The sequence below is a fragment of the Beta vulgaris genome, chromosome 3 (genome assembly GCF_026745355.1).
Source record: "Beta vulgaris subsp. vulgaris cultivar EL10 chromosome 3, EL10.2, whole genome shotgun sequence".
Taxonomy (NCBI): domain Eukaryota; kingdom Viridiplantae; phylum Streptophyta; class Magnoliopsida; order Caryophyllales; family Amaranthaceae; genus Beta; species Beta vulgaris.
Genome location: NC_079204.1, coordinates 7762039 through 7832877, shown reverse-complemented (window position 1 = coordinate 7832877; position 70839 = coordinate 7762039). Strand labels below are relative to the sequence as shown.

General features: G+C 35.5%; 6 protein-coding genes across 6 annotated transcripts in view; 3 read left to right on the top strand and 3 right to left on the bottom strand.

The window, feature by feature from the left end:
- The window catches only part of LOC104888506 (isoleucine--tRNA ligase, cytoplasmic), a 25608-nt gene extending 5084 nt beyond the window's left edge, over window positions 1-20524 (top strand). Inside the window, exons 7-27 of the mRNA XM_010673508.4 lie at window positions 1389-1486; window positions 2968-3046; window positions 3161-3319; window positions 5279-5362; window positions 6996-7129; window positions 9114-9273; window positions 9404-9487; window positions 9637-9849; window positions 12506-12631; window positions 13735-13872; window positions 14003-14106; window positions 14199-14262; window positions 15812-15900; window positions 16017-16158; window positions 17552-17615; window positions 17690-17757; window positions 18107-18229; window positions 19337-19402; window positions 19849-19960; window positions 20044-20135; window positions 20257-20524. Coding sequence (XP_010671810.1) covers window positions 1389-1486; window positions 2968-3046; window positions 3161-3319; window positions 5279-5362; window positions 6996-7129; window positions 9114-9273; window positions 9404-9487; window positions 9637-9849; window positions 12506-12631; window positions 13735-13872; window positions 14003-14106; window positions 14199-14262; window positions 15812-15900; window positions 16017-16158; window positions 17552-17615; window positions 17690-17757; window positions 18107-18229; window positions 19337-19402; window positions 19849-19960; window positions 20044-20135; window positions 20257-20361 — 2304 coding nt within the window. The 3' untranslated portion in view covers window positions 20362-20524. The remainder of the gene's footprint in view (window positions 1-1388; window positions 1487-2967; window positions 3047-3160; window positions 3320-5278; window positions 5363-6995; window positions 7130-9113; window positions 9274-9403; window positions 9488-9636; window positions 9850-12505; window positions 12632-13734; window positions 13873-14002; window positions 14107-14198; window positions 14263-15811; window positions 15901-16016; window positions 16159-17551; window positions 17616-17689; window positions 17758-18106; window positions 18230-19336; window positions 19403-19848; window positions 19961-20043; window positions 20136-20256) is intronic.
- A 2058-nt stretch (window positions 20525-22582) lies between these two features.
- On the bottom strand, window positions 22583-29484 carry LOC104888505 (biotin synthase, mitochondrial). Its single transcript, XM_010673507.4, has 6 exons — window positions 29044-29484; window positions 26993-27172; window positions 25622-25728; window positions 23924-24129; window positions 23468-23607; window positions 22583-23137 (listed from the first exon to the last, which is right to left on the bottom strand). The coding sequence occupies exons 1-6, from the start codon at window positions 29245-29247 to the stop codon at window positions 22844-22846; spliced, it is 1131 nt and encodes a 376-aa protein (XP_010671809.1). The 5' UTR covers window positions 29248-29484; the 3' UTR covers window positions 22583-22843.
- Window positions 29485-33502: 4018 nt separating this feature from the next.
- LOC104888504 (beta-glucosidase-like SFR2, chloroplastic) lies at window positions 33503-41197 on the top strand. Its single transcript, XM_010673506.3, has 11 exons — window positions 33503-33799; window positions 35446-35794; window positions 35939-36077; window positions 36324-36490; window positions 37738-37959; window positions 38374-38542; window positions 38643-38876; window positions 38958-39107; window positions 39217-39346; window positions 39893-40172; window positions 40893-41197. Exons 1-10 carry the CDS (start codon window positions 33622-33624, stop codon window positions 40099-40101), a joined length of 1947 nt encoding a protein of 648 aa, XP_010671808.1. The 5' UTR covers window positions 33503-33621; the 3' UTR covers window positions 40102-40172; window positions 40893-41197.
- A 183-nt stretch (window positions 41198-41380) lies between these two features.
- Window positions 41381-47092, top strand: LOC104888502 (serine carboxypeptidase-like 33). The gene is made up of 10 exons (XM_010673505.4): window positions 41381-42676; window positions 42845-42952; window positions 43093-43188; window positions 43297-43389; window positions 43483-43571; window positions 43684-43947; window positions 44137-44303; window positions 44623-44718; window positions 46342-46447; window positions 46710-47092. Exons 1-10 carry the CDS (start codon window positions 42412-42414, stop codon window positions 46854-46856), a joined length of 1431 nt encoding a protein of 476 aa, XP_010671807.1. The 5' UTR covers window positions 41381-42411; the 3' UTR covers window positions 46857-47092.
- Window positions 47093-53146: 6054 nt separating this feature from the next.
- Window positions 53147-55649, bottom strand: LOC104888625 (probable LRR receptor-like protein kinase At1g51890). Its single transcript, XM_010673650.3, has 5 exons — window positions 55376-55649; window positions 55118-55247; window positions 54950-55003; window positions 54005-54197; window positions 53147-53558 (listed from the first exon to the last, which is right to left on the bottom strand). The coding sequence occupies exons 1-5, from the start codon at window positions 55511-55513 to the stop codon at window positions 53147-53149; spliced, it is 927 nt and encodes a 308-aa protein (XP_010671952.2). The 5' UTR covers window positions 55514-55649.
- Window positions 55650-63852: 8203 nt separating this feature from the next.
- On the bottom strand, window positions 63853-64656 carry LOC125495451 (cysteine-rich repeat secretory protein 57-like). Its single transcript, XM_048640123.1, has one exon. The coding sequence runs from the start codon at window positions 64654-64656 to the stop codon at window positions 63853-63855; it is 804 nt and encodes a 267-aa protein (XP_048496080.1).
- Window positions 64657-70839: the final 6183 nt, after the last annotated feature.

Sequence of the window (70839 nt, the reverse complement as noted above, 5' to 3'; positions counted from 1 at the left end):
TAAAAGTCTCAAAAAATGGAACTTGCACAGCCTTCACCTTGGAAGCAAAACCCTTTAAAATCCGTTGGTTTCTTTTTTTCAAAGTGACGACCAATTTGCCAAAGAGGTTGACCTTTTCCATTCATCCTGGAGGTAAATGCCTCATTCAAGAGCATATTCATTTTTTCCCCCTCAGATGAGGACCTCATTGTTGCTAAGGCTGTGAGAATGTTAAATGTGGCAAATTCTCCTCAGACCAAGCAAATAGATCCCGTTAAAGCAGCCAATTGCACCCATAGTGCATGTACATCTGGTTGCAGAATTTGCTTGGAACCATAGGAATTCTTAATTTTTTTTATAGTTGAGTCTCAGGGTTGGACATGTAATTGTGTCTCACACAAGTCTGCGTAATATGGGAGATACCATATTATGTGGTATCTCATGAAATTTTGGTGGTTGATTACAGTTGCTAGTGCCATTAACATCTGAGTTGTGATTTTCTGGAGATACTAAGCAATTTGAGCTGTCTCCAATGGGAAATCGAACTTCAAATCGTACATCTCTTTGGTTCTCCTGTGCTGTCTATTTGACAATGGTGGTCTTTTATAGTGACAATCCCAACATCATGTTCTGCTCAAATTTTATGTAGGCTTCAGACAGGGTTTTGTTGCTAATAGAACAATATTGAAGGCATATTGGTTGTCTTTATTTCTGTATGACTGAATATGTTATTTTCCCTGATGGGTAATTTGACACTATGACTTTATGCGGAATGATCTATTAAGTGGATTTGGATATACCTGCTGGTGGAATTAGTTTCTATTCCAGCAGGAGAGTTCCTTGCAAATTCTTGCTTGAGCACAAGAACCAGTCCTCATCTGGAGTATCTTCTGCAATCTAGTTGTCGCTGCAAGAAAAGTGGAAATTTTCTATTATGTGGTTTTTGTTAGCGGAGCTTATGTGGAGTATCTTCTGTGATCTAGTTGTCGTTGCAAGAAAAGCGGAATTTTTCTATTATTTGCTTTTTGTTAGGGAATCTTATATGAAGTAAGCCATGGAATTGTGGGTGTGGTGTGTGATCTTGGTTACATGCCCCCTCTTTGTTCGTAGTGCTTGTCTTAGTAATCCTCCCGGGATTATAACAAAAAGAGAAAAGCATGCAGCTGAAAGCTCTTCTACACCCTTTATGTTTGCATTGCGGGTCTGATGAACTTGGTTTGACCTTGATCATCCAATATTCGTGGCTTTATTGAAATTGAAATAACATGGTGAATGCGTTAGTTTTATATTGTTGTCCCTTGTGGTTAAGTACTTTACTGCTGGTTCTTTTTCCCCTCTTTTGGTAATTGGCGTGATTGATATAGATACATTTTCTGGTATTCTCATGTTATTCTCTTCTTGTTTCACAGCAAAGAGGTAGACTCCTGAAACAAGGAAGTTTTACCCACTCTTATCCCTTCTGTTGGAGATCTGAAACTCCTCTCATTTATAGAGCCGTTCCCAGTTGGTATGTACAAAGAGATCATTGTGCAATTGTTTTCGATTTCATGGAAGTAGTAATTGTTTTGTGTGTGTGTCAAATATAGCTGAATAAATGTTCTCCTGGCCATTTGCTACAATAGTACATATTATATTTTGAGCGAGTCTTGGGCTTTTGCTGCAATTATATGCATTTAAACTTTTCAACACCACGCTTGCTTTATATGTCAGGGAGCTAAACAGGTTTGCTAACTTAGTAGATATATTTTGGCGAAGTTTATATTGGAAAATTTTGTAACTGCCTAAATTTTCCTGCTTAATTTATCAGATGCTGTCTCATTTCAAACCTTGAAGTAGCCAGTTGCTGCTTTTTAGATGCTAGAAGTGATGAAATAAATAATTGTAAGAAAAAGAGAGACGTAATTGTGGTTTCTGGTGATTGAAATGCTTTATTAGAAATTTTGTCTCAGAGGGATTAGGTGTATATACTTTCCTTAACAAATGGAGGATGACGCGTGCATAATAAGTCATATACATCATACCAGTTCGTGATGTAAAAAATTTATGATAAAGTCTTCTTTCAAATTTTCTCCAGCAGTTCAGGATGTTTTGACTTTCAGTTTGGCCCTTTATAAAATTGAATTACGGTACTCAATGAAATGGTTTTATACTCACAGAAGTGCGAACCAAGAAGATGCAAAATGTTAAATTTTACATGATGTCTAATACCAGCCTTCCATGTTTAACCATGAAGCATGTACCTATAAATTATTTTCATTCTATGAACCAATATTTAGGTAGGACAGTCTATGTTGAAGAGCACAGATAATGTTATATCTTGTAGCCTTATTGTTACTTCTTTTTCGAAGTTCAGCCATTGTCCTTTACTGTATTGTTTCTTGTCATATGGTGAATGTGGGACCACCAGATTTAGGAAGTAATTCTAGATGTTGTCTGTATTGTTTGTATCAATCTAGCTTTCTTTGAAATGATCACTCATATCAACTTGTGTTCGATAAGATGCTTTCAATCATGTGTGGTAGCTTGTAGTAGTTGAAGGACTATACATGTATGTTATGCTTAGAGCAAATAAAGGAACTCAATGCATCAGTGCATAAAAGGATGTTTTTTCGTTCTTGATTCATAGTACGGTATGCTATTTTCTGCCTTGTATCATTGTAAATAACATCTGCTTCTTTCGACTACATTGAGAATCTTATGTAAAACTATTCTTTACCTTAGTATACTAATTGCGATCTGGGATATATGAAATAAAATCTATTTACCCGAGCTGATTTGATGAGGACATGTTTATCATTGAGGAGTTACTAATTTTCGTTCAGTTAAAAAGTAGGGCGTAACTTACTGAGTATCATTGTTGGTGAACTATGATTGATACTGCTTATCTTTGCTCGTCCGAATGTCTCTATTATTATTGGTTACAGTTTGATTTTTGATGGAAGAGCATGGTGCATCTATTTCCCTGTGATTGCTATATTGTTTCTGCAGGTTTATAAGAGTGGAAAAGATTAAGGACCAATTGCTTGAGAACAATAAGAAGACCTATTGGGTTCCTGATTTTGTCAAGGTTTTTTTTTGTTAATTATCACTTTTTACTGTTTATAGATGTTTGGATATGTTTTTTTGATTCTTTGTTTTTCAGTTTGTAATATGCATGTTTATCTATTATGAATTCTTGTAGGAGAAACGTTTCCACAATTGGCTAGAAAATGCTAGAGATTGGGCAGTGAGTAGAAGCAGATTTTGGGGGACACCTCTTCCTATTTGGATAAGTGAGGATGGAAAGGAAATGAGATTCATTTCGTCCATTGAGGAACTTGAAAGGGAATCAGGGGAAAAGGTTTGTCATACCCTCATGAATTGATAATTCTTTTTATGCATTTTCTGGTCAATCAAATTTCTTAGCTGTTATGTAGTCTCATGTTTCCATATTCAATGATATGGAAACTTCCATGTGCGGATAACAGTACATATTTTCATAAGCCAATACTCAGATCCTTTTGTTTGTAGTAAATTATGTTCATGTCATTTGCAATATGAAGTTTTTGCATTTACCTATTTTTTCCACATGCTTATGGTCCTTTGTGTTTCTTTGCTCGCTTAAATACTCGTATGATACGCTTGGAGACTTGGCTACAATGTGGTACTTTGGACATGGTTATCAGGTTGAAAAGCGCTGAATTTTTTTAGTTGCACACCTAGCTGTACATTGGAGGGAAAGAGGACTTGTATCGTAGCTTAGTCTTACAAAGCGTGCCCAATTGCGCCTAGTTTAGGGGCAAATAGAACCAGAAAATTTGTTTCTGACAAAGCAGGTTTAACAACCTAAGACAGGCACTGGGATGCATGAGCCTCCAGCCGGTTCAGGCGAGGCTTAGTGGACAACACCTTGGCCACTTTTTGTAGAGACTCAAGAGAGAATGAGAGATAAGAGTAGAAGAGAGAGAGAGGGGGGGGGGGGGGAGAGAGGAGGGGGGAGACTGGAGAGAGAGAGAGTTTTTGGTATTGAATCTTAAGTAGATTAGCACAGATATATGCTACAATAAAAATAAAATGTAAAGGGGGAGGAGGGGGCACTGAATACACAGATTATGGGATTGTATTGGTAGTACAAGTCACCTAAAAGAATGAAAGCTTAAGTTCCAGATCGAGACGGTAGAGGAGAGTTTAAAAGAGATGGCACAAGGGGATGATAGAGAGGATGAGAATAGCCTAGAGGGAGAGAAAGCTAGGGACTAGGGAGTAGAGATACTGATTGAAGAGAGGAAGAATTGAAACCCACCTGAAAACTCTTTACTGGCGACGACCACTGGCAGATCTGGTGCTAGACGTCACTGGAGATGCTAGCTGGCAATCTCTGTCGATCACCAAAATCGAACTATGACCTTATTTCACGAAATAGCTTTTCTTTTTCTTTTTTGCCAAATTGGGGATTTTGGTTTGCGCTTGAATTTGAAAATATTTCATGCAATTAATTACGGTTTTTTGCTTGAAATGTGAATATAAAAGCAAAGGTACAATTTTATTTCAGAATTTTGGACTTCTCTGAATTCAACTTAGATATTTCACATGCATCTCTACAAAAGGTGGGCAAGGTGCTGCGCCCCACGCCTCCCCAGAGGCAGCTGGAGGTGCACACATTGGCTTGGTCATTGTGCCAATGTGTTCAGATACCTTTTTTCCTGGCCCTGGTACTCACCCTGCAAGGCACTTGTAGTTTGGTCTCATCTTCACAATATTTTCCGGAGAAGCGGAGCTATAATCTCAAGTAGCCTTTTCTTCTCCCGCAGCTCTACTTTTACCGAGAAGATACATTAACTGAAGACATACCAGACTTTGTTGTGAATAATCTTGTATTCTTATGTGATGGCTCAACATGTCTTTAATGTCGGTCATTTTATCTGAGTTCCCCATTACTAGTTGAATATCTTATAGAGGTTACTTTTATATGCCTATCAGTTACCATGCTATCCTTCTTAGTAAAGGGAAGTTATAAAGGAAAAAGTGAATCAAGTAAAGCAGCTCTCATATGTCTTCATAATGCAATTAGAGAAGAAGGGAGTGGAAAAACTTGAATCTCTTACCATACAAGGATATGGGTAATAAAAAAAATCTGCTGTTTTCATGTATTTTCTTTTTGACATATGATGGTTAGGATACAACTGCTGTGTTAATCTGAATTCCTGTTTTGTGTCATTTTATGTTTGTAGAATTGAATGTGTCTCTTATATTTATTATGGCCTGTATCGTTTGGCATATGATGAAAACTTCTGTTTGACGAATGACATATCTTTTACAGGTTACTGATTTGCATCGCCACTTCATTGATCACATTACTATTCCATCCAAGGACGGGAAGGGTGTTCTTCGACGTGTCGATGATGTAAGACCTTTTAATAAGGGAATCCAATTGTATAATCTATGTTATTTGTGGGTTTTCTTGTTTGTTAGGTATAAAAATTTCTTACAAAAATTATTTATTGTTTGCCATGGCATAATATTTGACATGCAATGAGTGCATGGAGAGATTTGCTAACAAGTTGCCAGCCTTTCTTTTGTCCAATGCTTTTGTGATAATTTATTATCTGCCCTTGTCCACATGATTGAGGCTTTTAATGGGAGTACTTCCCTTTATCTGTCATACTAACAAGACAGTCTTTTGTGTCCACTGCGTAGTCAAGCGCATTCTGATACTTAAATTTTTTACTGTGGTTAAGAGAGGACAGGGATGGACTTTAGAAGTTTAATAGTTTACTAGTCTTGTGGCACTTAGGACTTAGGAGGATGGAACTACTAGTATTGATGTTGTCTTCTATTGTTTATGGAATTGATGTGATTGGTTTTTGGATCTATTTAGTCCTCCTTTTGAGTTTTGAAAGGTGGCGCTTTTACGATCACTTGTACTATGCGACATTTGCATTTCATCTTGCAATGGTTATGTAGGATATATTTCCGTGTGAGTAACTGAGTCCATATCAACTGCTCCAGTTTTGGTTTTTTCAACCTAGATTTTCTTCGTTTCTGATGAAGTCTTATCCTCTTATCTCCCATGAATACTTTTGAATGGGTGGTTTATGTTTGATTTCATGCATAGATGTTATGGGTTTACCCTACATGCTATGCAGCATGAAAATTGTTGGCACCTGGTGCTGCACTGGTCTGAATTAGTGGCAAAATCAGAATTAAAAGTCTAAAACCCTACGACTAGCTCATCTTTTTGTTCTACTTTCCGTCTTCTCTGATTGTTGACATATGCATGTGGATTAGCATAGATGCAGCTGTAGAATGAGGTGTTTTTGTCGTTGCTAAGAGGGTAGATGAGCAAGCAAGGTAACGCCGCGGATGTGGTTAATTGGGTCAAAATAGATTGGGCTTTAGTTGATCGGTCTTGAGATTAGTTGAGATTGTGTTATATGTTTGACTATTCTGCCTGTTTCGTGCAAGTTTCAGAAGTACTCTATTTTTTATTATTATTATCTAGGCATCCTTGCCGTGATTCCCAGCTTTTTAAAAGTCAAGAATTGTCGTTTCTACATCCGTTCCTACTTCAGTCTTACATTGCGTACGAACCTCTTATATATAGCATATTCTTGAGGTCTTACATATGTCGCTGAATATGAGTATCTTTTGATAGCAAAAAAGACACATGTTTTTTAAAAAAAATCTTTAGGTTTCTATTATGGGAAGATAAAATGTTGAAGTGCTTTTAGAAAAAGGGATATGGCTATATCTGATATTAATGTCAGCTTAACTGTGATGTTTAAATTTTATGAGTGTCATGTTTGCATCGGAAAGCAATAGCAATATTTCACTTTGTTGCATTAGCCTGAAATTCTCTAGCATAAGTTTATTTTATTCTCATGAACTGTTTGAGACATTTGCATAGTTTGTCTCAGAGTGCGGGCTTGCAATTTTTGTGCTGAGATTGAATACTTTCCTACTGTACCAGTAGTAGAAACTAAAAAAAACTTCTTGTAAACTGAGTATAAAGTTTATATTTGATGGTGATTTTGCAGGTTTTTGATTGCTGGTTCGAAAGTGGCGCTATGCCTTATGCATATATTCATTATCCATTTGAAAATCGTGAGCTATTTGAAAAAAATTTTCCTGGGCATTTTGTGGCTGAAGGACTGGATCAAACTCGTGGATGGTTAGTGTCGTCTTCTGTCCATAATGTGCTCCCTTACATTGTTTATGTTGCTTCTTGGAAATGGGATTTATGAATAGTGATTTAAATGTATCTTTTTGATATCTAAGTGGACTATGTTTTTGAATAACCTAGTCTGGACAAGGTGGACAAACACATGTTACTGAAGGAGTAGTTTGTTATGGTTTGTATTTTGCTAATAGGTATTCAAGAATCGAAATGTATGGACATAAGTCTTGATATTGACTGTTGGGTTTTTTCTGCTTTTATGCACATTAGCCTATAAATGGTACTCCCCGAGTTTCTTTCCAATCTACACACTTAGTATACTCACAATATTCATATACTTCACTTTGACCATCATTTGTGATGAATACATAAGGAAATTCATAATCATGTGAAATCTTGTTAGTTTCGTCTCAATATATATTCTTATAATATTAAAAGATTTTATTTACCGATAAGTAAATATATTAATGGTCAAAGTTTTGCATTGACAAGTGTGAAAGTCCTATTGTTTAGATTGGAAAGAAACAGAGGTAGTATTCTTTTCCCATTTTCGTATAAATGATGGCCCAAGTATTTTTTAAGATTCTTTGAGTTTAACCAATGAATTATCTTAATTATGTAAAAATCACCCTGAAGTGAAAAAATCATGTGCACAAACTATAACTCTCTAGGTACATGCTCAAAGCCATCCCTAACCATTAATCCTTCATGCAATTGTTAAATAATCTTAAAATACCTCAACCACAATAAAAAAAAATATCAACTTAAGTTAAAACAATTATCCCCCCTCCCCAAATAGGAAATCTTGAACCCCATCCCCAGGCCCCCTGCTTCTTTCTCATGATTCTTCCCTGGCTTCCAATCCTTACCCTCATAGTTTCTGGTGGCGATGAACTCTGGAGGTAATTCTGGGAAGGGGAGCACCTGTGAGAGGTGTTGGTGGCTGTAGTGGAGCAGCCATTGGGGAACAAAACTTGAACTTTCTTTCTCTTTCATTCTGTCATTTCTTATTTCTGTTGTCTTGGCATCGACAAATCACCCAGAGCTGCTTACCGCATCATCACCATCACTTTCTCTCTCTCTCTCTTTAACTCTTGCTTTTTAATTATGGTTGTCCAAGACTCGAGCTGACCCAGATAAATCTCTTACTGCCAATGCTGGTGCAAAGTTGCTGTTTCATTGGTGTTTCCTTTATCTACTACTGAAAATAAAATTTGCTACTTTTGTTTTGGTGGATGGAGGGGGAATAGAGGAGTTGTCATTTAGGGCTAGGGGGAGATGTGGGGTTGGCTGCACTGGCTGCAGTGTTGGGAGTTGTTTATTGGAAGCCAATGTTTGGGTTTAGAGTTACTTAGTGCTTTTATTATTGGCGGCTTTGGATATGGCTTAGCACTGGCTGCAGTGTTGGGAGTTGGGAGTTGTCTGTTGGAAGGCAATGTTTGGGTTTAGAGTTACTTAGTGCTATTATTATTGGCGGCTTTAGATATGACTTAGGTTGATCTTTTAGTTCGGAGTGGTTTAAAAGAATTAGGCCTCCACATATTGGTAGTTTTGGGTTATTTAATTGGCCACTTAGTCATTTTCAATGGAGTCAAAGATTAACTACTATTTGGACTGTGGATTATAATGGACAAGGTTAAAATGGCTCATCAATATTGTAAAGTAGCCAATGGTGTTGTGTACTTTATTTAAAGTCACTTGAAAACCTCCCTAAACCACCAGGGTAACGCCGTTTAGCTGACCCCTTTTTTTTGCTCATGCGCTGGGGTCTCTAGAGAAATCAAGTAATGTTGATGTAATTGATCCTTGGTATGGTTACTAATGTCAACAGAAACTTTTAGCTACACAAAAGGGTGTGTGTCAGCTATGTTGTTATTTTTTCATTATATCATGGACATGCGTACATGACACGGCGACATAAGTATTCTGCTAATGTAACTGTTAATATCTTCATATCTATTTTCACTTCATTTTGCAGGTTTTACACATTGATGGTGCTCTCCACTGCATTATTTGGTAAGCCTGCTTTTAGAAATCTTATCTGCAACGGACTTGTCCTTGCTGAAGATGGAAAAAAGATGAGTAAACGACTCAAGAACTACCCTGCACCATCAGAAATTCTTGATGAGTATGGAGCAGTAAGTTGTATTTACTTCGAATACTTTTACCTTTTTCCATTTGTTCTTTAGGTTTCCAAATCCTTCCATGTAAAATCTGAATCATGTGACATGGTCCTTCAAATCTTGACATAATATACATTTCATATAGGATGCGTTGCGGTTGTATATTGTAAACTCGCCAGTAGTCCGTGCAGAGCCTTTACGTTTCAAAAAAGATGGAGTGTTTGGTATGGTAAGGATTTCCTGCTCTTAATTCTTAGTACTTTTTTTTTCTGTGAGAATGTTTCGAATAAAAGTTTTGTATTTACTGTAACTTTTCTTGATTTATTATGACTAATCTTTTATTATGCTTTACCATTGCCTGGTTTGATGGACTTGCAGATTAGGGATGTCTTCCTCCCGTGGTACAATGCATATAGATTCCTTGTTCAGAATGCAAAGAGACTTGAAATTGAAGGCTTTGGAACTTTCATTCCTATTGATCGGAGTGCTCTGAAGAACTCTTCCAATGTCCTTGACCAGTGGATCAATTCCGCCACCCAACACCTGGTTCATTTTGTTCGACAAGAAATGGAAGCATACAGATTGTATACGGTTCGTACATTTCTAATCGGATAAAAATCATTGTTGTATGTCAAGTGCCATTTGAATGTTTTTTATCAGTTAGTTGCAATTATATTTGATGGGGTACCCTCAAGGTTATATCTTTTCTAGATAACACTGAAAACTTCTTTTGTATGTCTGCATTCTATTGATTAAATGAAATATCACTTGTCATTGGTCTTTATATGCGGTTGGAGAGCTCGCCTCTTGTAGCACTCAAGAGTACATGTTTCGCTAGAAGTTCCGAATGGAAGTAGCCCCTTTGTGATTGTGGAGGCAAGGCTGCATACATTCTCCGTGTTGCATAAATATAGGAATGAGAAATAGCGACATAATACATGCCTCACATTACCCTACCTCTCTCACGTTACCCTATATCTTTCCTCATGCTTCGGATCCAAAATCTTACCACTTTAGTTTGCCTCATGGCATTGAACCATTGCTAGTCCCACTTCCTAATAACCTACTCGAAAATGTTTCTTCGAGTGGAAAACAGTTGCTGTATCATGTTGTAAGGAGCTTGTGAGTGAGAGTAGAACAAGGTCAATGTGCCTTCAAGGTCATGCATAGGATAGAAGTAAAGATCGTTGCTTGGGGTGAGTGCTTTTCGTAGTGTGTGAGGGTTTGGGGTCTAGGATTTGATTAGCACTAAGAAAATATATGAAATAATGTAGTACATATTTTTTTAGTTTGGAGTTTTTCAGTGTTTGATTAGCCATGTAGGATGTATAAATGGGATTGCATCTTTCCTCTAAATCTTTCCAACTTTCAAAGGTTTGGAATGATAAAGGGCCAGCAAATTAGATCCCTTCTTTTCCTTTCCCTTCTCTACACTTTGTACAACCAATATCCAATCGGAGGAATATGGCAAGTTTACTTCCCTCCCCTTTCCCTTTAAGTTCTCTGGTGCATACACACCGATATTGTTGTAATAGCTATTTGAACGAGGCGGTTTGTTGTCATAGCTAAATCAAGTTTTCTTGTACAATCAATTAATGTTATATTCTGAATTGTCACACCGAAATTGTCATTTGTTGCCAATATGACACACTAAGCCAACACTTTCCTTGTTTCACACTATTTGTTATTTTTTTTAAATACATGGAGACCTTGAATTCTTGACTACTTCCTCATTTTTAAATCTGCAATTCTTTCCTGTTATGTGTTTAAATTAGTTGCAAAATAATTTTTTAAAATTTAACTTGTGTGCTCTTTCAGACTCTCTCTCTGGATGACATGTGATTTTACCTGTCCTTTTCTCTCTCTCTCTCTCCTTGTTGCATGTGTGTCCTAGAATCCTGTGCCTTTCTCTTGTATCGCAATTGACTGATTGAGGAAAAAGTATTTGCTAGTTGCAATATGTGATGACTACTTTGATGATTGCATGCTCTTCTTTTCCTTTTAGTCATTGTATATTAATTGTATGTTGGTCTTGCATTGGCTTGCCAAAATTAAATAATGATAATAATAATTGTAACGAGAAATTCATTGGAGTTATCTTAATATCCGTTGGTCTTCTTAAATTATTCCGAATTTGGTGTTAACTCAGCTTAATCTAAATTTAGGGGTTGCTTTTCAAGAATTAGTTTTGTTAGGATGTGTAAATCGTTAGTTTAGATAAATTGGGTTTAAATTGTTAAGAAAACTCTCCCACTTCCCCACCACCTCTTCTCTGTTAGTAATTATTAGTTTGTGTGTATGTGTGTGTGTGTGTTGGGGGGGGGGGGGTTCATGTTTGAAATTGCTGAATTAATCCTGTGTTCTTTCACGTTTGCTAGTTTGACCTTACTCCAAACGACAATGTAACTCCCTTAGTGAAAAGTCAATATTGTGACTAACCGCTCGATAGATGACTAGATTTTGTGTATGGCACGAAAAAGTAAAGGGGCTTAGCCGTTAAGTTGTGCTTTCTAAAATTAGGGCACTAATTGACTAATGAGTTTACACTACCGTCAGGAGTGAAGTTAGTATTGAGAGGAATTTGAGCTTTTTGCCTAATCTCATGAGAAAAATTTTCTTTTTAAGTGTCTCTTAGATATTAGTTTGATTTTTGAAGATTGGTGCTATGATCTTCTCGCCATAAAAACTAGCATGGTTAGTTTGAAATGTTTTGAGAAAAACCCCACCAAGTTGGGATTATCTTAAGTTAACGTGGAATTGTAATTTTTAAAAGATCAGCCAAAATAGGGGCTAATTCCTATGAATTATTGGTAATACATTGCATTTCAGATAATATTGTGCGACCTCTTGAGGATTGGTGGTTTTCCCGAGAGAAATGTCATATAAATTGTGTGAAGCTCCAAAGATTAGGTTTGACTCAAGGAACTTAGGTGCTTATTGACATCAACAAACTTCATGGGTTTCTTTTTGTTCTCTATGCTTATTTGTAAAAAGCAGTGTCCTGGATCCAAGTGCACTAAATTGCACGTGTTCCACATACTGAGCCATTACCAGGAATTTCAATCCTGTATTTGCTTCCTTTTGGTCATTGGCACAGTGATTCTGTATGTGAGAGATTGTCTCCATGTAGGGGGTTATGAGGGCCTGGATTGTATCCCAGATTCCCAGTAGTCTGCTGATAATTTTTTAACTACTAATTAAGATTGCTTATGCTGAAATTCTTTTGCTTCTGTATATAATTTTGCAGGTGGTGCCTCAGCTTCTGAAATTTCTTGATGATCTAACAAACATCTATGTAAGGTTCAACCGTAAACGGCTTAAAGGTCGTACAGGAGAAGAAGACTGCAAAATTGCACTGTCTACTCTTTACCATGTATGTCATTTTGCTTGACATGAGTACTGATTAATGATTCTTTTGTGTCAACTAGCTTAAACTATAGGCCTACAATATGCTCTGTTTTTCTCCAAGGAGTATTTTTAAGCATGTTATGTCCTGCTTCTCTCTCTTACGTCCATCTCTCTTCTCAATAAGTATAATTCCATCCATTTAATGATTTAAGGCACATCCACATGTCAAAATCTTACTTTGGATATTGATATATATTAAAGTATGCTGACAATTTAATTTAAAGCTACACCATCAGATGATCAGCTTCATCTTAAAAGTGTTCTCATAATATTTTTCCTAAAATGTATATTCAATATGTCTTAAGTGTAATCCATGGTGAACCTAATTCATCGTGGGTGCCTATTTTCGAACAGAGGAAATAATAGAGTATGCTAGTAACAAATATGCTTGTTCCTGAATAAACAATTTTTTGTTGTAATAGCTCTCCATTGACATGAGGTCGTATCACCACCCTACATGAGGCCACTAGTATATTTTCCTCTTGTTTTCTGTCCCATTTCATGTTAAATTGTTAATTACCTTGGTAATACACTTTTTATAAAACTCTTGGGGGTCATTGATGTAGATTTTTTGCTTTCCAAATAGCTATCTCTTTTCTGCACAATGATTTTTGCCGTTCGTTGCATGCATCCCTTTTCCATATTTAATGCAACTGTATAGTCTGCCAGAATATTGTGAACTTCCTCTTTCTGACAGCGTATGGATATTTATTTATGGATGTGGCCTACAAGGGGTTTTACTGTGTACAAACTACAATAATCTGTTTCTATGGGTCAGTAACTGGGTATCATTTAGCTTTCCTGGTTGCTTTAAATAAATAAACTACCTAGTTGGCTGCGTGAGATGTGAGAGTTCAACTCTTAGCCTAATTGGATTTTCTTTCCTGCTGATTCAACATGATTTCTTTTAGAATCTCCTTCTACAAAGTCAGATATATACTGATTGTGGTGTGAATGAATGACCATTCCTTTGCTTATTGAAAGCTGCCATTACAGTTCATTCCATCAATCTACTAAATTTCATTCTATAAATCATTTTCCACTTATTATGTGAGGTATTGGTTGTAGGTACTGCTAACTTCATGTGTGGCCATGGCTCCTTTGACTCCATTTTTTACTGAAGTTCTATACCAAAACTTGAGAAAAGTTTGTGATGGATCCGAAGAGAGTATTCATTATTGCAGCTTCCCTGAAGAAGAAGGAAAGGTACTCTTTCTGGCATGAGCTTCAACTAAATACAGCATGTGGGAAGATTTTCAATTACTCTTTTAACATGTTAAAGAAGAATTTTTTACACGACTACAAATCATTGTAACTTAAACTTTGCCTATTTTAGGGAGAAGAGCGCATTGTACAAAGTGTTTCAAGGATGACAAAGATCATTGATCTTGCGCGTAATATCCGTGAGCGCCACAACAAGCCACTAAAGACACCCCTCAGGTGGTATTCGTGTCTTACATTATTTCCTGCTATATTTTCTTCCATATAGCTACTTGCTCATTGGAATTTCTGGTTGCTTCTGGAGAGTATAGGGAAATGGTGGTGGTACATCCTGACAAAAATTTCCTTGACGATATTTCTGGAAAACTAAGAGAGGTACGTATATTTCTAGGTGTATGGGATTCATTACAATGGTTTAAATTATTGGAATCTCCTGTATGGGGTGAGCTTGAAAGAGGAAAGATTGCATTAGTTAACAGATATAAGTCATATAACAACCCCTTGTCCTCCAACTGCCCAGCTCCTTGAAATCTCTAAAGAAATAAGAAACGAAGAAAATTGTTATTGAGTACAGAATGATCAAGAATTGCAGCAATTGCTTATAACTAGCTTATTATCCTCATGTGGTTTGCATAATACCCTTGTCAGCCCTCCTGTCATATTCGCATGCATGTAGGAATTAATCCTAGCAAGTCATTAAAGAAGTAGTGTTTTTTGATCATTTATAATCATAGATGCGTAGCTGGTATCCTCATACATGATTGATAACCAAGTTCCAATAGAAATGAAATTTGAGGCTAAATCAATACAATCCATGAGATTTCATTGTAAGTACAGCAATTCAAATCTTGGATCCTCATGCTGGGACATATATTGAGAGATTAGGAATTCTTTTTCAATTCAATTTTTTTGGGCGGATCTTTTGTTTGCTTCTTTTCTGTAAGAATGGTTTATTAAGTTATTGGACCTTCAAATACTAGAGACAAGAGTATTTTACTTTCTCACAATTTGCAGGGCCAACAAGCAATCTGTATGTAATGGTCTGCTTGAACTATTAACTCTTTTATTAACTCTTGTGTATTCTTCTGTTTTGTGTGAGTAACTGAGTATTGGGGGTGAATATTGGAAATTTTTGAAAAGTCAAGATACTGTGATGGCAAATAAAGGGAAGAAAGTGCTTTACATCTTTTTGTTGTAGAAATGAGCATAATCAGCAAATGGTAGTTGTCACTAGTAAGTAAATGTCTTTGTACATTTAAAAAAATCACCCATACTCATTCACAACTATCATCACAATAATAATTGAGATGGGCGTGTTTGTAGATAAAAGTATGTGAAGCTTCAACCAGATATAAACGTGTCTGAAGCAAAGAAGCGATTCTCTTATTTTCTCCTTCAAGTTTCTTCTGTTCTGTCCTCTTCCTCTTAGAGTTCTCCCTTTCCTTCTTCATCAATCATCGTCATCATTTCTTCTTAAAGTAATCAGCTCTGCATACCTTGTTGAACGACGTTGATGTAGAACAATTGGTTTCTAGAAATGAAGTAGATAAAATTTTCCCTATAGGAAAGAGAGTTGTACTCTAAAGAATGACATTTTCCCTTTTGGGGGGCCTTAATCTGAGTTTCACGGACGGGGATTTCATGAGGACTTCTTTGTTGACATCCCCACACCTTCCTCGTTCCCTACACGTCCATTATGGGAAACACCCACAAACTGCTGTCCTGCTGCTTTGTACTATGGATGCCTTGGAATTTAGAAACAGCAATAAATTTATTGTAGACTGTAGAGGAGGACTGGTGCCTGGGATGAGGCATTATTTCCCAAAATGCTCTCTGGAGGATTGTATGTTCTTCTGTTCTGTCTTGAAGTTTGCTTAGAGAATATTTTCTTGTCAAGTTGATTCTCTGTTAATGTGAATTGTAGTATGTTCTGGAAGAGCTTAACATAAGATCTCTTGTTCCCTGTGACGATCCGTTGAGATATGCTTCTCTTCGTGCTGAGCCTGATTTTAGGTATGCTAGAAAGCTCTCTCTCTCTCTCTCTCTTGGGGCAGGGTTTGGTGGTGGGATTGAAGTACCTTTAAATGTGATAATACTATATGTATAATTTATTTGTATCTCTCTCTTAGTGTGCTTGGCAAGAGGCTTGGCAAATCTATGGGAGTTGTTGCAAAGGAAGTCAAGGCGATGTCCCAAAAAGATATACTAGCATTTGAAGAAGCTGGAGAAGTGACCATAGCTGGCCACAGCTTAAAGCTTGGTGACATTAAGGTTGGTTTCTGTCGTAGATCCTATATGATTAGATCCCAAACTGACAGATTGCTATGATTTTGCTATGAAAACATTAGATATATTTTTATATGTGTGTAACTACTTATATTTTATTGTGACAAGACACTGAAATGGTAGGCTGCACTGCAAATGTTTAAATACTTATATTTGAGTTTTTTATAGGCCTTATGTCTCAAATGATACTGGGGCTGATGATTATAGTGGTGTTAGGGAAAAGCTTGAGAAAGTTTAACCATGTTGATAGCCATTTGATTGATTTTTCATTATTCCAGAATGACAATGACCTTTATATCCAGTTATATTGAGTGTTTTGTAGTTCTTTGCCTATGTTATCTTCTATTGGCCAAGAATGGTAGTCTTTAACTCTCTTTTATATATCCAACTAATAGGAATTACTTGGTGTAAGGTGAGTGCTCGAAATAACTACCTTATTTACTCAGCTAAGCCTCCTCTATGTGTCCATTCTATTGAATATAGGGAACCATGCAATATTAGAGATTGTTTTGGTAAGCCAAGTGTTATAGAAGTATATACTCGCATACTGGTTCATTTGTTTTTCTTAACATCCTTTTGTATATAAGTATTAGATTACGGGTAAACCTTTTATATGTAAATATGGCATAGTGATTTATGTCAGTATGTGTGGTTTGTTATGCCAATAAGCGTTCCATTTAATACAGTTCTTGGTGTTTTAGACTTTTACCTGGCACTGTTACTTAAATCGCAAATTAGAATATGTATGGAATGCAATATCCTACCTAGTTTTGTGAAATTTGCCAAAAGTAAGCATGTACCGATTCACCTTTTTTTGGTTCGCAGTTCGTGGAGGTTTTAGTGAATTGACGTCGCAGAAAATGACTTGTTGCAAATTCTGAACTCAAAAACTAGATGAAGTTAAGATTTTATGACTCGGGCAGCACTAACTTAAGCTATGTGCCGGAGCTTGGTTTATCTTGTTTCTAACTTGTAACCCAAAAGAAAATAAGAAATCCTCTCTCTGTTTGTAGATAGATGCTCCATTTCTCTTTGGCATGAATGTTAAAAGTAAAGCCATGTGATGAGATGCAAAAGTTAGAGAAAGATAGATTCAAATTTGGGGAGAGTTCCCCATGTGGTGTGGGGTCAGGCTGTTTTATGGAGAGAAGATTATTTCACCTTTGTGGAAAGTGGAACATCTATCTAAAATCTTCCTAAAAAGGATGGTGAAACTTCTATTTGCAAATGGAGGAAGTATATAACAGCTTTTCCTAGTTCACTTTGAAGTTTGAACTTTGTAGCACTCATGTTGGCTTGTTATACCATTTATATCTTCATTCATGTAAGTCATCAAGTTACTGAGATGTGCTACTTGGTCTATTTTATGAATTTTCAGGTTTTGAGAGATTTCAAACGTCCTGATAACACAACAGAAACAGATATTGATGCAGCTGGAGATGGTAATAATCATTTTAAATAAGGCAGACTTGTTTATATGCATCAGCCAATTTTACAACTTCAAGTCACTGTGCAGGTGATGTTTTGGTCATTCTTGACCTACATCCTGATGAATCATTGTTTGAGGCTGGAGTTGCTCGTGAGGTATGCTAGTGATCATCTAAATATGCTAAATTTCTTTTTAGTTGAACATTGACATGTCCTTGCTTCGTAATATTATACTCCACTGCAGTATCAAGTGAATTTTATTTGGCCACGTGTCATGGCCGCATATGCTACTCCCCTTGTATCAGTAACACAACAAATCTACAAAATTTTCTTTGAATATGTTGTCAGTGTCAACATTATAACTTATAAGTTGGCTGTTTTCTTGGAAAGTATTTCGGCTGAGAGTAGTCACTCATTCGATAATAAGGAGAGCCTAAGAAAATTAGAATGAAGTTGCACTCATTCCATTATCCTCATGAAAATTTTATTTTCCTTAACCTTTTAGGTTGTCAATCGGATCCAGAAGTTGCGGAAAAAAGCAAGTCTTGAACCGACTGATGTTGTTGAAGTGTACTTCGGTCCATCAAGTAAAGATGCACCAACATTGAAGCAGGTCGTGAGTTCACAGGTAATGAGATCCTTGCTTGATCTATGGTTGCAATCAAGGGAGAACAGTAGAACATCTGAAAAACCATCAAACCAAGTACATCAACCATAAAATTAGAAGGTTTTTGGTCCAGAAACTATTAGCCACATGACAGCAAACTTCCAACATTTCTCTGAGTCCTACTCCTGCATGCAGAACTTAATTGCCGAATGATATACATAGCCATTTTATAGGAATAAACATTACTACCTCCATTCTTTTTCATTTACCCTAAGGCCTTGGCACGTTTGCCAACATACAACTTTGAGCATTTGTACCTTTCATTGTGTACTCCCTTCCGTCCCGTAACACTTTTTTTTTTGTTCAGATTAGTTTGAACACTTCAACTTGTGGTATGGTCTCACTATTATATATTAGTTTTCTAACAACCCCTTTGACCCTCACTCTATCTCTATCAATAAAAAATTCCGAATTTTCTCTCCTTCAATAAAGAAATGCCTCTCTCTTCTATCACATTTACCTTTATCTCCTATCACATTTACCTTCTAATAAGATAACATTTGATTACCACACTACAACTTGTCTCCTTAAACTACGTGTAAACATTATGAAAATTTGATATTATAGGAGTATATAACGAGAAAAGTCTAACAAAATTCTACATGACTATATGTGAATAGTGTCAAAAGTGAATATGTTAAAACTTAAAAAACCGGAGGAAGTACATGGTATTGGAAGAGGGGCTCTTACTTTTCCTTTTCAACCAACTCAATACTTGGTCCCATATAATTGGATTAGACAGTGATGAAATTCTATCCAGGGCAAGGCCTTTGCCAAATGAACCTGGTTAAGTCAATTTAAGATTAATTGAGCAATTTCTCGTGCTCTTTGTTACACAAGATGCACCATCACATTTAAGTACTATATTTTGCAATCTTACTTCCCTATCAGTTCCTCCCATATATAAAACCAGTAGATAAATATGGTGCAAGGACCATTTGCAGCAATTAATGTGTATGATGCTGTTGATTCAATCTGGCAGCATCGAAGCCTTAAACACTTCTCATCTACGTCTTTTTGATGTTTTCCTAACATTTGAAGCTAACCTGTAAATTTTTGGCTGTGCAGGAACAGTACATAAGGGAGGCTATTAGCTCTCCTTTATTGCTCAGAGACCTAATGCCATCTTGTGCAGTAAGTTTTATTTTATTGTTTGATAACCTCGTGATTAGCTTGACAGTCACATCAGAAATTAATGTGTTGATTGTGTTACATAAGGTCCCAACTAAGATTGGGTTGTACAATGACATGTTATGGATGATCTGTTTTTCTTGTTTTTATAGTAATTTCTAGTCCATATTTGCTTTTGTTAAGGCCAAAAAATGATATGGATCTTATGTGCCCATGGCTGCTGGCCTGCTGCAGCCTTCCTAGTACCTTATAATTGTTTCCTTAATGATGTCGATATCTGCAAAAAGATTGCCTAAGTTTATTATATCTGTTTTTAAAAGCAACTTGAACATGAAGAAACCTTGTTAAAAGAATTGAACATTAATGCCTGAATACTGTCAGAAATCATATACTGCAATTTATATCTAATAGTATTTGAGCATTTGCTACTTTGTCCGTGCACTTCACAGGTTATTCTCAGTGAAGAAAACTTCGATGGCGTTTATAGTATGTCGTTCACTATCAGTCTGTCGAGGCCAACATTGATGTTCAATGATGAAGCTCTTCTGGATTTATACGAAGGTTTGAGTTCAAGTCTCATCTGTTTATCGTCACTTAAATCTGAGTTTCAGTTTTGATATTAATGGTACCTTTTATAATTGCAGGAAACACAATCTTCGCACAAGGTTTACAGGTTTACTTTAGATCAAGAGATTCTAACAACTTAAAGTCGGAATTTCATGCCGGACATGGCAAGGTAACTTCTGCTTACTGGCGCTCGTGTGATTTCAGACTTAGGTGTCAAGTCTTGTAGATGGTCTATCAAATTTGCCTTTGCTGTTGCTCTAATATTCTGCTATCTTCTGAATAATTTTCAGATTAGAGTTGACTGCATCAAAGATCAGCCACCAGTAGACGTAGTGTTGGGTCAACATCTATTTCTTAGTGTTGGAGATCATTATTTGAGCACAAAGTCTAACTGAGAGATGAACCAACTTTTCCCTATTTTTTTTGGTAACTTTATATTCTTTCTTTGTTTTCATTTTTGCCCGTATAATTTCTGATCATGGTTAAGGGTTGTATGCCAAACTGTTGTCGATTTTGTAAAAACGTTCACCTAATTTAAGAAAACGATTTTCAAGTACACTTCACTTCTTTAGATCTCCCTTTTCATATGGGTAGAAATTCTTAAATGAGATGCTTTTGTAGCATGACTGTTTTCATAGACCAACTATTCCCATGGTTTCTTGCCTTGGTCTTTATCAAGCTCAACTAAGTGTAATTGAGCTTACTGATCAAGCTAAGCAATGTTGGTTAGGGAGTCAGGGTTAGTCTTGCTTGCAAGCGCCATTTTAAGGCATATTTTCATTCCATTTTGAGGCAGATTGGATATTTGTGCCTTCCATAATTCCATTAATAATACTTTTCTACCAGGAAACTGTAAGAATTGAGGTTTGAACATTGTTGTTCTTCTTATCATTAAAAGTTAATGTTATTCCTACACACAGACGTCTCGCCTTCAACATCAACTCCCCCTCCCCTTTTCCTGCTCTCCCTGCTGTTCTTTTATTTTTATTTTTTTTGTATTTTTGGATTTCTCTAAAATGCCATTTAATTTTCCTCTTTGTTTTAATGTATTAGTTATATATTTATGCCCTCAGATTGGATAATCACGGTTAATATTTTATAGGATATTATTCGTATACAGAGGTGTAAACAGTTAACAAATCTGACGAACTTCAAAAACAATCTTCTATAATTGTTTATATTATATGCTAATTTGAATTGTTCAGTACTTAAAATTATGATGGTAGTGCCAAATTGGATAGGGTAGAAATTGTGTAAATGTAGATCGTAGGCTCATTGACTTATTTTGCACCATCACTTAAATTTTTTTTTTGGTTGTGCACCAATGGACTTAGGGGTGAAACTATTAACTCGGAAGGATCCTTTCAAATTTCTCTCAAATTTGGCTCATGTGTGTCTAGAGATGGCCAACTAACCCATTCAGCCCAACTCATCTTGTGAGCTAGGCCTAACTCATCTTGTGAGCTAGGCCTGCAAAAAGCCCAGTTCAGTCCAGCTCGAATCGTGAAATTGGTGTGTAGACCTTGTGTTGAGCCCAACTCATCTCGTGGACTGGGCCCATGAAAAGCCTAGTTCAGTTCAGTTTGAACGGTGAAATTGGTGCGCAGACAGTGGGTTGAGCTCAGCCCACTAAAGCTCACTATTAAAACCACCAAGCTCGGACCACGAAACCGGTCTGGTCCATCAACAGAATCAGCCCGGTCCAAGTAAATATTGAACCTAATTTTGTATATTTTAATTAAATTGTATATATTTTAATCAAATTACATATATTATAATTCAATCAAATTTTAAAATAATAAAATTATTCATTAATATTAATAATTGTATCTATTTTAATTTATTTTAAAGATTTTATGTAACAATAATGAATAATTTCAATGATTAAATAATTTTGAAAAAAAAATCCTCATGCCGGTTTGCCAGCCCGGTCCAGCCCACTAGACCCACGAACTGTCAGAATCGCTTTTCGAACCATGAAAATCGATAACAGGCAGTGTGGGCAAGATTTTTTCAGCCTGCGAAACATGAATTTCACGGTCATGTCTTGAGTTGTGAAATCTCAACCCAGCCCGGTACCGCCCACAACTCAGCCCTAAGCTCACACCAGTGGCCACCGTTGTGGGAGGAAAGGTTAAGTTTTTTTTATCAATAACATATCATGTCCATGAAAACAAGATCATGATAATATTATCCTTTTTCTTGGACCCTTTGATTTAGGTAATTTTTAACATAAAAAGAAAACAATAGGATATTACCCAAGGCAATAATAGTTTCTTCTGAGCTTCCTTTTAGCACAATATTGTAAAATTAAACTTGGTTTTTTTAATTAGTTGCTACATTTACTTTTTAGAGGAAAAATTCACTAGCTTGGCAATATTATTCCTACTAATATATGAAAGATATATTGGTCATGTGAAAACACATTAGATACACATGGCAAATATTTTGAAAAATTCAATTTTCCGGAATTTTTACTAATAAGCAATAAACAAATGTTGCGACTAATAAAATAGAAGGTTTTTTAACGAAGTTTGTATCCACATACAGCTTTAAATGCGCCCTATCATACACTGTTAGACTTTATAGAAATCCCAAACTTGAAACATGCAATACTATAGTCTATAACGCACATTCTGATTCATATAGCATTTTCCCAACACCCTTGTTTTTCACAAATATTAGGATCAGAGACTTTCTTTCCGAATTTTGTATTTGCAAGGAATGAATCAATACATTCGAATCAGTTCTATGAATCAAAAATCTACCTTACTAAGAAAAAGGGTGGAAAATAAAAGTAATGATGTGAAGGTATAATCAACTCAACCACAAAAGCCAAGCAGTACCCCCCACAAACTAAAGGCATCAGAAGGACTCTTAACCTGAACTAGATGCAACTACCTCGCAATCATCTGCTTCTGAATCATCTACACTAGGAGGTTTAGGAATTAAACCAAGAACCTCGAACATGCGTTGATCAGCATCGAAGTCGTTATTAGCAGTGGTTAACAGCTTCTCACCAGTGAAGATGGAATTTGCGCCAGCAAGAAAACACAATGCTTGCTCGGGAATCGAGAATCGGATCCTCCCAGCTGATAGCCTCACCATTGCACTTGGCATCACTATGCGAGCTGTTCCTATCATCCTGATCATCTCCCATATTTCAACTGGCTGAATAAGGAGGTGAACACAAATTAATGAATAATCCAGTTATTTGTCAAAAACTTTCAAGCTCAATATCAGACAAACACAAATTCATGAGTAATTCAGTCATTTGTCAAAAACTTCCAAGCTCAATATCAGACCCTACATTCTCATGGGCTTAGTACATTTCAGAGTCCACTTTGAAAACCAAAGGTTCCAAAAAACGGGAGTGAAAACTTATCATTTAGCTCAATGTAACACGAAGAGCCTCATTCTAGTCCCGACACCACAGGAAGCATTACTTCAATATAGTTGTATTGATAGAGATTTTAGAGATCATAAAGGGAGTAATATTACCTTCTGATCTTCAAGAGGAGTGCCTTTTACAGCAACAAGTGCATTAATTGGAACACTCTCTGGGTGTGAAGGCAAAGTAGCCAGCGTATGTAGCAAACCTACTCGATCGTCAGCTGTTTCTCCAAGTCCTATTATTCCTCCTAAAGGAAATAAATTTCCAACGTCAACTAAAGAAACATACGTTCAACTTAAAGATCATCAACATCGTCAAAAAAAAAATGGATATCACCTATAACCAATGAACTTTTGCATCAAATCAGTGGTCTGAGAAAACCAGAGACCACAACTATAATACTTAATTATTGTATAAAGCTTAGAGGATTCGACAGTTCAATGCACTCAAAAGAATTTCCCAAGTGATCGCTTACAACTGACAGTGGGAGCACAGAGAAACTAGATATGTACTTTTCTGTTATGGCCTTAGATATATGTTGACCCCTCTTGATATGTACTTACCACAGCAAACATTGATCCCGGCATCACGTACAAACTCGAGGGTTTGCAGTCGCTCATCATAAGAACGAGTTGTAATAATATTTGGGTAAAACTCTCTTGAGGTATCAAGATTATGATTGTATGCTGTAAGACCTGCCTTCTTCAAATCCTGTGCCTGCTGCTTCTCCAGCATGCCCAAGGTGCAGCAGACCTCCATGCCCATTTCCCTGTCAGACAAGAAATCATAGTTTATTGAGTTTCAGCTTTACCTGGAATAGTAAAACTGCAGCAGCAACTAATTATCTACAGACTACAGAGGTATAGAAAAAAAAAAAATCCCTCAAGCTCTAAATAAGTGGTCTGAAACTCAGGAAACCATCTACTGGACACGGTGTTTCCAGTTATTCAATAATATATCTCTCCTCTTTGTGCTATCTTCCTCCCACAACAGTTCATACTCCAATGTGTCAGAATGGGATTCATTCCACAGCATTCAATAGTATGCTCCACATTCTCAGTGTATGTGGAGCCATGGTATGTATGCGTGCAATAGAGCGAGATCAAGAGGCTTAAATTAATAGTGTCATCAATTTCATCCAGGAAACAGGAGTAAGACACCATCATCTGTTTAGAATTTGTACACTATGCTAACCTTCTAGTTATTAGGAATGACTATACAAAAAAAAAAAGTAAAAATAAAATGAAGAGAGAGAGAGAGAGAGAGAGAGAGAGAGAGAGAAGCAGATGTAAAGGTCTTCTTGCACTTAGCTATGATGGAAGCTTGATGAGACTTTTTTTTCCCTTCCTTTTGAACCATTTATAGCCACAACCTACTACGATATCAAGAATGCGAAGGTAGCTTGATAAATACAACCATTGAGGACTGAGAAGAAGTTTATGAAGCCAAAAAGGAGGGCAAGAGAAAAGGCAATAGAAAATAATAGATAAGATATGTCACCAGGTACCTTTTCCAGTTAGGAACTACTACTATCAAAGCCTGGGAATTAAATTACTTCAGACTTTTACCACTAATAGAGCTGCAGAAATAAATTTTCTTTAATATGGGGAAAGCCAAATGGAAGAAGAAATATCAGTAATTCAAAATTTTATAGCTTTAAGTAAAACTAAATTGCAGCTATGTCAAGTGACTTTTCTTTTGACAAATATATGATAGGCAAACAACTGGAATTGATGGCAGCCACTAAAGTTCTCTATTTAAGCATGAGAACCTTTTTTCTTGGGATAAATTGACATCATAAATCCGAAGTTTGGGTTGTTTCCCATATTAATCCAAGGTTTGATTTGTTTGCTAATCATATTTGCTATAATACCAAGTTTGTGGGTATGTATATTGTTGCCATCACTCCCATGTGACATATTTCCTATTACACACGTAAAAGTTTACTCTGCTTTTGGGGTCCAAATTCTTAATATTCTCTCACCCCTTTCTCTTCTTGCCACCCACTGAGCCACCAGGTCATCATGGCCAATTAAAGCATTACTCTTTTACCCATTGAATTGAGACCAACATAGGTAGTGTATTCCCAAACTTGGGATTATACATATAAATCAAATTTGGGATTAATATGGAAGACATCCCAAAGATAGGATTAATGATGTCAAATTTTCCCTTTCTTTTTTTTTTTTTGGGGGGGGGGGGGGGGGGGGGTTGAACTTCATCATATATCATATCGTATTGGAATGATCAATTATCATCACCTTATTTCTTTTACATAATCTAGAATTTGGTTGAAGTTAGTCTTCCGCCCTACGGTGTCCCTCCAAGCAGCACCCATGCAAAATCGTGTACTTCCAGCCTCTTTTGCCTGCCAGTGTAGGAAAGATGACAATAAACAACATAGATATAGAAGAAGAAAATACACACTATGCACTTGGATTGCATAGGCTGCAAAGTGCTAAAAGAACAAATTAGAAAGAAAAAAATAACTTTTGCCATGATAGTATATCATCATATTATTCCATCCCAAAATTTTTACCTAAGATTTCGGATAGACAGACTAACAAGCATTAGTCAAACATGTAGCTCAACTCATTTGTCACGTATCTCTTACAGAGCAGAGCATAGTGCCAACAGTTTAGTTCGTTATTTTTTGTTCTTTTTGGGATGAGAAAGATCTAACAGATATTATTGCCTATCGACCTCCCCCTCCCCCATCCCTCCCAAGCCCATTAGATAGGATAGCTGGGTAAGGTCAGAGACGAAATCCTCTTTCCTCCAGAAGAATTCAGTACGTTCACTGATGAAATTCTGCTATTTATCATATTTGAAGAGCAAGATCCATACAAGAGCAATGGTTGCACTCGTCTATTCTGTAGGACACAAGAAATCATTGCGCAGCCAGACAATTGTATTGCAAAGAGTCAGAAAAGCAGGAGTTAGTATTGCTATTTGCATATGAGCTGCCTGAGTTCACAGCACCATGTAACTTAAATCCATCTTGGATTCCTAACAGACTACCACCACATGTATACATACAAGATCCTCAAAGTATATAACAACAATTATCCGTCCTATATAATGCATGGAAGTGCAAAACCTTAAATATTTAGTCTGGTTACATATTTATATTCAATGAGAAGCTCAGTTAAAAGACTCACACAACTAAATTCTTTCTGCTGTCAGGGATCCCAAAAAAATCTATGTATGGGAAGCAGGGTAAGCAATATCATGCTTCATGCATGAAGATGTTGGCCAATATAATCCCTAGGCAGTTAATTGAAACGTGTTATCAAATCGAATAAAATTCAGTAATGCAGCATAACACAATCCTAGAGCCTACAAAATCACTGACAGTCATTATGGCTAACATTCTAACAAAATTAAATAGGCCCACCGATTTGTTCCAGCTCATAATATTCCCCTCTTCACCCAACCAAGACTTACAAGCCAGAGCTAATTACATAAAATCCATAGTATATTTGGTATTATTTGTTTGTCTTCATGCGCAGTCTGGGTATCAATCCAATGTCTATTTCAGCATTTACAAGTAAAACAGATATAGAAACAAATAATGTACTCATTCAAATACTAAGTCACAGTGTGATAATATATAAAAAGAAAAATCTTACCTTTTTTGCTGACTCTATGACTGAGTCCTTGTTCATAAGCCTTTGAGCCTTTACTCCAGTGCCATATCGAGAAGACTGGGGACAATATGAACAATCCTCACTGCAGCCTCCAGTCTTAATAGAGAGAAGAGTGCATTGTTGAACTTCTCTAAAGTTGTGAGCGTGTCTATGAACTTGGGCCTGCCACACAATTTTCCGATAACAAAGTCATAACAATGTTCTCCGTTAGTGAAGGGTAATTTGGTGACATGGACAATCAGACAAACAAGGAGAAATTCAGATATAAACAAGCTGGCAATATTATTTTGTTTTTTAACTAAAGATACAGCGAAAACAACAAGAGAGGCAACCAGCAGCAAAAGCAAAAAGACTCTGTATAAACTAAACGATACAACACAATCATCAACCCATGATAAAGAATAGCAATGAGATTCTGAGAAAAAGAATTTTGTTTCTACAGAGCTAAAACAACAAAATTCGATTGAAGCCTATAGTAACCTCAATTCATTATATAAGAGCTATTTCCTTTCTAGTCCTGTTCTTGATCCACAGAACTTAAAGAACTAAATTTGATTGAAGCCTATGGTTACCAATTCGTGAAGTAGTTGGAGTATTATAGTGGATACTCATTTGGAGTTACGGAGGTGAAGCATTCACTTTTTCTGACTGTTTCTATTTGCGCGCTCACTAGGAGAGGGAAAATATATCAGCAATCACCAGCCTTCATTCGTGTTCTCAGGGAATTATCCTACCTAACAAGATGACCACAACCAACCTTGTTTAGTAAACCAATACAGGTGCTCAACAATGACATAAGAAGCTTGATATAATAAGACCTCGCTTAGAAATGGGAAAGGAAAGCAATATTTGAAGCTTAGACAGGCTCCAAAAAGGTCACGAAGGATTACTAGATCCTTACGAAAGAATGTCCGTGGGGATAAAATAGAGACTCACTAGCTTACAGATTAGCTCGTGGGCTGGTTTGCTTCTCCTAGAAAGCATGGTAAATCCTAAAAGGTGTGGGAAAGGGGGAATGCTTAAGGCTAGTGTAATGGAGGGCTTCCTCACAGTAAGCTTTCTAGTAAGGGGTGCCAAACGAATATTCCACATCCGATGATCCACATAGTCAGCTGTAAGCTGTTTTATGTCCTTCAAGATTGTCGGGGGTGCAGAATATGGCTCTTTCTTAATATGAGGGCTTTTTCTAATTACATACTCCCTCCGTTTCCTAAAGATCTTCCCACTTTCCGTTTAAGGGTGTTTCCAAAAGATCTTCCCACTTTTGCTTTATTTCTTATTTGGCAAAACAAATTTCCCTATTTACCCTCTCATGTCACTATCATATGGTCCACCATTACATTATTAATTCAATTTTACTCCCTTTCTCTCTCCTACTTTAACCCCTTTTTATTTGTTTATTTATCTTAACCCTTTCTCTCTCCTACTTTACTCACACCATGCCCCACACAACTTGATTTTCCTTGGTATATGTAGGAACAGTAAGTGGGAAGATCTTTAGGAAACGGAGGGAGTACAGCACAAGCAATGATTTTTTTCTAACAACGCATATGCATAGCAAATCATTTAGAAAAATCATCAAGTAAAGATTTCCTTTCTTCATCAAAGAGTTATATACTTATCTTGCTAAAAGATACTTATTTCTTCTTGTGCATGATTTTACTTAGACTACCAAATATTTTAATTCAAAGAATCAAATACAAGCAATATTAAGCATTACCAAAAATGTTATGAAAGCAAATCACACACTCCTAAATTGAGAAGACAAAAATTTCTACTTTATCGTAGCAAAATCAAAACTTTGTCAAAACAACCCATCATTAAACCAAGCAACAGCAAGTTTTACTAACCCCATAACATTAAAATGAAACTACACCACGACCCAACTTTTTTTATATACCAAATTCTTCAAATAAAAAGTGGGTATTTTCACATATCCATCAATCAACACAAGAAGAACAAATTCAAGCAGAAACAAACATACATGCTTAAAATAAATTTGGTGTAAAAAGAGAGAATGTAATAATTATTACCCCATGAAAGAGAATGTCTAAAACAGGAGAATCATAGATGGATTTAATCTCTTGGCGAGTCCAATCATGGCGGGGCCCATCTTTAATAGTTCGTTCAGCTTCAATTGCAGCAGCAGATGCAGATGATGAAGAAGAATACCAACAACAATGGAACCCCAGAATCTGAGGTTTTACAGTGTGGCGTATGGATCTCATATACAACATTGTTTTTTCCGCCTATACACCCAAAAAACAACAAAGTTGTATAGTAAATATTAAAGATTTAAATTTGTATTGTACAATGTAGCAATGTGGTTTAAAGTTTGAGGGAAAATGTGAACAATGGTGAAAGAGTGAGAGGAGATTGCGAAGAAAGAAGGTAGTTAGCCTACTCTGATATTACTATAGTGATAGTAGTTGGGGTCTTGGGGATTTGGGGTGGGTGGATAAGTAGGTAGGAATTAGGATTTAGAAGTTGCCTAGAGTCTCCCTCCCTTTCAAATTATAAGACTTCTACTAATGCGTGCATTATGCTCCCAGAAGCATAATGAGAACCGTGCTCCCGTAATATAAAATGGAACATTTACGAAAACGAATATTTAATTGTTGAAGTGGAACATTATAAAAATTCACTTATGAAAACGAATATTTTATGTTAAAATGAAGCATTACAAAAATTCATTTACGAAAAGAAAATTTTATTGTTGAAGTGGAACATTAATGGAATACAACTACGAAAATGAACGTTTTATTGTTGAAGTGGAATATTACTAGAATTCAATTACTTAAATACATATGCTTATCAAATATAGAACATATTTTCAGGGAAAATAAAACATTTTTTTTGGTGGAAAATAAGTTTTAAAAGAACATTTTTTTAAATAAAACATTTGGTTATTAAAAGTAGAACATAATTTTCTGCTGAAAATAAGTTTAAAACAAGCATTTATTGAAATAGAACATTTGGTTACTGAAAATAGAACATTTCTACGAAAAATATAACATATTTTTTTTGAAGAAAAATATGCTTAAAATGAATACTTGTTGAAATAGAACATTTATTTATCGAAAATAGAACAAATTTACTGGGTGCATGGTGTGCATCGTGCTTTTGGGAGCACAATAGGATTTTCAGACATTTCACTCAAAAAGGCTTCCATTGGAATTTTTTTTAAGGTAAGAAAAGAACATAAGGGCTTGGGCTACCCTCTTCGCTAGGGGAATACCTAATGTGTCGGATCCAAGGATGGAAGAAAGAGAAGAGTTATTACAAGGAGAAATATCAAAACTATTACTAGATGCCCTACATTGGCTATCCAATCAACAGCACGATTAGCTTCCTTGAACACATGTTACATGTATGACTTGGCAAGAGGCAAATTGGGTGAGCATGAGCTTACAATCATCAATAATATTAGCAATCTTTCAAGGTGTAGAGCAAAGATTATTAATGGCGTTGATGACCAATAGGTTATCACCTTCAATAATGATATTGTGACAACCCGATTGCAGCGCTAATTTGATACCTTGCTGTAATGCGGTGGTTTCGGCAATGAGAACTGCAGTTTGACCAAGATGAAAGGCTTTGGCGTGAAGGAGCTAACCTTCGTGATTATGGATGATAACACCAGCAGCAGCATCCAAACCACGAACGAAACCATCAAAGTTTAATTTGAAGAATGAGTGGGGTAGATGATCCCAGGCTACAAAAGTAGCAAAGGGAGAGGGATGAGGGGAAGGGGGTGATGCTTCTTTAAGAGGAGACCCAATAGCTTGACAAACATCGACTTGTACGCAACACTTCCATTCATCATTAGCAACTTTAGCTCGGTGAAAGATACGATGGGGGCACCACTTCTCATTGTCGAAAATAATAGAATTTCTCTCTTTCCAAATGCTCCAGAAAAAAAATATGCACTTCGACAAGTTAGGATTACCTTTGAAATCCTATAAGAATTCTAAAATAGAATGACTTTGCCCGGGCGCACCAAAAAGCAACCTCCTCCAGACGCCAAATACTTTGAGAGTTTGGGTAATTAAAAAACAGGTGGTCAATAATTTAAGTTTTTCCTACTAAACATTGTACCTCTGACGGCTAAACTATTGTGGCAAATTTGGTATATATCCAAAAACTGGCTTTCTCTATGGTATACTAGCCTTCATCTGCACGCGATGCGTGCGTTAATTTCAAAATTTGTTATTCTATTAGATACTCCATTTGTACTTTATTTATGATTAAACTTAAATGTGAAAAATTCAACAGTTAGATGAATTTAGATATATTAATTCGCTAATGTAAAAAAATAAAAAAGGTTGTGAGTGATTGTTAACATTATTTTTTTGTGAATGAATATTGAACAGAAAGAACAAAAATAATGAGTTGGTTTAACTGAATTAAAGAGTATCAAAGGTAGTGAATGTTCAGACTTTTCATGTGCACGTTATGTATGCCCTCTTTTTTTCATAAGGTATAAATATTTTGTCATTTAATTTTTGATTGAAGTATTTGATGCATATACCATTTTAAACTTGTTTTAAATGGCAAGTTGGAATGAGAATTTTTAAATGATTTGCTTTTGTAATTTTTTTCATTCCATTAATTAGATCATTAAGGGTATTTTAGTCACTTCAAAAAAGGACACCACACCTCCTCCCTTGGTTTATACTAGCCTTCATATGCACGCGATGCATGCGTTAATTTTAAAATTTGTTATTCTATTAGATACTCCATTCATACTTTATTTATGATTAAACTTAAATGTGAAAAATTCAACAGTTAGATGAATTAAGATATATTAATTCGCTAATGTAAAAAAATAAAAAGGTTGTGAGTGATTGTTAACATTAATTTTTTGTGAATGAATATTGAACAGAAAGAACAAAAATAACGAGTTGGTTTAACTGAATTAAAGAGTATCAAAGGTAGTGAATGTTCAGACTTTTCATGTGCACGTTATGTATGCCATATTTTTTTACATGGTTGCTAAACGCAGCCTCACTTTACTAACGCAGCTTTAAAAAAAACCCAAAAAATCCTTATTATCATATTCTTTCTAAAAACCCCTTTTCTCTCTCTAAAAATATTCTCTCATCCTCTCAACTGTTAGATATAAAAAACTTCATCGAAGATCTACAAATTTTAATTTGATATTCAACGGACTATAATTTTGACCCAATCGAATTTCAATTTGATGTAAGTTGTGAATTTTTTTCGTAATTATGATGCAGGTTGTGAATTTTTTTTCGCAGATTCAAGTTGTAAATTTTTTTTTCAAAATGTCTGTTTCGTGTAGACTACATGAAACAGATGATTTCGTTTCGTGTAGATTACACGAAACAATTGATTCTGTTTCGTGTGGACTACACGAAACAGATGATTCTGTTTCGTGCAATCTGCACGAAACAATTGGATCTGTTTCGTGCACCTTGCACGAAATACCAATATTCCCTTCGAAATTCTGAAAGAAAGTTGGACGAAATTCAAAAAACTTATTCGCTTGATGTTGAACCCGAAATGTGTATAATATCTAGTAATTTATCAATTTTCCAACATTTTCGAAAAGATTGAAGAGCTTGGAAACGAATTTGCGGCATGATGGTGGACGAATTTGTGAAATTTCGTGAACCATAAATCTTCGAAGAGGAAGAGGTGATGAGAGAGGAGAGGAAGAGGGAGAAATGAGTTGTGAGTGAATAAGGATAATTTTGGAATTCAGATGGGTTGTACATGGTAAATGAAAGTTGCATTTAGCAACCCCTTTTTTTATAAGGTATAAATATTTTGTCCATTTAATTTTTGATTGAAGTATTTGATGCATATACCATTTTAAACTTGTTTTAAATGGCAAGTTGGAATGAGAATTTTTAAATGATTTGCTTTCGTAATTTTTTTCATTCCATTAATTAAATCATTAAAGGTATTTTAGTCACTTCAAAAGAGGACACCATACCTCCTCCCTTGACTTATATAATAGAGATATGTATCGCATGAATCATGATGGATTTGTAAATTGGTATCATCCACTAAGGCTCCGTTTGGTAGGGCGTAAAACATTTTCAGTGTAAAATGATTTTCATGGAAAACAATTTACAATGGAAAACACAATTCCAAAATTAGTTTTCCGTTGTTTGGTTCGATGTAAGAAAAATGATGGAAAACAAGGAAAATGAAAGAGGTAGTAAAAGGAATGTACAAAGAGGAGTGGTGGAAAATGTTTTCCTCCCAATTTTGGGGGAAAATGTTTTCAATGGGGTGGAAAATGGTTTTCCATCCCAAGTTTTACATTTTAATATTTTACACCAAACCAAACAATGTAAAATAGGAAAATAGTTTTCAAGGAAAACGTTTTACACTCTACCAAACGGACCCTAAAGTCGCAACCGTTGGATTACATTTTACCGGCAATTCAAATAAATTCGATATCGTACGAATAAAAAACATGTTAAAAACACCTAAATATAACATCTCCTTCCTGTCAAAAAAAAATATAACATCTCCTTCTTGATAATAAAAATACACAGAACTAGTGGCTCCTATCTTACTGTTCTTCCGCCATTTTTTTTTTCTTCACTCTCTCTCTCTCTCCTTATTTGCTGATTATGACCATAGTTGGGCTGATAATATCGGCTACAAAACTTGCGGGAGTATTAGTATCATTGACAATTGCAGCAAATACTTTCTCTTTCTCTCGATTCCGCAAAAAAAATCTCCGTTCTTTTCATTCTCCTATTGATGAGTCTGCTGATAATCTTGCTCTGTTCAACGTCAATCCTTCAGGTTAATTTTTATTAATTTTAGTTTTCTGAACTTTTTTTAGTGTTTTTTTACTTGTTTAATTATGTTTAAGTCGTTTATTATTGCGTTTGTTCATTTAGTTTAATTGTTGTTGTTTTGAATTTTTATTAATGTGTTCAATTGTTGTATTGAGTGTTGAAATTATGAACCAAGAATATTTTGACCTATTGGTTAAGATTGGGGTACTATGAACGATAGGTCATATGTTCGAATTCTCCTTTCTTTGTACTGCCTTTGTGACTCATATGATGATGAAAAAAGTGTTGAAATTATGCCGACTTTCTATCGTAGTAAAGTTCTTTTTTTCCCCTTAGGTTATGAGTAACATTGGTGGAACAATTGTGAAACTTAACAATTTGGACTTGTATGATGAGACTATTAATAATGCTCCCTTTCATGTCACAAGAATTTGCTCACTACGTATGACAATTACTGGCTTCACTCTTTTTATTTTGGGACGTGAGGCCTACCATATCTTTTTACTTAAATATTCGCATCTTGTTACTTTAGCATTGTTTTTCTCTATCTAACCCTTTATATTTCTTTTTTGCTCTCACCAAATTTGCACCCATTTCTTTGGTCTTGATGGAAACCAAAGTGGGCTATAAGTTATAGTGAAACACTGAAACTGAGAGAGTACTATTCAAGGAACAAAACTTTAAATTTGCATGAGTAGCAGTTTCGCAGTTGCATATGTATAGATATACTCTTACATGTAAGGTGAAACCAACATATTAAGGTCAGTAAGAGCATGTTTGGTTCAAGTCACATAATGAAATCAAATAGAGGGGTGGAATGATAACAAAACGTCGTTTTACTTTTATAGGTGTTTGGTTTAAGCTTTGAAATGGAAAGGGAAAGGAAACCATTACCGGTAACAAATAGATTTTGCTACTTAAGGAGAAAGAGAAGTAAGTAACTAACTAGGCGAATCTATTATCTTCAAGTAATAATAATAAGGCAACATGACATATATTTGTGGACATCCCAAAAGCAGTATACTGGATGTATTTTAGACAGGAAGTATTATATTGGTACTTCTAAATGAAAAGCTATTTGAAATAGGGGATTGTTTAAGTAAAAGCAACATGAAATTGAGGGACTTGTTAATCATCCCTGTTATATATATATATATATGAGGTAAAAAGTTTTATTGCAATAATGGTGTTGGCCAGATGATTCAAAGTGGATTCAGAGTTCTAATGACATTGTACCCTTAGCTATTTGATAGATGATTAACTTGTAGTAGTCATGGAGTTTTTTTCACCATTCATTTATTTCACATTTTTCACCTTTAAAATCGTCATTCGAACTTATATTTCCCAAAATTTATTCATCTAAGGTGACAAGAACAAGACCTATCTGTCATGCATGAAAAGAACAAGGCCTATATCTCATTGTGTTAGATTACTTCCTTGGAGCAAATAGCACGGCAGAGATCATTATTTGACCACTACACTACCATTCAGTAAGCCTGTTTGTGCATTAGATTTCAAATTTGAATCTTGAGATGTTGTGACTCCTAAGACTTCATTCTCATTTACTAACTGTTTTCTTCCTTTTCTGAAGGAAGACTAAGCTCTTTGGACTCATCAGTGTGACAGTGTTATATACATTTTTTCTTTCAGATGGTGAAGTTGAGTTCTTCTTTGGATTGGCAACTGCACCGGCTCATGTGGAGGATAAGCTCAATGATGCTTGGCTTCAGTTTGCAGAAGAAAAGCTTGGTGAAGTATCCGAGTCTTCCCAACGGCAACCAGCTGATGCTATTTTAGCCTCTGCTGCAGGAGATGGTGGCTCTCAACCAGCTTTATCTGCAGAAGCAAAGGAAACACCAAACAAAAAGAAAAGTCTTAAGATAGCTATGGAAGCGATGATAAGAGGATTTGAGAAGCTCACTGAAGAACAAGACGAAGATGAAGCTCCAATCAGTGAATGCGAACATAATGTGGCTGCATGGCACAATGTTCCACACCCGTAAGTTGATATCTCTACGCTTTTAGACTTTCTGTTGTTTCATGTATTGAAGTTCTATATCTGTATAGGTCTAACTAGAGGCTATCAGCTTGCGGTTATTATTATCTGGAACAACATTCTTATTTTGCTTGAAATTTGTATCAGGAAGGAGAGACTAAGGTTTTGGTCTGATCCTGATACGGAGCTCAAACTTGCCAAAAATACCGGTGTGACTGTCTTTCGTATGGGTGTTGATTGGTCAAGAATCATGCCGAAAGAGCCAACTGGTGAATTGAGTGAAGCGGTAAGTCCTGTTTTTAGATCTTTGTCTTGTATCCCCCCTGTATTTCCCATATGCTCTTGTATCCCTTATGCTATTTATGACAACATGAAGGATGGAGCTAATAAAACATGATTTATCATGATTTCTTTTTTAACGTTTCCTAACTATTTTCACTCATCTGTCTTTATACCTGATCAGTCTACTAAAACCTTAAAATACTCCATCTTTTTTCTTATCCTTAACGTTTGAATATCGTCGTACTTTTAGGTTAATTTTGCAGCATTAGAGCGGTACAAATGGATCATTCATAGGGTCCGGTCATATGGAATGAAGGTGATGCTGACACTGTTCCACCATTCCCTTCCTCCTTGGGCTGGAGACTATGGAGGGTGGAAACTGGAGAAGACTGTTGATTACTTCATGCATTTTACTAGGTCTTCTTCCTTATCCCTTGATGATCATATATGTGGTTTAAAAGTATGATTGGCAGTTGGCACACTAACTTTTTCGTTGGCATAAGCATTGGGACCCCCTACCATTTATTTATGTACTTGCCTTTTCCTATGTTAATAAAAATTTCTTATCTAGAAGAAAACAATGGCCATAGCTTTGTCTGCATTTTATTTGAGACCTTACTGTTTCCCAGTGGATGAAATTTGGAATAGTCAACTATTATTACTCTTGAATCTTTGATATGGTGGGAATAATGAATCAGGAGTTCTATGGTCAATCAAACCCACTATTATGTGAGATACAGAATCTTCTGTTGCAAAGGAAATGCTGCTGATGTACAGATAGGGAAATCTTAAATTTATTGCCAGCTGACAACTGTTTCATCTTCTTGATTCTCTTATTATTCTTTTGAGAAGGTTACAAGAGATTTGGAGAGGGGTAGGGGAGGCGAGGAGAGAAGACATAGTGTCTTGGTGTGTAGACTAAATGACAAGAGGTTGGTGAGATACAAAATCTTCTCTTGCAAAAACGAAATGCTTCCAAAGTATAGAAAGGGGAAGTTCAACTTGCATGTGAGCTGATCATGTCTTTTTACTCCTCTACTTTTTCTTAATTCTTTTGAAAACTTGTCAAAGATGTTCTTTGGACAGAGGCAAGGGAGAGAAACCTCAATGCTGCTTGAATCAGAATCTGTTTAGTTTGACCAAATATTATTGGCTATCTAATGAATCCTGAGAGAAGTTTCATGATCATAACTTTTACTGATTTTTTGTCCATCGTTATAGATTGACGTCTATACTTGTCTCAAAAAATAAGATGTTTTAGATGTTTTTGAGGATTGGGGAAACTTTCTAGTATTTTCCTTTTAATTCTGCTGGAGTCTAGACTTCATTGTATCAGTTAAAAAATTACAGTTGGTAGAATCCTGGAAGCTAGATTCACTCAAATTAAATAACTTATTCTGCTTTGGAGAGCATCTATCCGGTTGATGTTAAAAGTCTATTATTAGATTTTCGTTATTTTCCTGAAGGTCACAGAATAGGTCTATTATTAATCAATGTGCATGCGAGGTAATATCCAATGAAACAGCATCCATATTTTGCTTTCTAATACTGGCTTTTCGTGTAGGACCTGTCATGCTGAGCTTTTATATGTATCACACTATACATTTGAACCTCTTGATATGAATTTCTGCTAGTAACATTTGGTCTGTGCTTTGCTGTTGCAGGCTTGTTGTTGATAGTGTTTCAGATGTGGTAGACTACTGGGTAACATTTAATGAGCCTCATGTCTTTTGTATGTTGACATACTGTGCTGGTGCTTGGCCTGGCGGTAATCCTGACATGCTGGAGGTTGCAACTTCTGCTTTACCGACTGGCGTGTTTAATCAAGCCATGCACTGGATGGCCATTGCACACTCAAAAGCATATGATTACATCCATGAACACAGGTTGATCTCCTGCAGATTTTTGAAATCAAGCCAAGGCTTTTTTTTTTTTTTAACGGACAATAACTCCTGAAACACTGTCTAGATTAGATGCAACATAGATTGATACATGCTTTATTTTTATATGGATGATGTGATCATGGACTCTCATCTATATGCTGCATCATGTGTTGTATGGAAGTATTTCGTTTTGTTGATGAACATACCTGGCTTGGTTCATGATCACTAGAGGTCATAATGTTACTGTCAGAAAGGGGAGCAGACTTCATCACCACGAGGTCCCTCAAGTTTCAGATGTCTGCCTTGTTGAACGATACAATTTTATTCTGCTATTGAGAAAACAATAATTTTCTTTCAACAGGATCAAGCTTCTGAAGCATATTTCAGTAGTAATTGACTCTAAAACTTTTGTTGCAGCAAATTACCGAAGGCACTTGTGGGAGTTTCTCATCATGTCTCATTTATGCGACCCTATGGTCTCTTTGATGTTGCTGCTGTCATACTCGCCAACTCCATGACCATTTACCCATATATGGACAGTATATCTGGGAAGATGGACTATATTGGGTTAAACTATTATGGGCAGGTTGTTGTCCTCGGCTATTTTGTTTTTCCCTGAATTCTGAAAGATATTTACAAGAGAATCTGATTAACTTTTTCATTAATTTGCTGTGCTTGCTCATCAGGAAGTTGTCTGTGGTGCTGGACTAAAGCTATCAGAGACGGATGAATATAGTGAGTCTGGACGAGGGGTCTATCCTGATGGCTTATTCCGTATGCTTCTTCAGTTCCATGAGAGATACAAGCATTTAAACATACCGTTTATCATTACTGAAAATGGGGTCTCTGATGAGACTGACTTAATTAGGCGGCCATACTTACTGGAGCACTTACTCGCTATTTATGGTGCCATGATCATGGTTCTTATTGTGACTCTACTTTGTAAAGTATTTTAAATTAAGTTTACCTTTACCATCTCTCATATCTTTTATGTTATGCAGGGTGTCCCTGTTCTTGGTTATCTCTTCTGGACAATTTCTGACAACTGGGAATGGGCGGATGGTTATGGACCTAAGTTTGGACTTGTAGCAGTTGATCGTGCCAATAATCTTGCTCGAGTCCCACGACCTTCATACCATTTATTTTCCAAAGTGATCATCCATCTTTTGTCCATTTTCCTTTTTATTTTTGCTTTGACACTAGCAGTTATCTTGCCATTTTCAATTCTCAGGTTTCCTTGAATGCTCATGTTAATTACAGGTGGCAACAACAGGCATAATAACACAACAAGATCGGCAACGAGCATGGAATGAATTGCGTAAAGCTGCTAAAGGAAGGAAGACCAGACCTTTTTATCGAGCTGTAGATAAACATGGTTTAATGTATGCAGGTACCATGAACCATGTTCTTGTACTTGACTGAAACTGATTTTCTGCTCTCTTTAGTTCTGTGTTGATCTGAAATGTATAGTAGATCAGAATGGCTTGCTAGATGATATTGTTTTTTGATTGAACATACCTGTAAAGTAGGTCAGTGGGGGAATGTCACAACTCACAAGTACGTCATGCAAAGAAGTTATGGACTTGTTAGATAAACTTTCTTATACTCTGGGTATCTTCTCTAAAGAATTATCTTTTCTTAGAGGATGGGGTAGTTATGCTTAAATAATCTATTTTCTTGCTGCATGAAATAGCAAGTAGGAGGAAGAAGTCCACTCATTTCATACAACTCAGTTATAGTTCTTACGAGTGTGTATTGATATTTTGTCCTAATCTACTTTTCGTTGAACATGGGTTGTGTTTTTCTTTTCATCTATCGATTTTCAATCAGAAAAATAATTAATATGATATTCAGTAACTGCTGTTGAAAGAGTTCTTTTATCTTATAGTATACCATAGTAAATTGGCAATTAATATTTAATTTTTGGTTTCTAAAGGGGGTCTTGACGAACCCATGTGGCGCCCTTATGCTGACCGGGATTGGCGATTTGGACACTATGAGGTGGACGGACTGCAGGATCCACTAAGTCGCTTCTTCAGATTTATTTGTCGACCTCTCAAACTCAAAAGGAAATCAGAAGATGAAGATGAAGATGAAGCTGAAGATATTGAGATGGCCTTATTACCTCTGGGGTCAACTGCTTGATGGCCTACTGCTGGTAGTAAGCATCACCTTCGGAATTCTCTGCTAAGGAGTATTCTTCTAGCAACAGCAAGGTAACGTAAATCTGTTATTTTATGAAACCGGGCCAATTGCTTTCTCTCTGAACGTCTTTGGTGGAAATGTATAAGGCATTTTATGTCTATGATGCATGAGGCTTTTACTGACTTTGAGCTTTGCTAATTTACCCATCACAAATTCACAAATAAGGATTTTACCCATCAGTAAATTCACTCTTGACCAAGTAATTTAGTGTGACGTAGGTCATGAAATGATGCGCCAAATCCCACAACCAATAACTCGCAAGTTGGAGGAGATGGAAATCGAACCCAGTCTAGTGGCTGCTGAGCTATCCCTCAGATCCCCTACTGTTACCTGACTACTTGCGTGCTTAGCAGTATTTCCACGTACCTTTTTAGCTGTATTGCTTAGTAGAAAACTTGAGTAAACCACTCAACATTCTACAATTAGTGACTTACCCTATTAAGATTCTGAAATTTTAAGTTGATAGAATTACAGATTTTTTTCATTGAGAGAGTGTCGCCTAGTATTTTATATAATCATGAAAGGCAGAGAGGATAGCAATCTTTATTTACTTTTACCTGTAGCATGTGTTTGTTCTTGCTTCAAATGTGCAACATATCATTCTCTTTCTTTCAATGTGTTTATATTGTGTAATTAGGAACTGTTTTTCCCTCATTATATTGAGAACTGGTATCTTTCTTGTATCTTCTAATCATGGATAATGATATGTGGAAATTCTTTTTATGGTGCAGAATGTCAATTCTTGAAATAGCAGAAATCCGTGTATAATTGCTGATATAGTATCAATAAGGAGGAGATGACTGGACAAGCTCTGTGATGTTTATATGCATGACTGATAGAACATTCGTCATTCTGGCCTTAACCTTTAGCTGGTTTCTGTTAATTAATCCATTTGTATAAGATCGTTTATATGCAAATTTCTAAATCTTCCACTATTGGTCTGTTTATTCCTATCTGTATTTAGATGTTTCAATGTACATGAATAAATTTCAATGTACATAAACATTAGTGATTGAATACATATAATTTATCGGAACAGCAATCCGAGCATGGCTCTTCCCTCAATCTCAGAATTCCCTCTGAAGACAAATTATAGCTGCTGAAGAAAAGCAGCTTCTAGATATTAGGCTCCAGTTTCAGGTTACTGTCATGGTAAGCGCAGTGGCGGTTGCTATCTAGTTAGTGCTCCACTATATGCCATTGTGGACTGGCGTGTTATTATGCCTGATTATAATCTTCCAGAAAAGTAGGGAACTGATATGCTGAATTGAATTGTTATCTGCTTCTTTCTATCTGTTTCTTTATTGTGGGCGTGGCAAATAATTCCATGTCTTTGCACTTTGCTAGGAATTAGGATATGATCCCGTGATGCTGGTCTTGACATTTGATGCCACTAAAGTAAAGTGGTTCAATTTAGGTTTCTCGTGGGTTTCTACCGCATGTTTTATAAGATAAACCAATGTGGGAGTGAACACATGTTTACCTAACTTTGGACATTTAGCTTTTACTATGCCATCAATTTTCTAGCTGAATAAATGGCCAAATAGATAACAGAGATGATTTGCTGACTGCATTGTGTAATTAGAAACTCCAGGTTCATAACTGATATATGGCTAACTCCATGTTTGTATAACTCAGATGCGTAATTTTTTTTAATCAGACTGCTAAATAATCAACAATAATCCCCCTATTAATCTCGACATTTATAAATTTCACTTATAAGTTTCAAGTTACGATAATATTGTCATTATATGCATTTTAAGCTTATCGCAATTATGTAATTTTTTTTTTTTAAAGAAAAGACAGTTATAAATTGTGAAAACCTGATACATTACATACATAAATAGTTATAGATACAGCAAACCTCGGTATATATGTATGCAATTCGCTCCTTTCCCTCTCCCATCCGAAAGAACGAAAAAGAAGGATAAAAAATGCTTAGCTACTAAATTATTATTTACTCTGTGATGTTGTGAAAGTCGAAACAGATCTACATTGTATAAGGCTTCTGCCAAGACTGATATTATTTAGGTACAAGACAATATAGTATATGTAGCCTTGCTTCTGACTTTACTTTTAGCAAGTTGGATTTGTGATCTCCACTATGGAATGGATGGGGTGCCCCCAAGGATTATCCTATGTGAAAAGTCATGGAATAGTGTGCAACAAAGTGTTGCATCATGCTATATATATATATGTATTTAGACTACACAGACTGATAAGGATCCAGGAGTAGCTTTTCTTGTTTCTATGATGAACAGAAGTACTAAAGTTTTCTTTCTTCTCATCTTACTAGTATTCTATTTTACACTCATTAAAGCATCAGAAACATTGTCAGTGTCTGAAGAAGATGACAGGATACTAAGTTTACCAGGTCAACCATCAAACCCACCCATCTCACAGTTCTCAGGATATATCACTGTCAACCAGAATAATGGCAGGGCCATTTTTTACTGGTTCTTCGAAGCTCTTTCTAATCCCTCTGATAAACCTCTCGTCCTCTGGCTCAATGGAGGTATGTATGTTAACACATTCAATTATTTATGTACATTGCACTATTGATATATTTCGTCGATTATTAGTTCCCTACTCGTCAGACAATTAGCCGAACTCTGTATATCAACATTTTGTTCTCTTTTTGTACTCAGTATTTCAGTATTAAACTCTATATCTGGTTTTATAGGGCCTGGTTGTTCATCAATAGGATATGGTGCAGCTGTGGAATTAGGTCCTCTTAAAGTTGATGAGAATGGTGTTGGCTTGGTCTTCAACAACTTCTCTTGGATTACAGGTCATTAACATCTCTTATCACTAACATACCTTTCTTTCAGCAACTTGGTTATCTTTTTTCTCTTTTTTGTGGTCTGAATTGAACTGAAGTTGACTGTTCTCGATCTTTTGTTTTGTCTCTTTACCATGTTCTTATTGTAGAAGCGAATTTGCTATTCGTGGAGTCTCCTGTTGGAGTAGGATTTTCTTATACCAACACGACTTCTGACCTCACCAAATTAGATGATGAATTTGTAGGTAATTTTAACTACATGAATATTCATATTATTCATCTTTCTTTCATATTTACCTTAAAAATAATCAAGATGTTTTTAAAGATAATTTACCTTTTCTCTTTATATAAAGCCGAGGATGCATATAGTTTCTTGGTGAATTGGCTGGAAAGATATCCACAGTTCAAGAACCGCGATTTTTACCTAGCAGGAGAAAGTTATGCAGGTGATTTAGATTATTTGTTACAGTGTATCAGTAATGAGAAGCAACATTAAATTGGCTGGAAAGATATCCACAGTTCAATATTTTCTGTCGTAGGTCACTACGTTCCTCAACTGGCAGAGCTTATCTTTGATAGAAACACGAATCAGACTAAGTCCATGAAGATTAATCTCAAAGGTTTCCTAGTACGTACTCTGCCATGTACATGAGATCTGTATCGTAGAAAAGAAATATATAACTCATGATTGATCCAATCCAAAGCAACTAAATGATGCTATAAAACAATTTTGTTTACAGGTAGGGAACCCTGAAACTGATGATTTTTATGACTCGACGGGTCTGCTAGAATATGCTTGGAGTCACTCTGTAATATCTGACGAACAGTATAATAAGACTAAAGAAGTGTGTGATTTCAAGACCTCAAATTGGTCGAATGAATGTGTTACTTCCATGAATTTGGTTTATGGCAAATACCGAGAGATTGACATTTACAACATATATGCTCCTATTTGCCTTTCGAATCGCACATCTTCATCACACGGTTATTATTATGCTAATAAGGTAATCCATCTCTTCTTCTCTGTCACTACAATGGTCATCTTGCACATCATGAAAAGCTACAATGTACCATGCATACGTTTAGTTTTGGGAGACAATATATTATTAGGCATAAGTTTATATTTGTGTGTACAATGTTCAAGATGATACTTTTCCTTCTTTTTTGTTTTTCTTTTGGAAAATACTCAACAGGAGGGAAGCTACAGATTGAAGAGGGCAAGAATCTTTTCTGAGGGTTATGATCCTTGCTATTCAAATCATGCAGAAGTATACTTCAATAGGGCAGATGTACAAGCATCACTTCATGCAAATGCTAATAGAGGGAATTCAAATACTAGTGTTAAATGGAATGTTTGCAGGTAAGTTTGAACTTTGAATATGGACTTGTTATTTTTTCTTGTCATGGTTTCCAATTGTATTTTAGTATAAATTTCAAGATAATGGTTCTATGAAAGTACTATGGAAGTTAAATCAATGATACTAGTAAGATTCTTAGAATATCGATGATTTTAAGCTGTTGAGGTCCAAAGTTTGACAACATAAATCAAAGTAGAAAGAACAAAAAAGAACGAAGACAATAACTTTTGTATTTTTTTGTGTGATTTATAAGCAATTTAACTAGATGCTTGGCATTCAATTGTTTAGATGATGTTTTCCATGTCCGCCTTTCGTTTTCAGTGACTCCATGCTTAGCATGTACCATATAACAGTTCAATCAGTCTTACCTATCTACAAGAAGCTGGTACAAGGTGGTCTAAAGATCTGGATTTACAGGTACATAATTGAGGCCATAAATCTGAGTTTACTGTTCTTGTAGAAGTCCATCACATTATCATATAAGCTCATCAATCTAAACATATAGTTTATGACTGGTCATTGATTATACAGTAATTAAGTAGCATTAACTAACTTTTCATGTGATTGACATCTTTGAACTTTGACATTAGGCCAAATTATTAAAATTTCTTGGATGTTAATTGATTACTTTCTCCGTTTACTTTTTCTTGCAATACTTCCCTTTTACAACAATCACAAATGAGTAATGACTTGCAACACTGCTATTTTTGGCTATAAATTAATTGAGTAGCATTAACTAACTTTTCATGTGATTGACATCTTTGAACTTTGACATTAGGCCAAATTATTAAAACTTCTTGGATGTTAATTGATTACTTCCTCCGTTTACTTTTTCCCGCAATATTTCCCTTTAACGACAATCACAAATGACTTGCAACACTGCTATTTTTGGCTATAAATTCTCTTTTATTCTCTCTCTTCATCACATAGGAGCCCTCTTTTTATATTTCTCTATTTTTCTCCTCTCCTTTATTCCTGTGCCCGTCCCATATTATAAATAAAAGTAAACAGAGAAAGTATGGCTTTTTAACCATAATTTGTGGTATTAGATGCTTGTGAAAAACTCACCAAATGCTAAAAAGTTTCCAACATGGTGGGGATAGAATTCAGCTGGCTGTTTGGCATTGGCTACTGCAAGGAGTGTATAATCCAAACAACAAGGTTAAATTTGACTGTGACTCTGCTGTTTATAGGCTACTTGCACATGCCTACGTTTCTTCTCTTTCCTTTTCTTTGTTATCTTTAATTTTAAAACATTTGGCTTATATACCAACCACACTGCAATTTTGGAGTAGTTATCTATGACAGTTTCTATCTCTAGTGAAAGAGTATGACTACCCATCAACATCTTTATTAGTGCATGATAGATTATCCATATTATTATTGCTAGTGTTATTATTTGTATTAGGAAACTTAATAGTATACACTATATAAAAGATGGACAAATTTGCACTGAGAGAGTACTCACAAAACTTCACCAACTAATAGTTGACATTCATTTAGTGCTGATAAACCACTATCAAGTGGCCAAATAATTTCCATATAGGAAATGTCTGCAGGTCTTAGTTACCTAGCACAACTTGAAGGTTTTATGGTACCACCATTTTTTTTATGGACACGTTACAGTTTACTACCTTTTTGTTTTATATATAGTTGAAAGCACTACCAATGCACAACTTTCTCTTAGTAGTACCTCGGTTAGGTGTGTCTTCTTGTATTAGTTCAGTCACGACTCATGGTTATGCATAATTCGACTTTGGTATCAATGAAATTTATATAGATTACTCCCCAAAAAACGACAAGGCTTCATGCGAAAAGCTACTCCTTGTCACTATATTCCGACTCAGAAATTCCAATTCTTGCAAATTAAGTACGATGGAGTGAGTAGAATAGATCCATATAAATTTGAGAGAGCATTAGTTGAAATAGATTTAGACATGTATGAGAGGACGTGGGTTTTGAGTCTTCCCTTACATAACAAGAAAGATCCATTATATATGTTCTACTGGTTTGGACTGACTTATATTGTATTTGGGACAGTGGAGATGTGGATGGTAGAGTCCCAGTGATTGGAACTAGGTACTGTGTTGAAGCACTTGGATTGCCAATCAAGAGACCTTGGCGTTCCTGGTACCATCAACATCAGGTAATTTAACTCTCTCTCGTCTCTCCTCGAGTCGAGCCCCTCTTATTTCCATAAGAGTAAAACACTATGCTGTAATGCTTGTTTTTCAAGTTCAAACTTTGACGATTAATTTCTTCCAAAACGTATTTATTCCTCTTAAATTATGTACAGACAAATTCAAGTCTTATTTACTTATTTAACCTAAAATTGAAGTGGAGGGAGTAACTCATAACAATACAATGGTACAAGTTTTATTCCCATAACACGTGTATTTTATATACAGGTTGGGGGAAGATTAGTGGAGTACGAAGGTTTAACGTTTGTGACAGTTCGAGGGGCAGGTCACTTGGTACCTCTCAATAAGCCTAGTGAAGCACTAGCTCTAATTCACTCTTTCTTGACTGAGGAAGATCTTCCTGCAGAAATATAAACTTTATTCGGGTGTTTGTCGATGAATTAGTTAGCTATGTATTTTTTCGCAGGACCTCCCATACCAATACCATATTGTCACCACAGTAGCCTTTTACCACCTAGTTTGGGATGGATTGATGTGGTTCCTTTATGTGCACGACATGTCAATAATAGGGGCAAAATACAGGAATAAGATCATACTATTATTATATTACAACAGCGTTGTCATTTGTCAATGCTTTCTAGTTTCTAGTATCCGATTGCTTTCTGCTCCTATTTCTTTCCTTAAATTGTTAAGTGTATCATTCCAAAAGAAAACATTTCAATTTTCCTTAAATTGTTCAGTGTTTTATTAGATCCTCCACATACACTATTGTAAAATAAAATAACAAGGAAAATTTGTCAATAAATACTATATTTTGGGCAATTTTTTGAAATAAATACCTAGGTTGTATGAAATTTGACATAAATACCAAGGTTGACTAAATATTTTTGGAATAACTACCACTTAACGGAAAAAAACGTTAGTTTTGCTTTGTTAGTGGCACGTGAAATTACGATTTTGCCTTTCCTCCATTACCACCATCGCCCCGCACCTACCACATGCGACAACCATGCTTGCCACTGTTGCTGTCACCACCACCCCAACTTACCCAAAAAAGATCCACCCACAACCACAACAAACTACAAAACCACCACCACCTCCAAGGCTCCAACTACTCAAAAACCATCCCACCCCAACACCCTAACCAACTATGAAACCACCACCACCTCCACCCATCAAAATATCGACCCACCCCAAGGTACTAACCATCTATGAAACCACCATACCTCGTAATGGTGATAGGAGATAAGGGGATTGCAAAGGTAGTGAGTTTCGTGGGGTTTTGGAAGTAGTGGTGGTGGGGAGATTAATGGAAGGTAAAAAGGTAATTTCACAGCATGTCAGTAACGTATGGTTTTGCTAAAATATATGAAGTTGTAGTGATTTCAAAAGAAATAGCAGAAAGTTGGTATTTATATAAAATTTCAAACAACCTAAGTATTTATTTCAAAAGAGTGCTCGAAGTGTGTTAATTTAAAATCTCAAGTACACAAACACTGATAATTCATCTCACTGATAAAATTCTTTTTGGAGCTCTAGTGAGATTACAATACTTCACTAGTTCACTCAATTCAGTTTGTCTGATTCTCCATATATAGATTATTATAAAAGAAATTACAAATATTATCATTGCGTCAAACCAAATCTCAAGTATACAAGTACCGATAACTTATCTAAAAATCAAATGTAATATTATGATACTTCTCTCACAATAAATATTTTCAGATACCTCACTTACACTTTAGAAACTCTACTTTTTTGGGGGGCTCTAATGAGCTTACAACACTTCACACGTAGTATATAGCACTCACCTTTAATATTTGACACACTAATGACTAATATATACCTTGCTACTTAATTACTATGCTGCGCACAAGCTGATTCTTAGCCTAAGTAATATACTCCATATACTACGCGGGACAATACTTTTCCCTTCACATATCACTGTTCATTTTAGTTTAGTCCAGTTTAATTCAATTCAGTTCAGTTGTTTTACACCAAAGAGAACATGCCCTAAATCAAACTAATGTCGGTTGTATTTGATATATGCTAGAATTTTCCATGAGCACTCGATGCTTCTGCTTTTCTTACTCAAAGGTGGTGAAGTATGTAGCTACATAGTTGTTGCTAACCTTTTCTAGCAAATTTTCTATTCCCTCACAAAATAATAATTTCTTTGGATAATCATGTTTGCCTAATGATCAAGGAAAAGAAAGGCGCTTGTAAATACAAATACCTAGAGAAGTATCAGTACAAATACCTTATGATTGTAAATGCACCAATGCACTAATGAGTAATGAGCAATCAAAAGATCAATTTTTTTATAAAATTACAAGGTTAATCTATCTCGCTCTACATATATTATTAAAACGTGTGGTCGAGCAGTATACGCTACCATGTATCGCACCACCTTACACGCTAACGTGACTCTGCTTTGTCTCCAATAGGGAATGTATACGTTAACACAACATGCCCTAGAAAATGATCAAAAAAAGTTTTAAGGTAGTCTTGAATTCGTGACCTCTTACTTTGTAATGTCATGATAATGTAATTACCATTATACTATGTATAAGTTATATCTTGTAATTTATTATAACAGTTACAGCTGTACTGTTAGTTAGGAAGTTAGTTTGTTATAACTAACTATAAATACTCTCTTCTCTCCTCTATTCTGGAATTGTAAAACACAGATTGTAAGAGTTTCTTTTCCTCTCTTAATAAGATTTCTCTTTCTTCTCTCTAAACTGATGGCAACATTGCTTAGCTAATTAGTTTCTTCATGGTATCAGAGCTAATCTCATTCAAGAGATTGGTTAGATTGAATGATCAACTGTAATTGAGTTCTTCATTCTCAATGAAATAATATCTTCGAATTTTCTTGTTTGCTTGTGAATCTTGAAATAATTCTTGAAGATTACTCTAATCAATTCATTGATTAGTGAAAATGGCGATTTCTACTACTGAATCTGGTGAAAATGTAAGTTCCAAGAATTCAGAAGTTGGAGGTAATATTGATCCTTTGTTTATCTCCAACTCCGATAATCCTACTTCAGCGTTAGTTGCGGCTCCTTTCTCTGGTGTGAATTTTATGCGCTGGAGTAAGAATGTAAGAAGAGCATTGATTGCTAAAAATAAAGAAGGTTTCATCAATGGCGATTTGATAATGCCTGATGAAAATGAAAAGAATTATCAGCAATGGAAGCGTGCTGATTACATGGTGATGAGCTGGATATTAAGTTCAATGACTGCAGATGTGGCTGATGATTTTGGATTTGTAGAAACTTCTGCAGAATTATGGAATGAATTACATGAAAGATTTGGACAATCCAATGGTCCATTGATCTTTCAACTGAAGAAAGAAATTGATTCTCTCAAACAAGGAAATATGACAATCATTGCCTATTATGGCAAAATTAAAAGGCTATGGGATGAATTACAGAGTTTGAAAATGCTTCCAATATGTACTTGTGGTGCTGTGAACAAATGTTCTTGTTCATTTCTGAAGAAATTAAATGATCTGGAAGCAGAAGATAAGCTAATTCAATTCTTACTTGGTTTAAACAGTGGTTTTGAAACCACAATTTCTAATATTCTGTCTATGGATCCTATGCCTTCTTTAAACAAAGCATTTTCTATTGTGCAACAAATAGAAAAACAAAAAGAGATAACTGGAGTATCTGAACATTTAGCTGAAAGTAGTGCTATGGCTGCACAACGCATGTTTAGAGGAGTTCAACAAGGAAATTTTCAGAAATATACTGGAACTGGCAGGAAGGATTGGAAGAAAGACAAGCTAGATAAAAAGTGTGATCATTGCAAGGGCAAGGGACACACTATAGATCAATGTTTTAAAATCATTGGCTATCCTGAATGGTATAATGCCATTAAATCTTCCAAATCTAGTTCAAGAATTGCAGCAAATGTTAATACTATCAACACTGGCCATGATGACTCTCCTCTGGATGATGTTGCTGCAACATCCTTGAACTCAGATATGTTATCAGCATTGTGTCAAGAAGTCTTGAAGACTATGAAAGAGAAACAGGTTACAGAACAATCTGGAGCTTTTGCTAGCTTTTCAGGTAATACTCCTACTGTTCTATCTTGTTCTGTGTTTAAAAAGAAAGATAGACATAGTTGGATAATTGATTCGGGTGCATGTGATCATATGGTATTTGATGAGTCTTTGTTATTCAATAAAACAAGACTGTTAAGACCAATTAAAGTAGGATTACCTGATGGCACATATAGAATGGTTGAATTGGTTGGCAACGTGATGTTAAACAATAAGATAACCTTGACTGGAGTGCTGTTGGTGCAAGGTTTTGAACATAATCTTCTGTCAATTGGAAAGATTATTGAACATACTGGTGTTAGAGTATTTTTCACTAAGGATACATGTTATTTTCAGGACCATTCTAATAATGGTGTGATTGGAATTGGTCATAAACAACATGGATTGTATTACTTTGATGTTGAAGGCTTGGATGATACTCAGAAGATTGGGAAGAATAATGCTGCTGTAAGTACTACTTGTAATGCAGTAGATAATCTTGATGTTGGTATTTCTTTACCTAGTAAGAGTTCTACTAGTATAATGAATAAAGGAAGAGACAATGTGTCTTTAGAGATACTTCATGCAAGATTAGGACATGCTTCATTGTCCAAAATGCAACACATTGAAGCTTGTAAGTGTGATGGTTTAACTGAATACAACTGTACAGTTTGTTTGCCTGCAAAGTTTCACAAACTTCCTTTTCCCACTAGTACAAATAAAGCTTCTGAAAATTTTGAATTGGTGCATATTGATCTATGGGGGCCATATAGAATAGTAGCTTTGAATGGGGCTTCATATTTTCTGACTATTCTAGATGATTGCAGTAGAGTAACTTGGACTTTTCTTCTTCACAATAAGTTATTGGATCTCACTGTTTTACCTGAAGATAAACAAGCTATTGGGTCAAAATGGGTTTATAAAATCAAATTAAAACCTGATGGGACAGTTGAAAGATATAAGGCAAGGTTGGTTGCCATTGGGTATCAACAAGTTGCTGGTCAAGATTTTAATCAAACCTTTTCTCCAGTAGCAAAGTTAGCCACTGTTAGGGTTGTTATTTCCCTTGCAGCAGTAAAACAATGGCCTCTATATCAACTGGATGTGAACAATGCGTTTCTACATGGATTTTTAGATGAGGAAGTCTACATGTTTCCACCTGCTGGATATACAAAGGCTAAGAATGGAGAAGTTTGTAAGCTTAAGAAGTCACTGTATGGTCTTAAACAGGCTTCAAGACAGTGGAATAAGGAGCTTAGCAGGTTCTTAAAGTCTATTGGCTTTAAACAGTCAATGCAAGATTATTCTCTCTTCACAAGATCTCTTCATGGACAATTTTTAATTGTCCTTGTATATGTGGATGATATGCTGTTGACAGGAACATCTATTTCTCAGATAGAAGATGTTAAATTGGGACTTGATCAGGCTTTTACAATAAAAGACTTGGGGCAGTTAAATTACTTTCTGGGTATTGGAGTGAAGAGGAATGCTCAGGGTATTTTTTTATCTCAAAGAAAATATATCACTGATATTTTAACTGATTGTAACATGGTTGATTGCATAGCTGCTCCTGCTCCTTTGTCAGCTGGTTTAAAATTATCAACAGAGGTTGGTGATGTTCTTGAAGATCCTGATGTGTATAGGAGACTTGTTGGAAGGTTGTTATATCTGGGAATCACTAGGCCAGATCTTTCCTATGCTGTGCAACATCTCAGTCAATTCATGCACACACCTAGAAGTCCACATTTGAGGGCTGTTATGCATGTGATAAGGTATCTAAAGGGTACAATTGATCAAGGTTTGTTCTATTCTGCTAAGTCAGATTTCAAAATTAATGCTTACAGTGATTCTGATTGGAGTGGATGCCAATTTAGTAGCAGATCACTAAGTTCTTATGCAGTTTTCCTTGGATCTAATCTTGTGTTTTGGAAGACAAAGAAACAACAAACAGTGAGCAAATCATCAACTGAGGCAGAATATAGGAGTATGTCCTCTGCTGCTTCTGAACTTGTCTGGGTTCATGGTCTTCTTGAAGACTTACAAATCAATGTTGCTCTTCCTATATCACTATATTGTGATAATAAATCTGCAGAACACTTAGCTCAAAATCCCATGTTTCATGAAAAGACAAAGCATCTTAAAAGAGATATGCATTATATAAGGGAGCAAGTGGAGGCTGGATTCATCCAAACGTTTCATGTTCCTAGTGCTGATCAACTTGCTGATATCCTGACAAAGGCCCTGAACTCTCAACAGCATCATGCTCTTAGTCTCAAGCTTGGACTTACCTCTTTGGTCCAGCTTGAAGGGGGAGTATAAGTTATATCTTGTAATTTATTATAACAGTTACAGCTGTACTGTTAGTTAGGAAGTTAGTTTGTTATAACTAACTATAAATACTCTCTTCTCTCCTCTATTCTGGGAATTGTAAAACACAGATTGTAAGAGTTTCTTTTCCTCTCTTAATAAGATTTCTCTTTCTTCTCTCTAAACTGATGGCAACATTGCTTAGCTAATTAGTTTCTTCACTATGACTTGTGTTTGTGACAAAATTTCAACCCCGAATTATACATCCTTTTTGTCTTTTTAGATCAGTTTGCAACTATAATGAGTGTAAATTGAGCAATAGCATCAGAAGATGGTGCTAGTACTACCGCGGTTGTGGACTCCATGAAGTTGTTGAAACCGCAGAAGTCATGATCTCCATTGAGGTAGTAGCTGAGCTTGAAATTTCGGCATCTGCATTCTCCATAGCTAAGCACTCCCTCAACTCCGCAACAATGTAAGTCATTGTTGGCCTATGTGTTGCAACTAACTCAACACATTTCTTAGCTAGTTCTGTTACTCTCCAAACAGTGTTGTAGTTTTCACCGATCTCTAGCCGTAGTCTTGGGTCCAATATACTGCCTATGTCCCCTCTTTCATAGATAGGTGTTACCCATTGAACCAAATTAACGTTTGTATTGTATATTATTGCTTTTTGCCCCGTGATGAGCTCTAGCATGATCACCCCGAAACTGTAAACATCGCTTTTCTCGTTCACTTGTCCTGTCAGATGGTACCTGTACTCGTAAAAGCAAGCTTTCTAAGTAGTTTTGAAAGGATAAGACGATGAGAACTATAGTTAATCCTCCGTTTCAATTTAATTGTGACGCTTTCTATTTTAGGAAGTATCAATTTAGTTGTGACACTTTCATTTGGGTAATAACTTCTCTCCATCTTTCTCCTATCACATGGGACCTTTTTATTTTCTTTCTCTATCTCTCTTCTCCTTCCGTAATTTTAAAAGTGTCACAACTAAATTGAAATGGAGAAAAGTAATTGAAATCTAATTTTCTTTACAGCAATTTGTCTACCATTTGTATGTCGCTTTTAATTTTCTTATTGCTTAATTGGTTGTATTATGTTTCTTAAGTTTTAATTAGAAAGTGAAGGCCATCACATTAAATAGTAATGACCCATAGAATAACTTGGCACATAAGTGAAAAAGCTACAAGAAAGCACTTACTGAGGATCAACATAACCTGGTGTCCCAATGACCCTTGTCGTCTCTAAGTTTGAGACAAATTCCGCTGGGAAGATTTTAGAGAAACCAAAATCAGCCACTTTTGCCTGCAGATTTTGATTCAGGAGAATATTCGCCGGCTTCACATCTCTATGAATTATGGATGGGCTGCAACCAGTGTGCAAGTACTCCAATCCTGATGATCATACATACAATTAATTGTCTTTTAAGGCTATAAATATTAATCTTGCGTGCTGATAATAAGCAATATTAGTATGAGTATGTCTGATGTCCAAATCACGGGAAAGCACGGTCTTGTAAACCACCTGTTACGAGGAGAGTGATCGAGGGAGAAGTTAAAACTTACAACGACGAGGAGAAATAAACAAAGAAAGCCACTGATAAAGTATAGACCTATTCCTGAGGCCTTAATCATCAGCTTAAACTTTTGGTTGAGTTGGTCCTTTGACATGGTATCAGAGCCAGCGTGACAAAAAAGGTCACGAATTCAAATCTCATCCATTCTTTATTTCTCAGTGGAATATTTAGCGCCAAGTATGAGGGAGGCTTGTGCTGCATCCACACTTCAAGCCTAAAGGGCTCTTGCGTGAGGGGGAGTGATAGAGTATAGATCTATTCCTGGGACCTCAACTATCAGCTTAAGTTTTTGGTTGAGTTGGTCCTTTGACAATCACGAACTAGAAAACGTATGTTAAGTTATCCAAAACGTTCAAATTAGGTGAACTTTGCAACTAAAATAATGACATTATATAATATTTTTAACAACTAGGACAAAAGAAAAAGGAAAGTAAGTGTTCAAACTATTCTGGAAGTCAGAACATAGAGGAAGTACTAAATTTGATGTTGTCATAAACGCAATAAAAGATACCCAAACATGACGGAAAGATATATATATATACAAATAAATAAGATGCATTCGATGAACACCTTGAGCTGTGTCTAAGGCAATTGCAAGTCTTGTTTTCCAGCTTATAACAGCACCTACGTTTTGGTCAAATGCTAATTAGTTAGATACAACAATTAATATATTTGTTAGTAATCTGAATAAGATGCACGCAATAATGGTAGAGTTGTAAGATTAGTCATTAGCCCCACCAGAGAGAAGAGCTTTCAGGTCTCCTTTAGACATGTACTCGTAAATAAGTGCCAAGTTGCTCCTCCCTTCTTCAGAGTATCCAATCAACGAAACCAAGTTCTTGTGATATATTCTTCCCAACACTTTGATCTGTGAGTAGTTTTGTTTTCGCATTAGAAAGAACAAAAACAACTGTATTCTTTTGGCGACTGTGTTTGGAAACTGTTATCACAATGTCAATCTCCCTATACTAGCTAGTATTGATAATAGTTACTAACCTCATTGCTAAATTGCATCGGGGCATCGTTCTTAGAGAGCACCTTGACCGCGACTTCTCGATTGTCATCACTTAATCGGCCATAGTAAACAATCCCATAGCCACCTTCACCAAGTATTCTTTGAAAATCTCTTGTCATGTCCTTCACTTGAGAGTGTGTAAATCGTGCCAATTGTAGCCTAGCTTCTTCAATGTTAGGCTCCTTTTCTACACCTTCTACTGCATTTTTATTCTCGCGGCCTGTAAAGAATGTCAAGATATGGAATACTTGCAAGAATTAGAGGCACTTCCTACTATTGGAATATGCTTCAAAATTGATTAGTTAATTATGTTTCTAATTTCTAGTGTAATGTCATTCTTAATCAGAAAGAAGCTTATTGGTATATTCGTTCTAGAACAAATTGGCTAATTAATGGGGATCGGAACACCCACTTCTTCCACCTTTCTACCATCTTTAGAAGAAAAGCTAATTAATAAAATTCTTTCTCTAAAAGACGACGGGGGGAACATTATCTCGGACCCTACTGAAATTAATGATCACATTGTTAACCACTATGAGACGTTATTCCGTTCGGAACAGAATAATAATCTACCAGATATTATTTCTAATGAATCTATTAATTGTAGTGATTTTCCTTCTTTGCTTGAATCTATTAATTGTAGTGATTTTTATATGATGACTAACATTTATTACGATACATTGTATTAAGTCCCAAATGGTTTAATATTTATGTTGGTATGGAGGCCCAATCATACTAAGAGGCCCATAATAAAGAGTCAATGACCAGAAACCCATAAAAGAAAGTCTATAGAAGTCAAGAATGTTCAGGAGATGGAAGCCAATCAACATGAAGACGTGGACAAAGACGTGGGTAACTATCAATCTGATCATGGAGCATGCAAATTACGTGGGTATATTGAAATTAAATGTGGCCACTCTAGTGCCAGAAGAAAGCAGTTATCATTTATGATTCAAATCATTTTCCTCCAAAGAGGCAAGAAAGTTATGCATAATGATGAAGTATAAATACAAGAAGGATCAATTGAAGGACAACAAACACAACACACAACAACGTGCAATTTAATTCCTTTCTATCGTAGCTTTAACTTAGATAAGCCAACCTCCTTCTAGGGTTATAGTTTAGCTCCTAGACTTAGAGCATGTACTAAGTGACAAGTTTGTTCATCTCCAGTTTTAGCCGGAACTCATGGAGGTATTCATCTTCGTGTTTTCCCTTTAATTGTCCAGCCTGGTTTATCTCTATATGTGTTATAGAAAATCTTTCTAGAAGTTTGTGATAGAGTGGGAGTATTCATCTCTGATTAATAGATAATTATTGCGTTTGTGTTCTATTTAATACTTATCGCCTGAATTTATTAGGCGTTGTAATTTAATTAATTTAGATTACAACAAAGTACGTTAGCAAGGTTTTAACTAATTAAAACCGGTAATCCCCAGGGACTAAGACTCCCATGGCGCTCAGTATCTAACTATTGAGTGTGCATTGACTTGTTTACAAAGTCAACCGACTGATTTTGCACCAACAATATATATATATATATATATATATATGTTTGATAATGTTTTTATATACTTGATAATGTTTCGGACTTCGGAAATGAAACAAAACATTAACGTTGTCTAACTTCAGCTTTCAAAAATATGAACAACAATGCAAGTTTTTTTTAGAGACAGTGGAGTAATAACTAATTTGTAAATGGAAATGTATATGACAATGTAGGTTTAAATTTACCTGATGATGATAGTGACGGTGGGTGCCGCCGCTTCCACAACCAAAAGCCACCGAGGAGTAATAAAATTACAATGACGGGTATCAGTACGGCAATAAGGACCTTAGACCGCTCTGGCACAATAATAAACAATGAAATCACATATATAATGTATTAGGTAGAGTGCATCCATCATACATCCGGGTGTACTGATACACCCAATGCTTTTTTTTTTTCTTTTTTTTTTTGATCATTTGTGTTGTGCATGTACATGTTATGTTTAATGCACATGTTATGTTTTGATGATGAAAATTAATATAATATGTTGTAGCATGAAAGTATGTAACAGTTGCAACAGATGCATGAAGAAAGAAATTGATAAACGAAGACTTTGAAGAAAAGAAGAATCAAGAATGAAGTTTTAGTTTATAATTTCTTAGAATAGTAACTTTAGATTAAAATGTAATATGCTCAAACTTGTGATATGCTATGTGTCGAAATATAGATTATATGATATTAGTATAATTATTATTTTCTTAGAGTTAAGAAATAAATAATTATGTTAATGTTATATGTCTATATAAAAGGAAATTAGTTTTCAAAATAAGGGAAATAGATTTTCGAAATCAGAAATAAAAAGGGATTAAGGAAAAGAGTTTTTAGAAAAAGATTTTGTAAAACCGAGTTTCTAAAAGATTTTAATAAAAATGAGTTTTTGAAAAGATTTTAATAAAAATAAGATTTTGATAAAAACGAGTTTTTGAAAATATTTTAACAAATCAGATTTTGATAAAAACGAGTTTTTAAAGAATTTTAGAAAAAGAAATTTTGAAAAAAACTGTTTTTAGTAAAAACGTGTTTTGAAAAAAGTTTTAAAATGAATTTATAAAACGTGTTTTAGAAAATATTAAAATCAGATTTATTTTGGAAAATATCTTTTTGATAAGAAAACAGAATTTGAGTTGAAAAAGAAAATCTAATATGGAAAACTTATCTTTTTTAGTTTAAAAGATAAAGATAGAAAAAGATAAAGTTTTATCCCTTAAATCAAGGATTAAAAGATAAAGATATTTTTAAGTGATTTTCGTCCTAACCAAGCCTATAAAAGGGAATCAGAATTCACTTTTAAATCTCACGTTTTCAGAGAGAAAATCGAGTCTAATAAAAAGCTGAAAACTATTTCCTTGGCACTGAGCATAGCACTGAGCTGATTAGGTTTAAGTTACTATTTCACAATTGTAATTGTCCTCTATTTGCTTGACTAAGAAGCACATCTTTGAGGATCGTTCTTTCTTGTAACTTTTACATTATAGAGAGTGTCAACACTTAGAGTTAAGTGTTGGGAGTCATTACTAGGGTTAGTAGTGAGGGGAATCGTATTGTATCAAGAGTTTGATATTATAGGATTCAAAGAAATAAAAGAGTTTTTGTTTCTTGTGGACGTAGATCTCAGAGGTGAGATTGAACCACGTTATATCTTGTGTCAAATCTAATATCTTTTAAGTTTATTATTCGCAAAAACACAAATTAGCAATTTTCGAGTGTTCAGCTCAGAGCCTGGCACTGAGCTGTGAAAGGATTTTTGCGAAAATCGATTAGATTTCACCACTCAATTCAACCCCCCCTTCTTGAGTGTTCCCTTGGTTCAACAAGTGGTATCAGAGCAGGCTATTCTCGTAAGACTCACATCTAGAGAATAGAAACCATGAACACACAAGACGACTTCGTGACAAGTATTCCAAGTGTCCATTTTCAACGGGAAAGATTATGGATGGTGGAAGACTAGGATGAGGATCTACATTCAAGGTTCTGACTTTCAATGCTGGAGAATCATAAAGACTGGCCTCTCCTATTCAAACAAAGATGCATGAAGGAAACCTGATCGACAAGGAGGAAGATAGTACAATTCTGTTGACTATGGAAAGCCGAAAAGAATTCAAAGCTATGAGTATTCTCCAATCTGGAATTGGACCTGATGAATATTCAAGAATCTCGCATGTACTACAGCTAAGGAAATCTGGGACACACTGGAATTGGCACATGAAGGTACAAACGAGGTAAAACAGTCTAGGATAGATTTACTAGTCCATGAATATGAATTGTTCACAATGAATAAGGACGAATCTATTAAAGATATGTTTACCAGATTCACACTAATAACTAATGAACTAAGATCCTTAGGAAAAATCTATTCTTCTGAAGATTTAGTTAGAAAAGTGTTAAGAAGTTTGACTAATAAATGGCTTCCCAAAATCACTGCTATTCAAGAGGCTAAAGATCTAACAAAACTCTCACTAGAACAACTAATTGGTTCTTTAATGACCATGAACTTGTTTTAGATCCTAAATCAAATGAACCAAAGAATAAAGGGTTGGCCTTAAAAACTGAAGTAGAAACGGATGATAGTGAAAGTGATGAAGAAGTAGCGTCTCTAACTAGAAAGTTTCAAAATTTCTTAAAAGAGAACAGGAGCAACAACTTCAGGAGAAGTGGAAACTTCAAAGGTAAAGGCACTACTTCTAACCCTAAGAAAAGTGCTACTAACTCTGGTTGTTTCAAGTGTGGTGAGTTGATCACAGGATTAAAGAATGCCTTGTGGATGAAGAAAAGCCTAAGAAAAACGAGAGCAGTCGAAGAAAGAGTACAAGAAAGCTATGATGCGGCAGTCTGGGGAGACTCGGATTCTGACGAGGATCAGTGCCAGCTCAGAGCCACGAAGCAAAATTATGTCTGAATGCTGTACAGACAACTCTGAAGACGGCACTGAGCCATGACGACTCAATCTATGCTTGATGGCTAAAAGTTCGAACCCTCTTGAAGAGGAAGAAGACAGTGAGGTAAGTCTAACTTCTTTAAAACCTTCAATTCATCTTCTTTCAAAAGTAAGCTTGTCATTGCTTGAAAACGTAATTGATGATTGTCAAAACATGAATGATAATTTTGATACATGAAAAAGGAAATAAAAAATTTGACCAGGCTAAAAATTGGATTAGAAACAGAATATAAGGATTATTGAAAGAAAACAAAAACTCTGATGAAAGGATTGACGAGAAAGACTTAGAGATAAACACACTAAAACAGAAAAGACTCTAGTTGATAATCTCGTAAATAGCTCAGTGCCAGTCACTGAGTTCGAAGCTGAAAAATCTAGTCTTGAGGAACAAATTGAAAATTAAATCACGAGTTGAATGATCTTAAGAACTCAAGACAACAATCTAGAATTGTTCCACTAATGCTGCCTAGTGATGCAAAGATGAGAGAAGAGTTGGATAAAGTTAAAAGAGACTTAGAGACTTCCCAAAAAAGAAGTAGTGATTTAAATACCTCAGTTGAATTTTTGGAATCACAACTTTCTATTGCTAAAGATGCACGAAAAATGGACTAATGGGATGAATGCTCTAAATTACTTAACTTGCACCACAAACAACATGAACAAAACTGGATTAGGATATCTGACCAGCAACCAGTGCCAGGCTCAGTGCCAGAACCTTCGAAAGAGACTTTCGAAAGAGAAAATACGTGGGCCTTCCTGAATATCTAATTTGCAATTTTTGTGGAAATAATGGTCATCTAATTGACGACTGCAACAAAAAGAAAAATCGAATTGCAAAGAATGTCAAACATGTTACTCAAATCTGGGTTAGGAAAGACATACTAGATGCTCAACGTAAGAAAAAAGGACCCAAGCAAATATGGGTTCCTAAAACAAACAAGTAATCTGTAGAAAAAGGTAGCCCTTGAATTTATTTGTACTGAAGACCAAATAGCTGATATTTTCACTAAACCACTTGCTCGTGAAAGATTTGAAAAACTTAGATTAGCTTTGGGATTGATTTCTGGTACTTAGTTGATTTATGTGCTTATTTGACCCTTTACATGCTAAGAGTTCGAAAGATTATATCTACACTAAGTCAGATTTTTGATTTAATCCAAGACTCCTGAAAAGGCTATTGATGTTGTCCTGATAATGACACCTAAGTTGCTTTAAGAAAATTCCATGAAAAACTCCAACAAAAGTATCATGTTTATAAAAATATACATTGATGTTGCTTTGATAAAACTAAATTAATTTCAAAAATTGGTTTTCAAAATTGTTTTTTTTAAAAATGTATGCAAGGTTGTTAGAGGTGCATAGTGAACTCAAAGCCCAAACACAATCTCACCACCAACTTAAACCAAACAAGTAAACCCATCGCCCATTAACTCCGACACCCCCGTCAAAACCTTCGCCTCAAAACTGCTGGCCACGAAAAAAAAAAAAAAAAACCCGTAACAAAACCACCTCGAACATCCAACTGGAAAATTCCGATGACTTCCGCTGCTACCACCTCACAAATACGAACGACCCTCCCTCCTCCTCTAAACGCCCACGAGTTTCGGTGTTTGTTAGAGTGTTATCCGGTCGGATCTTTCCCACCGAGTGGCTAGGTAATTAAGCCTTCTAGTATTCTTCTAGAATCTATTCAAAATCATGGGTGGGAAAAATTACTCGTTTTTAATGATGCTTTATATGAAGAGGAGATTTGTCAATTCTATAACAACCTAGAAATTTTCCGAAAATTTTCTTCTCTCCTCCACTGTGAACGAAATCGTGATAACTTTGTCTGTGGAAAATCCTGCTGAAATTTTGGCAGTGCTAGTGATACACTTGCGGCACAGCGACATCGCCAGCTTATGTCTAAACCATAAACAACTTTCCTTTGATCCCAGTTCTACTCTGTATCTTTGCATATTCCTTGTAGTTTTTGGACAAATTTTTTGTTAAAACTGTTTTTGATACTTTTGGATGTTATTTGGGATTATTCTGAAGATTGTGAATTGGTGTTGGTTGTAGCACCAGCATCACTAGCTTAATTAGTTGAGCTATTGGATTATTTTAAACTCTTCTGATTTGTGAATGATTTTTTTGTCTTTATGTACTTTTTGAGAATGAAAAGGGGAAAAGAAGGTATATAATATTGACTTTGTGTCTTGATGATATCCTAGGTTGAGCTAATGTGAATTGAATATAAATGAGCATGTGGGACAAAAGTGAATAATTGAATGCTATTAATCTGATGTACGGATAGATTCTATAAAGGGTGAATAATCCATGCATTGTTTGAGGGGGAACAAAAGTCAATATGCATACTTTGAGGGGGAACAAATGTTTATTTAACAATATTATATTTATGGTTTGTCATCATCAAAAAGGGGAATTTGTTGTGCATGTACATGTTATGTTTAATGCACATGTTATGTTTTGATGATGAAAATTAATATAATATGTTGTAGCATGAAAGTATGTAACAGTTGCAACAGATGCATGAAGAAAGAAATTGATAAACGAAGACTTTGAAGAAAAGAAGAATCAAGAATGAAGTTTTAGTTTATAATTTCTTAGAATAGTAACTTTAGATTAAAATGTAATATGCTCAACTTGGTGATATGCTATGTGTCGAAATATAGATTATATGATATTAGTATAATTATTTTTTCTTAGAGTTAAGGAAATAAATAATTATGTTAATGTTATATGTCTATATAAAAAGGAAATTAGTTTTCAAAATAAGGGAAATAGATTTTCGAAATCAGAAATAAAAAGGGATTAAGGAAAATGAGTTTTTAGAAAAAGATTTTGTAAAACCGAGTTTTCTAAAAGATTTTAATAAAAATGATTTTTGAAAAGATTTTAATAAAAATAAGATTTTGATAAAAACGAGTTTTTGAAAATATTTTAACAAAAATCAGATTTTGATAAAAACGAGTTTTAAAGAATTTTAGAAAAAGAAATTTTCGGAAAAAAACGTGTTTTAGTAAAACGTGTTTTGAAAAAAGGTTTTAAAACTGAATTTGAATAAAACGTGTTTTGAGAAAATATAAAATCAGATTTTATTTTGGAAAATATCTTTTTGATAAAAGAAAACAGAATTTGAGTTGAAAAGAAAATCTAATGTGGAAAACTTATCTTTTTAAGTTTAAAAGATAAAGATAGAAAAAGATAAAGTTTTATCCTTAAATCAAGGATTAAAAGATAAAGATATTTTTTAAGTGATTTTCGTCCTAATCAAGCCTATAAAAGGGAATCAGAATTCACTTTTAAATCTCAAGTTTTCAGAGAGCAAAATCGAGTCTAAGTAAAAAGGCTGAAAACTATTTCCTTGGCACTGAGCGTAGCACTGAGCTGATTAGGTTTAAGTTACTATTTCACAATTGTAATTGTCCTCTATTTGCTTGACTAAGAAGCACATCTTTGAGGATTGTTCTTTCTTGTAACTTTTACATTATTAAGAGTGCCAACACTTAGAGTTAAGTGTTGGGGGAGTCATTACTAGGGTTAGTAGTGAGGGGAATCGTATTGTATCAAGAGTTTGATATTATATGATTCAAAGAAATAAAAGAGTTTTTGTTTCTTGTGGACGTAGATCTCAGAGGTGAGATTGAACACGTTATATCTCGTGTCAAATCTAATATCTTTTAAGTTTATTATTCGCAAAAACCAAATTAGCAATTTTCGAGTGTTCAGCTCAGAGCCTGGCACTGAGCTGTGAAAGGATTTTTGCGAAAATCGATTAGATTTCACCACTCAATTCAACCCCCCCCTTCTTGAGTGTTCCCTTAGGTTACAACAATTTGGAAGTTTCAAATGAACAATGAGTAAAAAATATCCTTGGATGTACCATGAACATGGTATACTTCATGGTACACCCTGGTGTGATAAAAATTCCGGTATTAGATACAGTAGAATTTTAGGAAGATTTGCAAGTCCTAAGGTTGCATATTACCTCGTTGGGAATCTGGATTAGAGGATGGAAGTGGAGCAGGTGGTACTGGAAGAGATCCATGTAGCTCGAACCCAATATTGCAATTCGGCGTAAATAGTATGGTGTTGGACCATAGTCTCATCTGCCTAAGAGCATTCTCTAGGCATCTTTCGCAAAGGCTACTACTAATATAAGGACTACACTGCGCAAGGCCGCGAAGTGTAAGGAACAAGGATAGATTGGCTTCATTTGCGGCAAATCCAAGATGTTTACTCTTATAAGCAGCAGCCTCGTTTATGAGATTATACATAGTAGTATTGAAGAGCTGACGGTGTGGTTCAAGGACCGGGTCGCTTACCAAACTACTGGTGTTGTTATTGTGCCGTCGCTTAGGCTCTTCCTCGTCTAGGGAGAAGATGGTGTGGTTGGCATAACGTAAAGTGCAATATTCATACCAAACAATCCCTTGTTTCTTAAATTTGCATTTATCTACTACTTCTTGTACTGCATCCTTGATGCATTTATAGCATGTGTTGACATCAATGTCACCTCTGCAGTAGTAAAGAGCGTATAATGGATCAGCGCCTGTGCCGTTGGTGAAGTTTGAGTAGGTTCCAAAGGCGGTATCAACGGCGAGTTGCGTGGCGAAGGTGTAATCAAGATTTGCTTCAAATGTGCTACCTGAGCTGTAGGAATAGCCATTATTATCTGCGCAATCATGATATGGAGGATTCTTCTTGTCGTCGCCCGTCGAAGCACTATATGTGGGCAAAAATAGTAGCAAGATGAAGATGATGATGAGGCCCATCATCTTTCCAGTTCCCAACACAACTCACTATCTAATTGTTGTAATTTGACATAGGTTTTTCTTAGCTTTGATCTCGTTGACTTGTTTTTAGCTCAGGTTGTTTCTGATAATGCATTTTGGGTACTAATTAAACAAAGTCAACCCCCTTCCCTCTAAAAAAAAATCAAATAAAAAAAAACCGATCCCTTTCATCTTACTTAGACGATTTCCTCATTTGGAAAAAAATGCATTTTTTTTTGGAAAAATCATTTTAAATAAGTTAACTTTTGCACGTTCTTCTTAAAATAAGTCAACCTTTCGATTGACTATGAATAAGTAAACATTGTATCTACTTTTGTTATAAATGAGTTATATCACAATGTCATCCTATTAAATTGTGACACGTCTCATAATTTTAACCTCATTAACTTGTTTACAGCTGAGTTAGATACAAGGTTAACTTATTCTAAAATAATCAAAAGATTGACTTATTTTGAGAAGATCAACCAAAGGCTGGCTAATAAAAAACATTTTTTTTTAATATTTTGTGTTTATCTACCTTTCAAGATTCTTGTCTCTTGATGAAAGTTAAGGCCTGTTCTCCCCAGCTTATTTTCAGTTCAGTTCAGTTCAATTCAGTTCAGTTCAGTTCAATTCAGTTCAATTCAGTTCAGTTCAGATCAGTTCAGTTCAGTTCAGACCAGTTCAGTTCAGTTCAGTTCAGCTCTTGACAATACTTTTACTCTCACATATCACTATTCATTCAGTTCATATTCAGATCAGTTATAGTCAGTTCAGTTCACTAGTCATTCTTCAGATTCAGTTCAGTTCAGTTTCAGTTCAATCAGTCATTCAGTTCAGTTCAGTTCAGCTGTTTTTTGCCGAAGAGAACAGGCCCTTAGTGAATATATGTGAATTGGGTAAGTTAATATACAGGGCGAACTTTCTTATTTCTTTATACAATATATGTATATTCGAGTATATACTAAATAGAAACATATATTATATGTATATTATTAGAAAGTTGCTAGTTTGAAGAGTATTATATCAACAAGAAGGAAGTTTTCTTCTGCGGTTGTTGTGTACAACTGGTAGTTATGTTTTCAGACAGCTCAGAAATGTTCATAACATCTGGTCAATGCATTTTTTGGGATTGTTTAAGGTTGTAAGCCCATCCTAAATTGTAACCAAAGGAATAATCCGTCAAAAGAAAATATACAATAACTTAATATCTTGTATTCTCAACACCATCAAAAGTCCAATGCAGTTCTTTTTGTGCTTTTTCTTTCTTTTCTCGGGTTTCTACACAATTAACGTTGTTGTGTATTCCTCTAAGATTATTTCTTGTAAGTTATTTTCGCGAAATTATTCAGGAATGATAAACCTCTTTTTGCTAGATGTTTACAAACATCTAGCAGGGGTAAAACTGTCAATATATATAGGAAATAGTTGTCAGTCAAACAAAAAAGTTATCTCGAAAACTGTAAAGTGTCAGTCAAACCAAAAAGTAGTCGCGAAGATTCCGATGCTAAAAAATAGTGTTCATGCTACTAAAACTAGTGTTCGTGTAACTAAAAATAGTGTTCATGCAACTAACAAATAGTGTTCATGAAATATAAAATAGTGTTTTATTCATCTTCTATTTCATTGGACCCATATCACCAAAAAGTTATCTCGAAAATTGCAGAGTATCAGTCAAACAAAAAAGTAGTCGCGAAAATTCCGATGCTAAAAAATAGTGTTCATGCTACTAAAACTAGTGTTCGTGTAACTAAAAATAGTGTTGATGCAACTAACAAATAGTGTTCATGAAATATAAATAGTGTTTTATTCCTCTTTATCTGCTAGATGTTTGCAAACATCTAGCAAAAAGAGGTTTATCATTCCTCGTGAGCTATGAGCCTCAGATCATGACGGTCGCATCACACTAACAAGTAATGATTTTATATTATAATTTATATATATGTATACAAGAACTTACATAAAAAAAGTAATCGAATCATAGACTTTTTAAATCCACTCAAACTACAGGGAAAAATACTCCCTTCTCTTCTAGAATTATACTCCATTTGCTATTTTGAATTGTCCAATATGTTTGACTAATTAGTATCTTCTATTATGTATTAATAAAAATCAAAATAAACAAAGTTGATATATTGAAAATATATGTAATGGTAAATCTTACAAACCCCCATTTTAATAATTTACCTATATATATGATATATCAATGAGATTTTATAGTCAATATATGTGTAAAGTTTGATTTGAAAAAAAGAAAATGGAGTAATAATTTTGGAAGCAGAGGAAGTATATGAAGGCATGTAAGCAATTATTCCTACCGTTGCTTTTTAATTGATACATTTTCTATAAATGATTGTTTTTTTATTGTTACATTGTCTAACTTTCTTTATTTGGAGTATTTGGCTCCTAAAATGTAATAATTTTTTTGTTTCTTTTTTTTTTTTTTTTTACTTTTTCCACCAAAAAGTACTTTTTTTTTTATTTTACCCGCTTAGTTTATAACTTTTATTAAATGGGTCAAAAAGTTTTCTATCAAAAGTTTGAAAGTGACGTTCCTTAAAATCACGATGTAGCAATTTAAAATAAACAAAGAGAGTATTATTTAACATCGCAACTTGCAAGGTGCCACAAGAAATAAGGCTAGTATGCAGTAGCACTATCAAAGTTGATTGAGCATTCAAGCAGATTTTGACAATCTCTTCAATCAAGTAATAATCTAATACATTTATACATGTCCATCATCCCACTACTCCTGATCTGACTTAGGCAATTTCAAACATTTCTACAGATGACTAAATGATGTGTTTCTGAAAGTAGAAGAACACAAGTAAACCAAAACTCAATTTAAAACCAGAATAAAAAAAGTGTTAGAAATGAAGACTTGTGGTATTTCCCTTCTCATATCATTCTTCACCATATCCTTGATAAGCATCCATGTAAGGGCTCAAAATAGCACAGATTTGACAAACCAAACTACAATCCCTCAAAAACTACGATTTGCAGTAGCTCCAAGAGAGTTGAATGATTTCGTAAAAGTCAAAGATTTGGGTAACGGTGAATATAACTGCAGCGGTTTCTCCATTGAGGTATTTCGAGCCGCAGCCGATATCGTCGACTCTTCCCTTGATTATAAATTCGAGCGCTATGCTAATCCTGATGGCACCATGAAAGGCACTTTTGATGATATGCTGCAGGCTGTTGAAAGTAAGGTGCGTAAATTACTAGATTTCCCTACCTTTCTTCGTTAGCCATAATTTATTTAGCACAGAGATACTTCCTTTGTTTTTTAATTTTTATTAGTAGTAACAGTTCATGTCTACACTTTATCTAGTGCACAACCTTTTTTTTAAAATAAGGTAAGGAGAAACCTTGACAAGTTGGGGGAATAGAGGAGATTCTAACTTGTCAACAGTGAGAATATATCCCAGGACTTCCTAAAACCGGGACGGAAGCTCTAACTACTAGGCTATCCCTCACTCTCATCTGGTGCACTACTTTGGTCCTCAATATTCAGTTGATTATATTTTTTAATTTCTTATAAATACGTGAGAGAATATGTGATAAGGTTAGTAGATGAATAGTGGTTATTATGCAAATACTGCAACTAATAAAAAAGAGAGGAAGTATTATTCATTAATCGACTTTCTTTAATTAAACTTGTAAGATAAATCACAACAAGTCAATAAGAAGAATTTATTCCTCCATCTTTTTTTTGTCCTACTACAAAGAGTTTTCCACCGCCTTCGGCGAGTGAACTAATCTCTTGTAGGAGTTTGCATGGTGTTTTGGTATTGAAACGGTGGCGGACCTGGGAGAAGTCCGTCAGTAATTAAGGGTTGTTCGAGAATGGTGAGCTACAAGCGAGCAAACGTGAGCTACCCTCAGGAGATGCGAGGAAACCCCCTCCGACGCTCAAGTCTGTTGATGTCCGCCAAGGATTTAGAGAGAGAAAGCTTAGAGAGAGATAAACTAATTTTAGTATGTGAGAGAATGTACCTGCAGAATAATACCACTTGGTTATTTATAGGAGTATTGTTCTTCTGACAGGATGCGTAATCCTTTGACACGTATACGACTGATGTTACTCTGAGTTAAAGGAAAGATTCCCTTAATCTCCTCTTTAGTGGCCGTGAGCACCATCCCGGTCCATCATCAGGGCATGGCTTAGCCCGTTCTGATAAGTTCACGCCTAGAAGAGTTTCATGTCGGACGTCAGGATGCGTCCGATAGTAGGCTTGGGATACTACCCATACACATGGGTACCTCAAAAGACAGCATTTCTCTCAGCTGGGATTTTTTCCATTTACCCAAAGCTTGAACCCGAAACCTTGATTAAGGAGCAAAAGGCCCTTAACCACTTACGCCAATCCCAATTAAATTTTTTATTCCAGCATCTAGTAACACCGTCACACTTTTGCCAATAGAAATTTTTTAAGGATACCTGATGTAGGTTTGCATTTTGAAAATCACACAGTTTCACATATTTATTTATCGTATACATACCTACCCTCAACAAGTAATAAATGTAAACAATGTCGTTAAATTACCTTACGAGCAGTTATCCAAAACGGATGCCAATGTTTGTTCAGATTTGTGGGAATGAGAAGTATTTAAGACGAACAATGAGAGTAACTCATATTGAGATTCCGGTAAAGTGTATGTGCGTTGGCGCAGAGGGTTAATTAACGACATCTTGTATATATGTTCATGATACCTTAGGTGAAATGATGCAAATGCAATATTCATCAAGATCTGATGACTGATAGTATCTCGCGCAATCTTTAAAAGATGAAATTTTTTCAAAAGATTATGTTTCATACTGATAAAGGATAAATAATAATTACAAGTGCAGGAATTCGATGGCGCGGTTGGGGTGTTAAGAACAAGGAGGCTAGATGTGTTTAGGAGAATATATTTTTGTATATCATTTCACCAGAAGTTACAGCCATATATACAAGGCTTTACAAAACCCTAAAACACCTAACTTCCTGAAATCATGTTATAAAAGATATACAAGATACTCCTAAAAGATAATTACAAATATATGGAAAATATATCACAATATCACAATATTTCCTTAATACCCCCCCTCAAGTTGGAGCATGAAGATCACGAATGCCCAACTTGCGGAGAAGAAAACTGAACTGAGAACGCCCAAGGGCTTTCGTAAGAATGTCAGCCAACTGATGCCCAGTAGGAACATAACAAGTAGATAAATTGTGAGCTAATAACTCATCGCGAACAAAATGACAATCGACCTCAATATGCTTCGTACGATCATGAAACACGGGATTCTTTGCGATGTGCAAGGCCGATTGACTGTCACAAAACAAACGCATGGGCCGAGAATGAAGCACACCAAGAGAAGATAGCAGGGATTTTAACCACTTCAACTCACAAGTAGTAACAGCCATAGAACGATATTCTGCCTCAGCAGAAGAACGAGATACTGTTGGTTGTTTCTTGGTTTTCCAGGAGACCAACGAACAACCAAGAAAAACCAGATAACCAGATAATGATCGTCGTGTCATAGGACAAGCAGCCCAGTCACTATCACAATAAGCGGAAAGACACAAATCATTGCGAGAACGAAGGAGAATACCTTGCCCTGGACTCCCTTTAAGATAACGGAGAACACGAAGAGCGGCTTCCCAGTGAGGAACCATAGGAGCACTTAAAAATTGAGCCAGAGTATGAACCGCATAACTAAGTTCAGGCCGAGTCACAGAAAGATAAACAAGACGACCAACCAACCGACGATAACGATCTGGATCAGATAGTGGCGCATCATCAACCAAAGCCAAGCGGTGATTCTGCTCCATCGGGGTGTCAATAGGCTTACAGCCCAACATACCAGACTCACTCAAAACATCCAACGCATACTTGCGTTGAGATAGAAAAATACCTTCGGAACTCCGAGCCACCTCAATACCAAGGAAGTACTTAAGGACACCAAGATCTTTCATATGAAAGTGAGAACTAAGGTACTGTTTAAAACGTGACACAACGTCAGAAGAAGAACCAGCAATAATAAGGTCATCCACATACACCAAAACATGAAGAGAAACAGTGCCCTTAGTATAACAAAACAGAGAATAATCAGCATATGAACGCTGAAAACCATAGTCAAGCAAAGCAGTAGACAATTTTGCAAACCATTGTCGAGGAGCCTGTTTTAAACCA

Excerpts from the sequence above, each read along its gene's own strand:
- LOC104888502 (XM_010673505.4), top strand. The coding sequence starts at position 42,412 with ATGATGAACAGAAGTACTAAAGTTTTCTTTCTTCTCATCTTACTAGTA. Across the intron at positions 43,572-43,683 it reads TTAATCTCAAAGGTTTCCTA|GTAGGGAACCCTGAAACTGA; the intron begins GTACGTACTCTG and ends TTTTGTTTACAG. Across the intron at positions 43,948-44,136 it reads GTTATTATTATGCTAATAAG|GAGGGAAGCTACAGATTGAA; the intron begins GTAATCCATCTC and ends AATACTCAACAG.
- LOC125495451 (XM_048640123.1), bottom strand. The coding sequence starts at position 64,656 with ATGGGCCTCATCATCATCTTCATCTTGCTACTATTTTTGCCCACATAT.
- LOC104888505 (XM_010673507.4), bottom strand. The coding sequence starts at position 29,247 with ATGTTGTATATGAGATCCATACGCCACACTGTAAAACCTCAGATTCTG. Across the intron at positions 27,173-29,043 it reads TAGACATTCTCTTTCATGGG|GCCCAAGTTCATAGACACGC; the intron begins GTAATAATTATT and ends ATTGTGTGGCAG. Across the intron at positions 25,729-26,992 it reads TCATAGAGTCAGCAAAAAAG|GCAAAAGAGGCTGGAAGTAC; the intron begins GTAAGATTTTTC and ends CTACACTGGCAG.
- LOC104888504 (XM_010673506.3), top strand. The coding sequence starts at position 33,622 with ATGACCATAGTTGGGCTGATAATATCGGCTACAAAACTTGCGGGAGTA. Across the intron at positions 39,108-39,216 it reads CATACCATTTATTTTCCAAA|GTGGCAACAACAGGCATAAT; the intron begins GTGATCATCCAT and ends TGTTAATTACAG. Across the intron at positions 39,347-39,892 it reads ACATGGTTTAATGTATGCAG|GGGGTCTTGACGAACCCATG; the intron begins GTACCATGAACC and ends TGGTTTCTAAAG.
- LOC104888625 (XM_010673650.3), bottom strand. The coding sequence starts at position 55,513 with ATGACAAGAGATTTTCAAAGAATACTTGGTGAAGGTGGCTATGGGATT. Across the intron at positions 54,198-54,949 it reads TGCCTTAGACACAGCTCAAG|GATTGGAGTACTTGCACACT; the intron begins GTGTTCATCGAA and ends TATGATCATCAG. Across the intron at positions 53,559-54,004 it reads CCAGGTTATGTTGATCCTCA|GTACCATCTGACAGGACAAG; the intron begins GTAAGTGCTTTC and ends TTACGAGTACAG.